The sequence below is a fragment of the Brassica napus genome, chromosome C4 (assembly GCF_020379485.1).
Source record: "Brassica napus cultivar Da-Ae chromosome C4, Da-Ae, whole genome shotgun sequence".
NCBI classification, from domain to species: Eukaryota; Viridiplantae; Streptophyta; class Magnoliopsida; order Brassicales; family Brassicaceae; genus Brassica; species Brassica napus.
This window is the reverse complement of record NC_063447.1, coordinates 24,628,491-24,700,579: the sequence shown is the minus strand read 5'-3', so window position 1 is coordinate 24,700,579 and position 72,089 is coordinate 24,628,491. Positions and strand designations below refer to the sequence as shown.

The window sequence follows — 72,089 nt, the reverse complement described above, 5'->3', positions numbered from 1 at the left end:
CCATGAATGATTTCATTTTTACCTCTATACAATTGTGTTTTCGTTCTCGTTTCTGTTTCATTTATATGAGTTTTTAACTTATTATATGAATTCAGTGAATTACATAAATATCAATTTAAAAAGATGATCATCTGTAAAAATTAGTTCCACTCTAGATAGTTATCTAAGAATAAAAAATTTGAAGAAAATCACCAAACTCTATTCATAGATTAGTGTTCAAATCTAATATATCAAGATGTTATAGAATATAACTATATAATTGCATACTCGAAATATAAATGTCTATCTAGTATATATTCACCATATCGATTGTAAAATGACGAAAGGGGATACTCGATTTGTTTACTATTGACTCTCCATAAGTGATTCATTTTCAACATCTATAAAATTGTGTTTTCGTTCTCGTTTCTGTTTCATTTATATGAGTTTTATACTTATTCTATGAATTTGATGAATTAGAGAAGTGTCAATTTAAAAAGATTGTCATCTGTAAAAATTAGTTTCACTCTAGATACATATCTAAGAATCAAAATTTTGAAAAAAATCACCGGCAAACTCTATTCACAGATTAATGTTCAAATCTAATATATCAAGTTGTTATAAAATATAACTATATAAGTGCAGACTCAAAATATAAATGTCTATCTAGTATATATTCACCATTTCGGTCTAAAAATCATTTATTTCTAGAGAAACAAAATAAATTACTTATTTTATTAACCTACGCTTTTGAGTTTTAGTTACTTAACAGTATACCGATAAAAATATATATAATACTTTACCAGATAACGTACTGTTTGATTTATTAAATGATAAACCAAGAAAACTTATGATAAATAGCTCAAAATTCTCATTCTTATAATTATAATAGGTAGATAGGGTATTAGGGAGACACAAATATTAGACGAATGATCAAATCTCTCATTCTTCGAACAAACTCAAAAAGAGGTGATTGGAATCTTGTCATGATATTTCATAAAGCTTTTTAAGAATAAAAATCAAGACCAAATTATTTAATCTTAGTGTGAGATTTTTCAATTCAAAATTAAAATATTAACACTCAATAATTTTTCATTGCAAATTTTGAAATTTTATATTTTAATATAGTATAAAATTTAATTTAAATGATATTAATATAAATATATATAATATGAATATCTATTTATTAATGGGACTTCATATTCATACGATTTCTGATCATTTGTATCTTGCTTAAACAAAAAATAGTTAAACCATAGATCACAAAATTTTCAATATAAATACCATTTGCATTGAATTTTTTTTAAACGATTATAAATTACTAAAACAATAAAAAAATCTCACACTAAAAACTTTGTGATTAATGGTTTAATTTTTTGGTATAGAAAATATAAAAATGTTAAAAAAATCATATGAGTAGGAACTACGAAGCCTCAATTAAATATTCATATTGAAATATAATATATGTCTATGTCAATATCATTTAAATTTAATTATATACCGTATAAAATAAATAAAATAATTGTTTTGATTTATTGAATTTAATTTATATATATAATTTTTACTCGCTTCTCAATTATTCATTATATTTATTTTTTGATAATACGATAAAAGAACACAAAATATATAATAATATGTAAAAATAATTTTTATACATAATGTTCATTTTACGAAATGCTCAGATCTCTGTTGATGTATTACACTTAAAATAATTTCTCAATCGATCGAAGCTCATGTTTTCCAAGAAAGCTTGCGTGAAATTAAAACATAGACAAAACATATGTGAGTTAACAGAAACACTATCGTAAGCACAAATATTGTAGATTTAAACAAGAAATCACCTGTGGAGACCGGAGAGTCAAAGAAGTTTGAGATCAACCAAAACCTCAATTCCTTTTTCAATTGCAAATAAGCACTTTCAATGTTTTTCCTTTCTACATCTGGTAAAAGAGTAGACCATAGATGAATGTTTCTTATGTATTGTTTCTTCCCCAATGTTTAAATTAATTGGGCTTTTATGAAACCAGTTTATCAACACCTTGACTCGACACACATCATCATTATAGTATATGTCCACAACGGTAACATTTTTTGGACTTATGACATAATGTAATTGTTTTAAAAAGAACAAAATTAACATGCAACAATCATTAGTAACTAAAATTCACCACGCGGATGCTCACTGATTATCAACTAGTCTATATTATTAAAAAAAAGTACAAAATAAATATGCCCCTTAATTTACATTAGAATATTGCCACTGAATAATTATTGAACCTATATTTAAATATGCTTTGTATTTTCCTAATTTAATAAATCATTTATTAGATTGATCCTAAACTAAAACAACTAATTAATTACATTTTAATGCCACTAAGAAACTACCTAATTTTAAAATTTAGCATTTATTATCTTTTTATAAATTAAACAACCATTAAAATACCTATATTTTTAAAAATCATTTATATAATATATAAATAAAATATAAATTAATATAATAACATATTATTTTATGTATATTTTCTTATAAATAATAGCTGAATATAAATTGATAAATGTTGAAAAGTATAAAATATATAGGACAAGATTTTAAATAGTATGAAAATCAACTTCATTATACATTATCATAAAAAATTTGATCCATAAAAAAAACATTTGTGTGAATGTACTTGTCATATTCTAAAAATATGGATGGTACAATTGACGGTTTACAAGACAAAATAAAATTATTCAATATAAACGGTAAGCTATTGTGTTTAAAAATGTCATATTAAAATTATTTAATACGGATAAATTATAAAAATATATATTATTACTTATACAAACAAATATTTATTTATAAAAAAAAAAACAAACATATGCGTAAGTGCACGAATCAAAATCTAGTATAAGCTTGACTCTAAAGTTTATTCGATATGTAATTTACCCAAATTCAGACAAGTGCAGAACATTTAAGCATGTTTCTTTCCTCGTTAATAATCTTTCCATTCTAAATATCGTTTGGTTGAAGCCTTGTTTGATAAATGAGGAGAGCGTAAGTCAAGTCATAATAAACCAGGTTTTATTAGGTTGCATTTGAAATTACAGTAATTAGTTCCAAATGAAGCACAAGATAAAGTTTATGGATTTAAAAAGCACACAATTAGTTCCAAATTGATGTCGAGACGCTCCTAAAATATTCCAAAGAGTGCAACCAACTTGGCGTTTGTTTTTCAGTGTTCCCATGGATCATGTGGTATCAATGGAAGGCACGAAATAACAAATGCTTCAGCAACCAAGACACGACACCTTTGAAAACCCTACAAAGAGGCGGAAGCTTGGAGGATGGCACAGATGGTGGAGACAACCTTTACGGCTGAAGAAAACAACCACGCAACAGCTCCTCACGTTTCAGTCGAGTTGCCCTGCCTTTGGAGGTGTCAAGTCGACGCGTCATGGCTGGAGACTAGTGATGGAGTTGGAATGGGTTTTATTCTCTATGAGCAGGAAACACAAGTACTAAGAGTTCAAGGCAAAAGATCACAGACAGATTCTCCACTTCACGCAGAGGCAGAATGCTTATGTTGGGTAATGAAAGAGATAAGAAACCGGGGCCTGGCTCGAGTTTACTTTGAATCCGACTGCCAACAGCTTGTACACATTATCCAACAGAAGAAAAAATGGCCTGCACTAGAACCAGTATTGGAAGACATTCAAGCTATTAAATCTTCGGTTGATGTTTTTTCTCTTAAGTATATCCCTCGTTCTGCAAATGTCCGTTCGGATGGTCTTTCCAAAGACGCCCGATCACGAGTGCAGAGCTTTAGCTCCTTTGAGATCATGGATACACTAAGGTTAGCCGTTGAGGCTAGCTTGTACGAACACTTTTAAGTTTGAAATGAATCTTTTGATGACAAAAAAAAAAAAATTAGTTCCAAATGAAAGACCAAGATCAAGTTTATAGATTCCATTTATTAGTTTATCTGATAAACTAATAAAAGACGGTCACTTTTAAAGAGCACAGTATTTCATCTCTTATCCAAATATACTATATTTACCTTACATTACATAACAAAAAAGCTTAAAACCTCCAAAGAAAAACATTTCAGACCTTCTAAACAAGCTAGCTTTTCCAAAACCCTATCTTTCTTTTTATCTAACAGAAATTTACAGAGACCTATCCAAACTAAAACCTAAGAACATAACTTATAACTTTGTTTCTTCAATCAAGAATCTTGAAGAAACCAAGTGGATTGGTATTAGCCTCAAACCAAAGCTGTTTGATTCACTTGAATAGAGCCACTGACACTCCAGAATCGTCCTCGTTACGGTAACGGTACCTTTTCTGCAGTGGGGCTCCTGGGGCTTCAATCTCATAATCGTCGCCATCACCTAAACCAAACGGTTTATCTAAACTGAATCTTCTATGTTGGAAAACAGAGGTTTTCCGAGGTGTACTATATGCGAAATGTGACTGCTTTGCGATTAGTGTCTGCAAATAAAAACACGGACCAATTAGATTAACATCAAGTAAATGTGGTATCATGAAATATACTAATGATCTCAACTTTACTTACAGCTTCTCTTACTGTCTTTGAAACATGAAACAGTTGTTTCAAGTCTTCATGCTCGACCCTACAGATAATTCTCACCTGTAATAAAAATCACAAAATACCTTAGTAACCTTATATGAAATGGTCAATGTTTTGACGTCAAACCTCATAAAGAAATAGAAGTTCTCCAGATATAGAAATTGTGATTTTGACCCTATATGACCCTCAAACGATGTGATTAGGTTCAACTTTCAGCTCAATTTATAAACTAATATACTACTATCAAATCACAACTAACTTAACAGAATCCAGAGATCATAAAAGGATAAATCCAGAGATTTAAAATTTAAAATTTCATCTCGGTAAAAATTAACACAAATCTGAACTGGTTAACAGATATCATAAAATAATAATAAAGAAAAGAGAATTTGTGATCGTTTACAAAAGAAAAGAAGAGAATTTGTGATGAAATCAACCATAAATTTTGAAAATTTTCCTGTTGCGCCAATACGATTTTGAATCTTAAAAAACAAAATTCTCAGCTCATGACTAAAACCCATGAATCAAAATGTGATGAAATTAACAAACACTCTCTCAAAAAGGTTGAATCTTTCAGCTCAGACTAAAGTAATTAACAGATCAGAAGAAGATTAAGAGAAAGAGTTAGAAATGAAACTAACCAGAATATCCAGATGAAGATCTTCAAGCTCTGGACTTTGACAACTTGCAGACGGAGCTTTATCGCAGAGCTTCTTCGATGAGATTTTCCTGACAGGTGAAGTGAAAATCGAATCACCAGTGTCTGAAACCAGAATCCTCTTCCTCCCAAAAACCTTCTTGTACTGAACCAACTCTAACTCTAACCCCAATCCTCCTTCTTCCACACCACGACGATGCTTCAAGTTCGATCTCTGGGCAACGATTCTCTTCTTCCCCAATGCCATTTTCGGCTTAACTTATAAAAACCAAAGATTCTTACTTCACGGTATCTGCACCAGAAAGCAAATATGAAAATCAGATCTTCTTCGAATTTCAGAGACTCCAGAAACAGGGGAACTGAAAACAAAGCAAGAAACGAACCTATACACACTGATATTTCTTGATATATGCTCAAAATGTCTCCAAGTATGTTTAATTGAACGAAGAAGCTGAGAAAAATGAGTGATTTTTCTTTTTTTGAATTGTGTCAAGGAGATCAGGTCACTTGTATGTACTTTATATAGTAAAGATAGTATTATTTATCTACTTTTTAGTCAAAATTAAAGATTATTCAAATAACACTAATTCATGTTTTTATTACTAGATTAGCTTTTTTTTTTTTAATTACTAGAATATTTTTCATACTATAATACCCTTCATTCATTTGTTAACAGAAAACATAATTACAAAAATGTCATTATTATTTTTTTACCACATCATCAAAAAATAAAATTATTTACGAAATTGTCATAATAGATAAATAAGTGTGCCGTTAAAAATCTGCGACACGAAATGACAGTTTTTCTAGTTTTTGGCAGATTTATTTTCTACCGCAGACTTATCACAATAGACTTAATATTATAAAAGATTTTCAAAAATAAGTCTATCATTGTGACGGTAGATTTATTTACGTTAGCGGGTTTGTTTTCACTGGCAGATTTTATATGACAGATTTTTTGTCATATGATAGCAGGTTTTTAATATTTGGAAGACTTTTATTTACTCGTAGACTTTTTATAGTTTAGCAGATTATTCTTTTTTTGAGGTAGCAGACTTATAGTTTTATCGTTTATAACGGCAAACTTTTCGAATAAGTATGCTTAGCAGACTTACAAATTAATAACAAAACTAACTCTATATAATAGCATGCTTTTATGTACGGTATGGCAGACTTTTACGAGTTATATACTTGTATGTAGTGACAGTCTATGCGCAGAACCTCTGCTATCTGGCAAAGTTATTTCTTGACCACAAGACTCTTTACTACGACATTGATTTGTTCATGTTTTATATTGTGTGAATGTGATGATCGGGGATGCCACATGGTTGGGTACATCTCAAAGGTACGGTACATGTGGTACCATAGCCTAAAGTAATGGACCAGCATTTGAAAGCCGCAGGTTCAGGTGGTCTTGATGTAGACATTAGCAAAATGATATGGACTCCTAACAAAGAGCAGAGCTAAAATGATATGGTCCTTTCCCTGTGATCAACCAATAACATATTAGGCTAAGAGAAGACGTTTTCATGGTTGGTGTGTTAAGAAAAGATGCACAAGAGTGTAATCAGTTAAGGCATTGCTCTGAGTTCTTCGGATTCAGCATCAGTGGGACCACAGGTAGAACCAGGGAAAACCAAAATGATATTGACATATGTCCAAAACTGATTGAAGCGGAGATGAGGTTGTAAGAGTGACGAAATTAACGAGATTAAGTGATTAAAGCCTTCAAATTCAACGGAACTGAGAATTTCAGAAAGGGGATTTAAGTCTCGTCGGATTTTCTGGGTTTAAAATTCACTTCCCCCTATGTGAATCGAAGCTAGGTTTTAGTGATAGAGATGAGAATGCGAACAAGATCGAATCAAGGAGAAATCATGTCAAAACGAAGGAGAACAGAGTTGAGAATAGAGGATTTAGGGTTCATCTGTTACTGGAAAAAGGTTTTTGGTGGGGAGCGTCTTTTTTTGTCTTTGATCGGGAATGATATTTTTTAATTGTTATCTTTTCTAGTTTTTTTAATAAAGTTTATTTTTCAAAATAAGATATTATATTTTGAATTCATTTATCTATCGGGTATTTTAGACTTTTGATAGTAGTTTTCAATTTTTTTTCTTTTTACAAGTCATTCCAGTCATTACCCAAAAATGTGAGTTATTCTAGGTAATTTCCCTTTATTTTATAGAAATGTAAAACACCTGGAACTTCCTTGGGCAAAAATATCTTCAATTTTTATTTGTTTAATTTTTAAATTTGTTTACCTTCCTTCTCCCTTCCTTTCTTGGGTGAGCAAAAGACGGCTAAGAAAAACTAGCCGTTTGGGAAGACACGTGGAGAATTCTGAGTCGGTGTAGGAATCAAAGTGCTGACATGGCGACAAGTGTTCCTTTATCGGTTTGATCTCACACGGCTTCTTAGGATTCCTACCACCACCACAGAGGAATAAAAGAGAAAGTAAAAACATACATCTTTTGAGTATCTGACACACTGTTCTCTTTCTTTAATGATCTAAACACTTATCAATTATCACCGACCAAAGGGACCTCGAGGATTAAATTTGTTTTTGGGCAACTTATATAACAATTGATTTTGTTATTTCATTTAATTGCATTATGCATACATATATCAATGGACAAAGATAAAAAGAAAAACAAGATATGCATACATTATTATATTCAACAATCTTTTCGAGAAAAACAAGATATGCATGGGCTTCAATAAATTATAAAGTTGACAAAGAAAAACAAAATATGCATACAACATATTATTTTTGGGAAATCGGCCAAAAAAACACTGAACTTTGCGGGAATTGCCAAAAGAAACCTGGACATATGGGCTAGCCAATAAAATCCTGAACTTTTATTAACTTTTCGGGTTTATTAAGAAACTTACGATTGACTGACCAGATAAACACACTGTTAACCGAGTTAACTGTTAATTAAGCGGACGTTAATTTTGGGTGTTAAAGTATACGACGTCGTTTCATCACTTTGTCTGATTAAAGACAAACGACGTCGTTTATATAGCTGTGTTATTAAAAATATGTGTTTCCTACGGCTCGAACTCGTGTACTCGGGTTTAATGGTAGGGGTTTTTGCCACTGAGCTAGTGGACTTTGCAATGGCTATACGAACACAATATCTTTTATTCTTCGAATCCGAGTTAAAGACAAATTAATGAAACGACGCGTTTTACATTAACTTTTTTATTAAAAAGATGGGGTTCCATCGACTCGAACTCGTGCACTCGGGTTTAATGGTAGGGGTTTTTGCCACTGAGCTAGTGGACTTTGCAATGGATATACGAACACAGTTTCTTTTATTCTCTTTGAATCCAAGTTAAATGAATCAAAAAGAAACGACGGTTTTCTCCTCCGATTGGTATAAACCCTAAATGGGCGAAATCATAAATCCAGTTCGCGATTCTCTTCGATCTCATCCTTAAGAATCTCGATTCTCATCTCTCCTTCTTCGAGTATCGCATGATGAGTTCGGGTTGTGAGGATTCGTCTGTGAATACGATGGGAATTCGTGGTATCCCGGAGCAATGCGGTTGTGGTCGAAGAACTGGGATATACACATCAAAAACGAAGGTCAATCCAGGAAGAACTTTCTTTAGATGCCCAACGCTTCAAAATGTAAGTGTTTAATTTGATTGTGTTTAATATAAGAACATAAGATTCAATGGCTAGGTAGTCAGTGAGAAATTGTTTGAATATAAAATTGTGTTCATGATTTGTGTCTAGGATCACTTGTATAAATGGGTAGATGAAGCTGTCTACGAAGAGGTTCAAGATGCATTGCCAAAAGTTGAATGCTTTGCATCAGATGTTATGAAAATTAAAATGGAGATCGAAAGCATGAAAACCGTGGAGGAAGACTTGAAAGAAGATGTCAGGAAGGCGAGCAATGAACTTAAGAAGCTGAATGTGATCATGAAAGTGGGTTTTTGGGTGGTTTGTTTAGGCGTTGTGATATGTCTTGTGTTGATCATGTTTGACAAAGCAGATGGGTTGTCTATGAATAGCTACTAGGAGACTGTTTATGTAAGGCTATGTTTATGTAAGAATCATGGTTCATGTAAGGCTATGTTTTAAGACAATGTTTCAGTAATGTTTATGTTTTACTTCTTGATTGTTTATAGAAGGACAAATGCACCATTGAACAGACCATCAAGATAAACAACATGATGAAAACACAAAGATAATAACCAAGACTATCTTCATTGAGAGTTTCAAATTAAAACAGCAGGAAGAGAAGAAAGAAAAAGGTAGTTCTTGTTACAAAAGCATTCAGACAGAGACACCATCATAAACAACAGACAACGAAAGCATTCAGACAGAGACCATCATAAACAACACACAAGCATCTAAAAAAACCATCTTCCCCACGATGCTGTCTGTGATGCTTCAGCTTGTGAGGATTGACCTTCTGAAGATTGAGGAACTTCCCATGGTGATGCTTGAGCTTGTGAGAATTGATTTTGTGAGGTTTGAGCTTCTGAGGATTGAGCTTGTGACTCGCCAAAGTGTAGTCTCTGCAACATATAAATGAATTGTTAGACACATTACCGAGAGCTAAAAAACAATGAGATAGAAACTAAGACCCTAACCTGATATTTCCTTGGTCTGCCTCTTGGTTTCTTAGGTGGGCTCTCAACAAAAGCCTTCCGACATGTATTCTTGTAGTGCCCTTCTTCTTTGCAATTAGAGCATGTCATTACCCTGTTCGCACGACTCAGCTTGGTAGTAGACACTGTCTCATTGGTTCCCTTCTTTCGATCATGGTTTTTAGGCCTACCAGGCTTGCCATTTCGATTAGGTGGTGGAATCACACCTAATCTATTGGTCCGAGGCCACTCTATCATCCCATTTACAGGTCTGATCCCAAAACTGTAGGTTTCACGCCACTTAGAGGTTGTGTAGAAAGGAGCAACAAATTCAGAGAGTTTTCTTCCCACTCCAAGGATGACCTTAGCAGCATGGATGCATGGAATACCATTCATTTGCCAGCTTCGACATGCACAAGTCTCATTCTCCAAATTCACCACATATGTCTGGTCTCTATCTTCCACCTCAGTCTCTGGCCCAATTCCCCAACGCAGACTACATTCTTTTGACTTCTTCTCAACCCTGTCTAACTCTTTATGTGTCTTCGGGGTGAACCTAGTCTTCCTGTCCTTAGCCATCTTAGACCTATTGTAGTTCCTAGTCATACATTGACGCCTTATCTCCTCTAACATGTCTAGCAGAGGTTTCTTCCTAGGCTCCCTGATGGTCTTGTTGAAGGACTCACACAAGTTGTTCAGATTATCATTGCAGTAGGAGCCTATCTTGAAGAAAGCTCTAGACCAAGTCTCTGGCTTTATCTTTATCAGAGATGCATGTGCGCCAGGATCATAGTTCTTAAGCTCGTCCATGTTGTAGTTGAACATACCAGGAGTGTAGCTCCTTGCAATGAACCAGAAGAACCTCTGTAACCTTAGATCTTTTCCACCTTTCCTCCAGTTCTCGTAGATATGGCGACAACACTGTCTATGCTCAGTTTCTGGAAGGAGGGTATGAACTGCTTTCACTAATCCCTACAAGATCAGAAAAAAAAATCAGAAACAAGAATCAAACATTCATTGAGTATCATGAAAGCAAAGTGTTTACCTTTTGTTTGTCAGACATTATAACAAAGCCGTTCCCATTTTCCAATCCCAAATCCAAGGCCAAACGCTTCACAAACCAATCCCAGTTTGTATCATTCTCTATCTCCACTACAGCCCAAGCAATAGGGACAATCCTATTGTCTCCATCTCTTCCAACCGCAGCCAACAACTGTCCCTTGATGTCCCATTTCAAAAAGGCTCCATCTAAGCCAATAACAGGCCTACAAGTCTTCTTCCATGCTTCCTTTTGTGCTTGGAAACACATGTAGAGTCTGTAGAACCGCTGCTTGGTTCCAACCGTGGCTCCTGGTATGGTCTCAATTTCCATGGTTGATCCAGGATTGCTCCTCAATATCTCTGCTTGGTAATCCCAGATTTTATCAAAATGCTCCTCATGGGTCTTCCTCCTTTCTTTCATCACCTTCGTCTTGGCCTTAATGCATGAGTTTTCTAAAACTTCCATCTTATACTCCCTCAATATCTCAGCCTGTATCTCCTTTGCCGTGAGCTTAGGATTCAGCCTTAACCTCTCAGCAAATAGACTTGCAATTGCTGACCTCTTAAGTATCTTCGAATACCCTGTCCTCTCACACTTATGGTCATTGACGTATGTCTTTACCATCAACTTTTGTTTCCTCCTATCATACGAACAGTAGACCATCCAGGGACAAGGAGCCTCATCATCTCTCATCTCAGCGGCACATTTTGCACACATCTTCAAGCTACTGGATCTGTAGTACTTGATGTTGTATCTGGTTTTCAGGGTATACCTCAGACAAGTATGTTTGAAGTCCTCAGCATCTGAAAATGTCTTGCCTAGCTGAAGGAGCTCCTCTGGATCAGTGTCTTCTCTGTAAGCTTGCGCAGGTCTCATCTCCTCTTCATTCTCATCATCTGATGACAGAGGATCAGGGATTTTATCATCATCCCATGCATCATCATCGCCTTCGTCTTCATCAACCTCACAGTCATCATTTTTTGCTTTATCACCAAAATAAAGACTCAAATCTGTACAACCAACTTCCTCAATGCCAGCAATACCGTTCTCATCTTCCCTACCATCATCACCTATATCTCCAAATTCCTCAATCTGGAGAAATTCTTCTCTGTCATCACCATCATCACCTAGACTCCTCTTCGAGTTTACCTTCTGCTTCTTCGATTGTCTAGGAGACACAGGCGACCCGCCAGATGAAGTTCCCCGCCTTGTCTTCTTCGCAACAGTTGATGCCAACATCTCAGTCTCTGGCCATTCTTCTCTGTCATCACCAGAAGGAGCCACATTTACCTTCTGCTTCTTTGAAACTCTAGGAGACAGAGTTGAACCACGCCTCGTGGCCTTCACCGGAGATGACGCAGGCGACCCATATGAAGTTCCCCTCCTCGTGGTCTTCTCCGGAGATGACGCAGCCGACCCATATGAAGTTCCCCGCCTAGTCTTCGACGCCTTCGACACCTCTGTAGATGCCAACATCGATATCCCTTCAACGCTTTTACGAATCCTCGATCTCTCCAGCGATGGCAAACTCACAGAAGCATCGCGTTCTCCACCCTTCTTCGACTCTTGAACCACTTCGTCACTCCCGTAATCGAAATTCCTCATCGCTCCGAAAATCATTACCTCCTTTCCATTCCTTGTGAACTTCGTCTTTACCATCTCTACAAGAGAAATCCCCAAATCGATTTGAGAAATAAGGGTTACGTTCAAACACGGGTTTCATTTTGTTTGATTGCAATCAAACACATCTTTTGATCAATAAAAATAAACATGTGTGATAACCTTCCGAAAAGTCCACTAGCTCAGTGGCAATACCCCCTTACGACCACGAGTGCACGGGTTCGAGTCCAGGCAACAACAATTTTAATTAAGCAAAACGACGTCGTCTTGAGATTTTGTGTTTAACAAAACAACTGAATGAAACGACGTAGTTTCACTAAACGGCAGTAATTAACGGTGAGTTAACACTGTCTTAACTGTCGGTTAACGGTGTGTTAATTTGGTTTGTCAACCGTAAGTTTGTGAATTAACTAAAAAAGTCAACAAAAAATCGGGGTTTTATTGGTCAGGTTCGAGTACAGGTTTCTTTTGGCAATTCCCGCAAAGTTCAGTGTTTTTTTGGCCGATTTCTCTATTATTTTTTGTTGTTTGAAATTTTTAATTGACATAAACTAACGGAGAACAGTTTACGCATTTCATAAAGCATCAATCTTTTTTTTGTCAACTTGTATTTTATTAATGGGACAAAGCCCAGAAAAGACAAAGTCCGATACACATAAAAACAAAAATTCAAAAAAACAGACTGTGCCACTGTACAGTACAACCTTGGGCCGTAAGCCCTAAAGGGAAACCTGTTGAAGAAGAAACCCGACTCACCCCACCATGTATCCGGTTGCCCGGCGACCAATGAACACGCATCCTGACGAAAGCCTGCTATCTTTTCCCGGAGCCAACAAGGAGACACGACGGATCACCGGCGAAGACGAACCCGAGACGAACCATTCCCATAATGGTCTATGCTAAAGCTTGAGCCGCGAAGTCGAATGTGGCAGATCTACAAATCGACGAAAAGATTAACCGCCTACAATCGATCTTCAACCTCCGACTTACTTGCATGCGACTGCAGACACCTTTATAGATCTATCCAAGCTTGAAGGTGCAACAACCAAACGATTGGGGATGAAGAGACCATCGGAGTATCAAATCGAAAGGCAGGAAAAACAGTAAGGCCCGAAATCGTTGATCATGGTATCGGGAGAACCCCGTAAGAGAGCCGGCGAAAGCGATGTTGAAAACACCATTACCTCCCGGAGACAAAAGCCGGCGAAGACGCTGCTATGAAAGCCACAACTTCCCAGAGGCAAAGCCGGACGTTCATCACATCGGAAGAAATGATGCAACGCCGGAGTCCAAGACCGGTCGGGAACATCGTAACTGGTACACAAAAACGACGGACTCTCTATCCCACAAATCAACTTTAAACTTTCTGAAAGATGATTTTTTGATAAGAAGGTTAGAGCATTAGAGAGAAAATTCTCGCACTAAAAAAGGAGAGAGAACTATAAGCATCGATGTTTCTTTCTGAATAGATAGTAATTAGTAATGAAAAGATAAAATGTTACTATAAATAAAAGATAAATTAGTTTTGTGTCCTTTATTGACCAATCAAGATCCAAAGATATGTATCTATTAACCATGGTTAAGTTATCCAACACCCATTTTCTTAACACTCAATATCATATTTTCTTTCTTTCACCTAATTATTCAATATTTAATTTAATTTTAAATTTTATAATAGTTTTGTTTAATAAAATTTAACATTATATTCCACCACTTTATTTTATTTTTCATTTTCAGTTTTATACTACATATTAATAATAATTTCTAATTATATTAAATTAAATATTTAAAAAATCATGCTCAGATTCTGTTGCACAAAAGATATTTAAAAATATAAAAATAAATATTTATTGGAAAATAACTAAATAACTTATAGTAAAAATAATGTTTTGTGTTAAAATAAAATGAATCAAATTTCTATTGAAAAGCAAAAGTAAGAAATTTTTATATGATAACATAAAAGTTGAATTTGATTACCATCAAATAATTTAGTCACCAATAAAATAAACACTTGTCATGATCTAATCAATTTATAATATGATGAAAAAATGTATTTATGTTTTGATGTACTTTATCCACGCATGTAAAGCAAACATTTCCATGTTTGGCTCATAAGCCACCATGTGTGTTTAGTGGTTTCCATTTTGTATTTCAACAGGTAGAACAAACTTAACCAAGTATAATCTATTCTACTTTTAGTTTTTACTTTTACAACAAGTCCATTTACTCATTCAGTCAGTGACGGTCCTAAAAAAATTTGGGCTGGACGCAAATTATAATTGTGTGCCTATAAATTTATAATAAAACAAAAATATGCTAATTATATCCCACAAAAGGTTCGAACCTCTCCATACTTTTTTAAAAAATATCACGATTAACCAACAACGCTACTAAAGGTTTGGTGCAAAACACGGCCAAAATATTACATACTGTAAACCGGGCTGGAAGCACATGGTTCTGCCGCTTTTGCCCATGGCCGATATTGCATTCAGTAGTTGAATAATAAATTTAAAATCCAAGTGTATTCTTAACGTTGGTAGTATAATGCTTTATCTTTTCTCTCTTTAAATGTTATTGAAAATGAGTTATTTTAAAAGTACTTCTAAGTGTCTTACAAAATTGTTTAGGTTTTTCTGGAGCAAGGTGACGAGTATGGTGGCTTCCATATGTGAACACAATATTCTTTTGGATTTTGTTCTCTTTTTGATGTTATCACTTCTTGGTAATAGATTAACCGGCTTCATCTCTTTTCTGTTTTGCTATGCCATCATTTCTTTTCTGGACTGTTTGTATATAGTCCCAACCGATCCCTGCACAACGAATATCATGAATTTTCTTTTTCTGAAAATCAACTTGTTGGATCTGTAAAATGATGATAAGAATAGACAAAGGAAAATTGATGTTGAGCCAGAAGAAAGATGCCATTTGAGGATATTGTGGATTATTCACTACATGCCGGATAGGAAGTGGATATTTACGAGTCATCCACTTGCAAATAAATTGTTTCCATTTATGTGTTTGAATGGTTTAATTCAATGGGAGATGAGATGAGATGGAGTGTCATGAGAAGAATCATACATGCAGCATAGTCACACTACTATCAGGGAGAAATGTTGTTACTTACAGTTGGGTTTTCAAAATGAAGAATGAACATTCACAGCTGGGGGAGTTAAGTATAAAGCTCGGATTGTTTCTCGAGGTTTCAGTCAAATAGAAAGGGTGGATTACATTTAGATCTTCTCACATGTTATCAAACACATCACTCAACCTAATGGTTTACAAGTTCCTTGTAAGGAATACCATGTGTGCAAGTTGAATAAGTCATTATATGGACATAAGCTGTCTCATAGACAGTGGCACAAGATGTTTGACAGCTATATGGTCAAGTTTGGTTACAAAAAGAGTTCATATGACTGTTGTGTTTATGTGAGCAAGGTGGAGGATTATTCGTATATTTACTTAGTGCTTTATGCGGATGATATAAAAAATAATACAATATTGTGGAGTTGAAGGGGGAACTGGATTTGAACGTCTTTGGATGTTTATGACTACAAAGAAAATGTGTGATGTTCAGAAGCTGAAAGAATTAATGAGTTGAATTTGAGAAGAATGATTTGGGTATAGCAAGAAAAATTTAGGAATGAAGATCTTTAAGGGATATGAAGAAGAAAAAGTGTTCTTGTCACAAAAGCCTCTATTGAAAAGGTTTTGACAATATTTGGAATTATTTTTGCTAATCATATTGATACTCCATGTCCTACAAATATTCATCCCACCATGTATGTTTATATGTCTGAATAGGAAAAAGAGTATATGTCTCAGTTACTTATATTAGCGTTGTAAGAAGTTTACTGTATGTTATGCTTTTAAGACCAAATATGGCAGATGTTGTTAGTATTGTTAGCATGTTTATGGCTTAGCTAGGGAAGGAACAATGTATAGTTGTGAAGAAGATTTTCCTTTATTTTCATTGTACATCTGATATTGGCCTTGTTTATGGAGGGGGAAATCTGAGCTTGGTGACATCTCATTCTGATTATACATGAGATATAGTCATCGTGAGATCTATCATTAGTTATATTTACTTTGAGTAATTTTGTTGTTAGCTGGAAAACAATTTTGCAGTCGATAATGACTTTTTCCACTATTGAAGAAGAGTATATGGCATTCACAGAAGCTGCTAAGAAATTAATATGACCGAGAGGGTTGATGAATAATTGTGGTCCTCATATGATCAAACTATTGTGTGATGTGATAGTTTGGTGCTATTTGTTTAGCCAAGAATCAGTTTCATCATGATAGGATCGAGTTTATTGATGTGAGATACTATTTTCTGAGAGATGAGACAAGGATTCAAGTGAAGAAGATAGGAAAAACTGATAATCATGCGTATATGTTCACTCATTCGTTACCTCACAACAAGTTCAAGCACTATGTGGACTAGCTGTATATCTCAAGTTGTTAATCTGGCTCTCAAGGGGCATATGGCTCCAAAGAGAATCTTTCCCTATGAGAGCATCTTGATATTTTTTTCATCAACGGCCATTTTATTACTTAAACTTGAGGTGGCATAGAGAACCAAACCAAAATAGAACAACCAATGTAGTACAACTCCCTATAAAAAATTTGAGAGCATCTTGCTATGTAGAGCATCTGGTCCGATGGGATATATGACATATGGTTCGACAGAAAATTAATGGCAAAAGGAAAGTCTGGTACATCTGTTTATGGACACAAGAAATGTGTTATGGTACATTAGTTTCTAAAGGATTCAAATTAGGGTGGAAATTTGTCGTCATTATGCCTTGAATTTGTATGGCAAGATCGGCCGATTTTGATGTCAAAGATTGGTCGATCCCAAATGATTCTTTTAGGAAAATGAAGAAGAATACACCTATCGATACGAAAGCCAATGGTGAGTCTCGTAGGTGGACGTATCGAACCGAAATAAGATCTCATATTGACATCTTGATACACAACTTTACGATAATAATAAATGGAGTCAATAGTGACCCCACCGTAGAAAGATCCGTTTCTTTTTTTGCTTGATAGGGGGCTTCCATTCACCAACAAAGACTAAAAGTGCTCTCCAAACCGTGCTGGATAGTCACCAATCCCACGGCTCTCAAACCCAACATGTGGTGTATCCCTGGAGACAAAGTCAAAGCGCTTGATCCTTTGCCCCATACTTTGAGATTCTCCTCCCCGCGCAGTGACGCTGCTCGTGAAAGGCTTAGCTTTAAGCTGCTATTGTTCGGTTCGGATAAGTTGATCGGTTCGCTCAGGTGGTCTTATCTTCCCTAATGTTCAGAGTCGTTTTGGTTTGAGAAAGGAGCACTGGCCGAGCGCCCTGAATGAATAAGCTGCTAGCATGGACTGGTCGATCCTTGCCAAAATCTAAAAAATAGATATTAAATTTCCATTCATATAATAAAGTATTTTTACTCTTACATGTAGCCCTAAATATAAAGCACATTAAGTAAGTTATTATAGTATGTTCCACATCTCTTACAACATAATCGATATAGAGTCTTTGTATGCTCGTTTAATGCATAAACAAGTAATCTTTTAAAAGAAGTAATTGCCGTTTTCTAACCAGGTAAAGTTTTTCAGAGTGGTTTATTTAACTAACGAATCAACAACTCTCTTTAAATAATTAACCAAAATGGAAAACTTCATCCTAAGGCCATAAAAAAAGATAATGAAATACAAAGTTGGCCTAACTCCTGGAGAAAGAAGAGTCTAAATTAGAGAATCAGTTAACCTTTGTATTAGAGAAGTTCATCAGAGGATGCCGAGTCATGCACTTCTTCATCGTATCTTGCTTCTCTATCTCATCACTCATTGGCAGTCCAATATGCTTTTGACTTTGATCAAACATCATCTTCTATTTCCGGGTCGGGATTGCCCAGTTTGATGTTCTGTAGTTCAACTTTCCGTATGTCTATTTCAGGTTCTCCATTCACACAAAACTTCCCCTCACTTCGTCTTGTATTTTTTTGTCAAGAGCACCGGTATGATACTTTTCTCCCACTCAGCATATGATGCGATTATTTGGAAAAAAAATTACGTTATACTGTATGTGAATTAAAATTTTCCTAAATTTATGAAGTTATCAATGTTAAATAGCCATCATCCATTAAATATTAAAAAATAAGCATTACAACTTTTTACCTATAACATGTGTCATTGCTAGAATGATTGGTAGAATCACTAGAAAATTAAATTGGTCCTAAACATATTCAATACTTTTTATTAAAATAATCATAAAATAATTATTAATGTACACAAGGATATTTTTTTTATTTCTTTAAATAAAACCTACAGAATTAACTAATATTATTAAAAGGGTAATTCTCTCAAGTAGTCATTTTAAGTTTTTGTCACAAAAATAGCACTCAAGAAAGAAAATGACCAAAATAGCCTCTTTTATTTTGAAAATTTTAATATTTATTTTTTATTTTTTTAAATTTGAAACCATATCCCCAAAACCCCACCCCTTAACTCTAAACTTTAAATCTAGATTAGTTAACCCAAGGGTAAAAATACATTTTTACTCTTTAATAAAACTTATTTTGGTCATTTTCTTCATTGAGAGCTATTTTTGTGACAAAAACTTAAAAAGAGATATCCTAGAGAATTTCTCTTATTAAAATATATATTGCAAATTATTTTGAATAATAAAGATTTGGTTAAAAAAATTATATTCTTCATCATTTTTTTTAATTTTATATTATTAAAATAAATAGAAAATTATATTCACCATATAATAAAAATTTAGATTTTTTTGTATATGTTATATTTTGAATGTTTTTAAAAATGACTTTGCATTATTAAAATTGTTAAAAGTCTCACATTCAAAAATTTGTGATTAATGGTTTAATTTTTGTTATAACAAGATACAAATTATCATAAAACTATATGAATAGAAATTCTATTTACTATAGATTCATATTAAAGCATATATGTTTTAATACTGTTTAAATTAAATTATATACCATATAAAAATAAATATTTTAGTTCTTAATTTGCATTGAACAAGTATTAAATAACTTAATATTTAATTTTTGTAATTTTCATTGAACTTTTAAGTATGGTTATAAATTACTTAAATTATTAAAAATCCACTGTGCAATTTTTGTTTTCGGCAGTTTAAATTTTTTGTTATAAAAAATATAAATGATCATAAAATCATATGTGTACAAAGTCTTATTTAATAGATAATTATATTAGATAGTATACTAAATATGTATATATATATATATATATATATATATAAATTTTAACTATATAGCATAGAAAATAAGTAAATATGATTGTTTCGATTTATTTATCATAAAAACATTATTAATAAAAGAGTTATTGTTTTGATTTATGTGTTCATGCCAAATTAATTATATATGTAACAGCTACTTGTTTTTAAATTCAATATAATTTATTATTTATTATTTTATAATATGTAAAAATGCAAAATAAATAATAGTATACGTAGAAAAATTTGTATACCGAATGTTCGTCTTGCACATGATGCATATCTTAACCGAGTTTATATATATAGTAGCAGTACACTTAGTATTTATAATTAACAAATATAATTGTCAACTTAAATTCATTCCGTACGGAGTGCGGATTATCACACGTCATAATATAGAAACACAAAAAATAATTATAATGTGAATCTGAATTCTTGACTTTTTGAACAAGCACAAATTTACATGATATAAAAGGCATAAATGAATCTTTTTTGCTTACAAAACAGAGAGACGTGACGAGTCTGTGACAGAAACTGAAAAAGGAAACAGTGAAATTTACGTACAAACCAAAATGTTACACAGAGCACTCATACGGCAGCTCTCAAGGCTCCTCTCGCTGCTTCTCGTCTCAGCTCATCTTGTTTCCCGCTACCTCGGAAGTACATATAGACTTGCTGCTCAAACAACAAGACAAAACCATCGCAAAAAATCAAATGTTAGAAAACAGATTTGGGGTTATAAACACTGTTAAAAAGCTGATAGATAATACAGTGATGGGAGTTGAAGAAAGAGACCTGAATAACCCAGATGCTGACGACTGATTCCATGCAGAAAAACCCAAACCCAATGAAGTAGAATATCTGTAAACAAGAGAAAAATAAGGCCAATGAATCAAGCTTCAGGGTTTTAAGATCATGGAAGATTATCAAAGGGTGAGAGAGCTTACCCCAACCAATGTATTACCGCTTAAGACATCTACTGCAGGTAAAATCCCACTGTTACATGAAGACAAATCAAATCAACTGAAAGAATAACCTTTTAAGAACAAAAGCTACCTTATGCAACTACCATTTAGTGGAATATGACTCATTATCAAGCAATGGTACCTACATGCGAGTGTATTTTGGAGTTTGCAATAAAGAATAGAAACAAAAAAAAAAACTTGTTTTTGCGTTGAAGGCAGCTATATTCAAATGGTTTCTCCACACTCAAATTACCAAAAAGAAATAACAAGACAAACTTCAAAGGTTAAGAAGAAAACAAAAACTTACGCAAGAGATTTTCCTTTAAAGACAACAGGTGGAGCAACCGCAGCAAATACACAGAAAACAATGTGGAGCTGCATCAAAGACACATGGCTTCAGATTTGATTTTACCCAGAAACTAATGTAAATATCATTATATAAGCTAATCGTCGCTCACCATATAGAACATGAAAAACCATCCAAAGCTCAATGCACTATCAGTTCTGCAAACATTTAACAAAGAATGTGTATAATGCAGTAACATCATAATATTTAAAAGTAAGAAGAGCTTTGAAAATAGAAAACTCCAAACCTGAAGGCACGGTATAGAGGGCGATACCATAACACATAGCCTCCTGGGACACCCGCTATGAAGTAAATGAGGGCAAGAAGCCATATCGTCACTCCTGAACAAAAACAAACCAAGTAAGTATAGAATGAAGTAATGAGAAAACTTGAGATAAGACTTAAGAAACAAACCTTCTCCTTTGATCCAAGCTGTAGTAATGGCAATAATGTTCCAGAATAGACAAAGGACCAACCCTGCCGAACAATAACCACATCATAAATGTGGTCAATAGAAAGAATGAAATTGTCATGCTTAGGCAAAACGTAGGACAACAAGACACGTACCCAAATAGGTTGCGAAGGTAACATACTGTAGCCTTTGGAGATGAACCGGGATTTCATTGGCAATGTCATGGTGGATAAGTGGGAAGAATGGCGGCCAGTTTTTCACTTCAGTAGTGATTCCAGCTGCATAGAGATTAGAGAGAGAGAGAGAGAGCCACACACAACTGAGACACATCTAAGAGAAAACACAGTTAAAGTGTAACTTGTTCAAGCAAACGTTTACAAGCAAAGTACCTCGTGCAGCAGCATCTTCTCTCCGTTTCACCTCCTACATAGAACCAAAAGAAAAATAAAAGAACATTCACAAGAACAACAATGCTACGGTTAGGTAACGCAAAAGCAAAGAGATATGATCAGGCCACCAAGAATATGTAATGCATACTGAACCATTGCAAAAGAGCCATTAAAAAAAAAAACTGTAACTTTTCAAGAAAGACTCCAGTTCTTTAACTTGTAAAGCTTAAAAATAATCAAAAACTGAGGAAAAGAAATAACAACAACACAGTTCAGCTCAGCAACATTTATGACATAACCAGATAAAGTTCAGCTTTTATTAACTAATTTTTGTAGCAGTCAGTAGTACCTGCTCCCGTCGTCTTAGGTCAGCTTCTTTGGCTTGAAGTTCCTTTTCTTTCTTCTTCAAATTCTAAAACAAGCCAACAAGTTTTATTATAACTAACTAATCCCCAAAAAAAAAAAAAAAACAAAACCAGCTCCACTATCTCTAGCCAAACTAACCTGTGTACCGGATCTGTCATTGCCAAGAGGAATGTCAACGGTTCGACCATAGTCGAAACCAACAGGGTCTGGAGGCAAAGGCGAGAGTCTTGAGTTCGATGCAGCTGGAACACTCCCATCATTCTAATTTCGATTACCAATCAGTTGACAACAAAGCTTAAAGAAAAGAATCACAAAAACCCTTTGATTAAATCAATGGAAAGCTACAAACTTGAACAACAATTTGAGTTACAATCTCTCACAGATTTTCAATTCCATTATAACCAATTTTAAAGGTTCACAGAAATCAATTAATCCACCAAAGATTTGAAAAACCCAAGCAAGATTGGAGAGCAATTAGTCCCTACAAAAAAAAAACAAAGTTAATCGAAAGCTTACAGCGAAAGGATTGACTTCTTCTTCCTCAGCGAATGGGTTCGGATCATAGCGATTAGCCATGGGCTTAAAGAAGATTACTATCAGAAGAAGAGGACCTCTGTAATCGATTTAAGATCTTAGCACGTACGGACCGAGAGAGAGAATTAGCCAAACGTTCAAGCCTAACTTTATATTACACCCACAAAAGCGCGTCTTATTACTAATTTATGGACCCTTTTGTTTAGTGTTTCGTTTTCATCTAATACTGTATAGTTTTATTTTTTTGTTCAATACCTTTTGATCTTTTTAAATACTTTACACTTATTTGAAATTTCTAGAGAGATAGAGAAATGGAAAGGACGTGAAAAGAGAAAAAAAAAATAGAAATGGTCCTCCTAGAGTCAATGATCTCGTCTGCTTCTAGGAACCTTTGAAAATTGTCTTTAAAAAGTTCCAAAGAAATAAAAACACGAGAATCAACCAGTAAATCAAATTTGATTAGCTTTTCAAAACTATTATAAATGTTATAAATCAATTGGTAGATGTCCATAACCAGTCCATACACTTAGAGAGAGACGGTCTAACCCTAGAAAAAGAGGCGGCCGCGAGACTTGGAGAGGAGAGAGGCGGCTACAACTTGCATATTTCATAATTCGTTGATGTTTATGATTTGTAATTTTCCTATTATTGTATTTCCATTTATCTCTCTTGTAACCCCTATATAAAGGGAACACTTATTCATTAATAATATACAGATACTTACAGTTCTAAATCCTTAAGTTTACAACACGTTATCAGCACGATAGCCTCTAACACCCTGAGCCTAAAACCAAATCGCTAAAACCCTAAAACCCTAAATGAAAAGAAATCTGCCTCGGAACTTCGAAGAGGTCGTTCTCCCAAACCGTGAGGACCCAGAAAACGATCAAGATATCAAATCGAAGCCCTGGCCGAGACGAATCAGTCAGTGCAAACCGCTTGTCGATCTGACCACCGACGCGCCCTCACGTACAGATACAGTGCGCACCAATTTGCTTTGGAACCCTAATCCGAACCCGACGATACCGACAAACCCTAATCCGTTCGCGACTCCGTTTCAGCTCGTGCCCACCTGATCAGATCCAGCCCCAAGGCGTTCCTGATCCTAGAAGAACTCAGCTCCATCCTACATCAAGGACAGCTCGCGTCTCCAACCTCAATCCATTCGCGTTCCAGGCCAGCTCGCATCCCAGCCAGCTCGCGTCCCGATCGTGTCTAAGCTCGAGGTTCATTCTTGGTGGTCCGGTTTCTACAAACAACTAAACTAAAGGTATTTCGAATTCTAAGAACATAATGAATCGAATTTGGTTGATTGTAAAGAATGAAACCCTAAAATATAATCTCTAAGATGAAAGCCATAGGATAATAGATCAATCCCTAAGTGAGTAAATCGAAGCTCTATAAGTTCGATCCCCAAACCCTAAAAATCGAGATTGATCCATTGATCAATTAAAATTAGAACCTTAAAGGTTTTGAATCTCAAATCAAATCCTTTGATCTAAGATCAAATTTTCGAAATCCCTAAACCATAATTCGGAAACTATTGATTAATTAAAACTGATTGATTGATTGAGATTGAATTTGATCATCCTGAAATTGAAATTGCTTGTTAATAAAATCGAAACCCTAAAATCCTAATTCTGAAAATCGATTTTGATTGTTTGAAATTGAATATTGATTGGTTGATTTGATCACCTAGAACTATTGTTACGATTGTTCAAACTCGAATCTGATTGTTTGGCTTGTTTAAACTAAAACCCTAATGACCTAGTTTAGATTATTTTAAAATCAAAATCTGAAACTACATATTAGGTTAAACTGTTCTAGACTTGATCATACTCGTGGCCGTATGGCCTTGTTGCATTCATACCATAACTTAATCACATTGATTGATTGCAATTACACTTAGAACTTATTCTAGGAATGGTGTTGAATTGAATCAAATAGCCGTGTGGTTTGATCTTTGCTTGGCCGATAGGTTTGCTTGTTTTGATTGCATCATGAACTGATAGAAACAAACCATGTTAGGATTGCAATTACACGACAAACTAAATGCATAAAAACGAACTAGTTTGCATCCATGGCCGTGCGGCTTGCTCATTGGCCGTGAGGCATAGATCTTGGCTGTGAAGGCTTGTTTGATTGTTTGAACATAAAACCCTAATCGTTTAAACATTAAAAACTATTCCTAAAAGATCTAAAAATATTAATCTATAACTTCAGATGTCAAAAATAAACAACCTTGATTTCGCTGCCCTAAATCTATCTGGAGACAATTACCTTCAGTGGGCGCTCGATGCTAAGATCATCCTGAAATCCAAGGTACTCGGTGAGTGTATCACCGAGAACAATAATGCCAATGAAAATGATCGTTACAGAGCCATCTTGATCATTCGTCATCATCTAGCTGAGAGTCTCGAGGATCAATACCTAACCATTGAGAATCCACTAGATCTTTGGAATGAATTGAAATCGAGATATGATCGCCAGAGAACGGTGATCTTACCAAAAGCTCGGTTTGATTGGACGAATCTGAGGATCCAAGACTATAAGTCTGTGGACGAGTATAACTCTGCACTGTTTAAGATTGTTTCTAAAATGAAACTGTCTGGTGAAAGTATTACGGAACATGATATGCTTGAGAAAACCTTTTCCACTTTCCATGCAAGCAATGTGCTGTTACAACAACAGTACCGTGAGAAAGGTTTTAAGACCTATGCTAATCTTATTTCTTGCCTCTTGCTCGCTGAGCAGAACAATGAATTATTGATGAGAAACAGTCAGATGAGACCTTTTGGATCAGCTCCACTACCTGAAGCACACACGACAGAGGATAATAAAGAGTCCAACCACGTCCAAGGAAACGGCCAGTATGGCCGTAGTCGAGACAAGTCAAACGGACGTGGACGCGGTCGAAGATCTTTTGGCCGCGGGCGAGGAAATGGTCGAGACCATGGCTCATTTGGACGAGGTCATGGTCGCAGCCATGGATCTTCATTTAAACCCCAACACTACCAAACCAGATGAATCCGTGTGCCATAGGTGTGGTATGAGTAATCATTGGGCTAAGACTTGTAGGACTCCCAAGCATCTTGTTGACCTCTATCAAGAGAGTCTGAAAGGGAAGAATCCTGAATCCCATATGACTTACCAAGATGATAAAAATGACTTCAATCATGAGAATGACGATCTTATGGATTATGAAACTTCAGATTGTCTAAAAGACTGAAGATTGATTTCGACATTTGTAATCTAAATTCTATGTTCTTTGTTTTGATGTTTTTCATTTCTATGAACTTGTTTTATTAAAACTTAATAAAAGGAACGAATGATTTTTCTGAAAACGCCAATATGATTTGCGGGTATGGTACACATTAAGGGCTATGGCCAAATATGTATAAGGGCAAGTATTTAGATGCTTTATATTCACCCAGAAAAACCCATTGAGATTATATAGAGATATAAGAATGAATGGTTTCCATATTGAAACAATGGACGAAGGAAACAAAGAGTTCCTTCAGATATATGTATAAAATCGCCCAATGCCATAATGAGTCCTAAAAAACTATATATGCCTTATCTGTTGACCTAGACTATGCCAAGATCAGTATGATAGAGACAATAGTCATGGTAACCAGAATGGTTTACCCACAAAATTATACACTTTATGGTATGACCGGATTGGCCATCCTGGTCCAAAACATGATGTGAAATTGATATTGGAAAGGGCACAAAGAGTTATCCCATAGAATCTCACGTGTGTAGCATGAACACAAGGGAAACTCATTAGGCCATGATGTCCCAAAGCACTTAAAGATTATAGTATGTCCATGAGGGGGCAGTGAGGACAAATCCGCACATGTCCATACTATATATAGCTTGGCTGAATCCTTTTATAAATCTGTATTGGCCATTACCCATAGGTCCAAACTCTCAGTCCAAGGCTTGGGGACACACGAATTTACATGCATCTTAACTAATAAGCATCAGACCATTAAGTGAGCATAGATATTCCCATCTCAAATTTATTACGGGTCATGAGCCAGACATATAACATCTTGAAATATTTGGATAAGCCACCACAAATATATGTGCCGTCTAAGATGGATCCTTAGAAGAGGATGAGGATGGGGATATATGTTGGATATGAATCTCCCACAAATGATGAAGTACCTTGAGCCAAATATGGGTGATCTATTTAGTGGCCAAGAACACGGATTGCAAAGTTTAATGGATCCGACTATCCAACATTAGGGAGAAAAAATAATAAGCTGGTAAGAGAAACAGAATGGCATCAACCATCATTGTCTTGGCAAGATCCTCGGACTAAATAATGTGAAATAAACGTCCAAAAATTATACATTTACAAAGCTAGCTAATCAAATGTTAGACACATTTGCTGACCCGAAAAAGAATGACCAAGTCATATATAAACCAGCTTGTAAAGCACCAACTAAATTGATGTCCAAGAGAGACACAATCAAGTTGCTACAGAGTCTATACAAGATAGACCAATAAGTTCCAAAAGATAAGAATCCTCAGAAACAAAAGAGAAAGGTGCATAGAATGATAAAAAAAATCCGAGGTCAAGGAAACCATCCCAGACATAGAGATAAGGCCGGCCGGCTCTAAGGTACAAGTACCAAACAATGTAGCTTGGGACGCCAAGCTGCAAAGTATTAAAGGTCCTGATAATAATGAATCTCAATCGATTATACCATGTCTGGAACATAATGGAACACAATAAAGAATGTCGACATAAGATGATACAAGGTAGCACTTGAATTTATGAATATAAGCGAGGATCATGAACCCATGTCAATATAAGAGTGCGCACTCGTAGAACAGATTGAATGGAAATGTGGGGTTAAATAGTTTAAAAAAGAAATGTGTATTTGACCATATGATTAAGACGCCATATGATGTAAAAACCAGTGGATATAAATGGGTCTTGTGAGGAATAGAAATCGTGAGATATAAAGCTAATGTTGCACAAGGATTCTCACAAAGACCAGTAATAGATTATGTAGAGATATACTCTCATGTGGTGGATGCAACTACTTTTAAGATTTCTTATAAGTCTGGCTATATAAGAGAGAAAATTAGACTTACATCAAACTGATGTAGTGAGTGCATATTTATATGGTCCACTGGATAATGAAAGTACTAGAGGGTATTGAGCTGAATGTACAGCAAATTCTCGAGAACAATATTGATAATCATCGAAATATATGATCTGAATATCCTAGGAACCTCTGGATACAATTTCCCAAACGGTTGAATACCTTAAGAAAGAATTCGAGATGAAAGATCTCGGGAAACCAAAATTTTGTTTGGGATTACAACTTGAGTACATAAATGATGGGATCCTTGTGCATCAGATGACATACACTGAAAAGGTACTCATAAATGATGGGATCCTTGTGCATCAGATGACATACACTGAAAAGGTACTCAAGAGATTCAATATGGCCGATTGCCATTCTCTGACCAGTCCCATGGTCGTGAGGTCTCTCGGCCTGGACACTGACCCATTTCGTCCCAAGATGGACGATGAAGATGACCTAGGTCCCGAAATGCCATATCTCAGTGCCATAGGAGCTTTAATGTACTTGGCAACTCACACACGGTCTGATATAAGCTTTGTCGTGAACCAACTATCTAGGTTTAGCTCCTGTCCGACCCAGAGGAATTAGAATGGGATCAAACATGTTCTTCGTTACCTGCAAGGAACGAAAGACTTGGGTCTATATTATACTAACCATAACAAAGATGGTTTAGTTGGCTTGTTGATGCTGGTTATTTATCAGATCCACATCAAGCTCGATCACAGACAGGATATGTCTTTACACATGGAGGTACGGCCATATCATGGTGTTCCATGAAACAAACCATCGCGGCCACTTCATTTAATCACTTAGAAATCTTGGCCATACATGAGGCCAGCCGCGAGTGTGTTTGGTTGAGGTCGATGACCCAACACGTCCGAGCTGATTGCCGGATGGCCGAGTGCAAAAATCCAACCGTGATGTATGAGGACAATGTTGCGTGCATTGCTCAGCTCAAGGACGGTTACATAAAAGGTGATAGGACGAAGCACATATTGCCTAAGTTCTTCTTTACTCACGAGCTTCAGAAAGCCGGTGAGGTCCAGGTCGTCCAAGGAAGATCCAGTGACAATTCAGCTGACCTATTCACCAACGCACTTTCTACCTGCACGTTCAGGAAGCTCACGCATCAGATTGGGATGCGTAGGCTGAAGGACCTCCACTGAGGTTCACATCAGGGGGGAGTAGTACGTGTTGTACTCTTTTTCCTTCATCATGGTTTTGTCCCACTAGGTTTTCCTGATAAGGTTTTAATGAGGCAACATTAAGCGTATTACAATCCCTGTATGGTTATGACATCCAAGGGGGAGTGTTATAAATCAATTGGTGGATGTCCATAACCGGCCCATACACTGAGAGAGAGAGACGGCCCAACCCTAGAGAAAGAGAGGCGGATGCGAGACTTGGAGAGGAGAGAGAGGCGGCTACAACTTGCCTATTTTATAATTCGTTGATGATTATGATTTGTAATCTTTCTTTTTAATTGTATTTCCATTTATCTCTCTTGTAACCCATATATAAATGAAACACTTATTCATTAATAATATACAGATACTTACAGTTTTAAATCTTTAAGTTTACAACAATAAATTAGTTTTTGGTTTCTATGTCTTTCATCAGATTTTCTTTGGTAACTTTAAAAACTATTATAAATTTGTTTTCGTTACGAACTATTACGTCTATTATAGGCCCATAAGCCCATATTCTATAGGTTATAAACTCTAGCATTGTATTCTTATATATATGTATTGTTGCCTTGCGCGGGATATGATTATTAGTTTCGTTATTTTTAATAAAAAGACATTAAATCTGTTTAATCTTGATAGTGGTTCAGTTTTAAGTTTTGTTTTTGGTTTTCAACCAGTAAATCAAATTTGATTAACATTTCAAAACTATTATAAATTAGTTTTTGGTTTCCATGTCTTCCATCAGATTTTCTTTGGCAACTTTCAAAACTATTATAAATTTTTTTCCGTTATGAACTATTACGTGGATGTCTATTATAGGCCCATAAGCCCATACTCTAGAGGTTCTAAAATTTAGCATTGTATTTCTATATACATGTATTATTGTCTATGGAATAATAATAAGACTAGTTAATAATCTGCGCCTTGCGCGGGATGTGATTATTAGTTTCGTTATTTTTAATAAAAAGACATTAAATCTGTTTAATCTGGATAGTGGTTCGGTTTTAAGTTTTGTTTTTGGTTTTTAATCTTCTAAAATATAACTATTATTTTAAATTAATATTCATTTTAGTTTATTTGGTTAAAATGTTTGATTTTTTTGATTTTTTCCGGTAAAAACCAAAAATTAATATTATTTATTTATTTTCATGTTATGAATTTTAGATAGTCGTCATGTCGAACCAATAGTTTCGTACTATAGTTTCTAAACAGATAATAGTTTAAGAAAAAGAAAATAAAATTATTAAGACAAATCATTTCACTACAATTTGGTCTGTAGTGAAAGAAGCATTAAGAAAAAATATTTCAACTTTCAAAAAAATTAGATACTTCAGTTATGGTGAATACTTAGTTACAAGGTATGTAAAAAGTATATAAAAAAGGCCTTGACATTAGTCATTTTATTCATATAAAGAAAATAAAATTGTATCCGTAAATAGGGGTAGGCACAGATCGAATATCTGGGTATTTGGAAGTATTCGTGTCGATTCGATCTTTAGCCACCTAGATATTCGGTGACTCAGATATCCGAAATATTTTAGAATTTTAAAGAATATCCGATTTGATTCATAATAAAATAAAATTTTAAAAATAATTGAAAATTTTAATAATAACATTTTATTACAAAAATAAAACATTATTTAACTTTTAAAATTTTAGTACCTAATATAATAAATTTATTTCATAAAAAATATTGTAAAACTGATATAAAGTATAATATATATAACTTATATATATAATTCTTTACATATATGTATGTATATCCATATAATATATCGAATTAGATATCTATTCCTAAAAATATTGGTATTTGTGATTTGCTTCTTTTTTGGATATTGTATTTTAGTATTTGATTTGTTTCGTAGAATTTCAGATATCCAGATTTTTTGGTTTAAATCAAAACGGATAACAAATCGAATCAAAATTTATGAATATTTTGCTCAACTTTATCTGTAAACAATAAAATAATATATATATAATTTGGCTTTTGATTTGTTATCTATTTTTATTCGAACCGAAAAATATATTGTTTTATTGGAACCATGTACGTGAGTTTTATATTTAAAAAAACGCAAAGTACATAGTGTGAACACATTTATGAATATAGTGTGAACGCATTAGTATAATTGTTATCAAATTTTTGTGAGGCTGCCACGTGTCTATTATAAGGAATTAATTGATTTATTTTTTCTTTTGATTCACAACAAGTTATCAGCACGAAGCACTAATCAGCGAGCGAAACAAAACTTTAGCCGATGAGTGCAATTTAAAAAAAAAAAAAGAGTCAGAGTCGTACGAAGATCTGTAACCCTAGTAATAAAAGATAAGTTTATTGACTCATCTTTATCAATCAAGATAAGTTTATTTTCATCATGGAACCCTAGATCTACACCAACACATCTCAGTTCATTTATTGACTCCCTTTAAACCTTAACTTCTATCTGATAAATTGTTATGGTTAGTAATAAAAGAATCATGTAAATTGTTTCATCGTTTGCTGTCTATCGTCTCACGGACGATAAAGTATTCCAGTGATCTGTATTGATGAATTCTATTATTTATAGTCTATTATTTTCTAATTAATTCTCTTGCAGAGATTGGCACGAATTTGTTATTGAAATTGGATTTCTTTGATAAGAAGTTGATTTTCTGTACCGATGAATCAATTGTAAAGTGAAATTCGATGCATAACAAACTGAGATCTACGTTTAGATTCTGAGTTATAGTTTATTGATTAATATTTTATTGAGTTACAATATCAAGCATGTTACACTTATAAACCGATCTTTATTTTGTTTAATCAAGGTATATTATTTTCAAAGTAAAACTTATGTACGTATCATATAACTAGGTGCTTTGAAATTCTTATATTAACAAGATAAATAAAGCAAGCTCTCGAATATTATTGTTCTGTATACGAGTTAAATTTGATTGATTTATAGTTTTATTATATGGCATATTCAAAATTTCTTAGTTTATATTTGTACGTATATGCAAATCTGTTTAAGGGTTAGATTGCTATACAAATCTATTTGAAAATATATCAATATTTTGCTGATCTGTTTTAATAATATAAATCGATACATCAGCTTAATATACTTTATTATTCGATTACTTTCAGATCGATAATATTATATTTATGTACACTCGTTAACTTTATACATATTGCCTCATGCTCTTTCATAACGAGAGATAAATGAATCATGTTTATGAATTTGAGAATATCTACTTGAAAGTGATAAGAGAATCGTGCGTTGGTTTGGCTTATTTTTGTTCTTACAGCTTTTATTGATGCAATTGTTATGAGCCTTGCTTTGACTCATGCTTAGATATGTTTTAGTTAAGACCTTTATATATACTTTATATACGACTTATAAAATCTGCTGTTATAATATGTCACTTTATAAACATGTGCTTTTGATTTAACTCGTTAGGTTTATACTAAATTGTTTACCTATATGTACATGTGTATGGTGCGACTAAAGATTGATGAATTTGATGTCTAATGTTCATGCCATATTTTATGAGCAAAAATTTCCAATATCTCAGGTTTATTCGTATTGTTTATAGAAAAAAATATTTTGCATGATATATTTATGGGCCGAGAGAGAAAATGTCCCATCTCCCTGTCAGATCTACAATCTCCGCTTCAGATCATCCTTATTAAGATAAGTACTATTTATTTATCATGTTTAACATCTAATCATGATTAATTGAATGTGAGATATAGAAATTAATAAATTATTAGTGGAATAATAGTAAAGGTAGTGAATGAAATGATTACTATTGGAATATTATTTATTTCCTAATATAATAAAAATGTTTATAATGATACATATCTCTATAATCTGAAATAGTTTAATTATTATTACCATTGTATATGTGAGGTTTTAAGTTTAAGGCTTGAATTTAAAAGATCCATAAGTTTTTGAAAACGATCCATAAGTTTTTGAAAACGATCCAAAAAAAGGTATTTATCACTTGAATGTGATTACCTAAAGCTCATTATATATTTTGCATCTAAAGATTACAAGACATGAAGTCTGTAAATAATACTCAACTATGTTAGATGTTAAGTTTAAAAAATAAGTTTCTCAAAATTTACTTTAATGATGAATATATATTTGAAAACTATATTTTCCACACAAGTAATGTTATCTAGTATACACACGATTGAGAAAAGAGATTAAAGAAGTTTTTAACTATATTTTGTCTCCTTAAGACCAAGAAAAAATAATGAGTTATCGATGTAAGATGATAAATCACGTATAGTTCATTATGATCATTCGCTTGAAGAGAATCTGACATTTTATATTGAGAAATAAAATCAACATTGGTCAAGAAAGTGGACATAAAAGCGGTTGTAGATGTGAATGTGGATATAAATAAGGTCAAAATCCAAATATTTCTTTTTAGAAGTCATACTCTCACTTGAAGTTGAGAAAATAAAGATTGTAACAAAGAAAAGATATGATTCATTCATCTAAAGATGAAATAAAATTATTGTGAGTACAATGTTTTGTAGTATCAAGATTATTGGAAGCTCTAGAGGAGCAGATAATCTAGAGGAGCAGATACATGCTTGTCTATGGGAATACAACTTTAAATCATTAATGTGTATACTATCCCAAGTCTCAAAGATCTAAGATATAACACATGAAATTAAGTTTGATATGTCGTTGATTCCAAAGTGAGATTCAGTTCAAGATATATGAACTTGGAGTATCATTATCTCGAGGGGGAGAATTAAAGAATCCCACATCCCTAGTAAGTGGAACATCCAGAAGTATGTTCACACTGAAAATAGACTTAAGGAGTCATTTATAAAATAAAACCACAGGATTTATAATCTAGTAATGTTGAGACAATAAGTAAAGGAAAATGTTGAATACCTTCAATCAGAAGTATTACGCAAGACACTATTGTATTGTACTACACAATGATTCGAAAATGGAGATAAACGTAGAAGTAAACCAGAAGTTTACTGAAAGTGTAATGTTTGGCAAATCGATTATGCCATTCCGGTTTAGTAATGATGTGAAAGATAATCATATGGACATTTGTTGAAAAACTATAAGATTCTTACGAATAATTTACTATATGATTCTTGCTTACAAGGCAATATAAGAATACAATTTTCACTAGTCAAATAGATTTGGAATTTATTTATACAAGGAGATGTTTGTGGGCTTGATCACCCACTGGTGGACTGATCATCCACCATATGTTTATAATTAATGCATCGACATGAAGTTCATATGTATCCTTGTCATAGATCTGCAACCTCATGTTTGCGAGACTAAGTAATAATACTGGTGAATTCACAAACCTTTGATGATTATTTTATGCATGTGGAGATACATGATGAACATCTTATAGCTAATGTTCATACGTACGATGCAGCAACATTAATTCGCACAATGCCAAAGAGTAATTAAAAACTCTCCCCATCAAATTGGTTTTGGGTCAGGAACCAAAGATCCCCATCTAGAAAATTAGCACAAGTTGTAGTTGCTCCACCAAACCGCTAAAGGATGGGACCTCGAAAGAGGTTATGAACATGTTAGATATGATCTCCATTGATGATAAAATCTAGAAGATTTTATAAAATTTATTTAAAGACTCGAAAGTTAGCCTATCCAACATTAGGGGGAGAAAATAAACAGCTGGAGAATGAATTATTTGAATGAATTATATCATTGATCGTCGGACTAAAGAACGTAAATAGAAGTCCAATATGAATGTATGGAGATAATTCTATTACAAAGATTAGCATATGAGTTGCAAGACTCATTTACTGACCATAAGAAAGTGATTAAGTCACAAGTACCAGCTGACAAGTACCAGCTGTAAATGCTCCAGTTAAAATGGATGTCCCAAAAAGACAGTATCAAACTGCTAATGAGTCTAAAGAGCGCTTGAAGCGTGATAGACCTATCGGTTCCAAATATAATAATCCTCGAAAAGGAAAAGGAGCATGAATGAGAATGGCGGAATCCAAGAATGAAATATTAAGGATCTGGAGAAGAGATAGAAAATATGACATGAAAGAAATTCAGGTACCTGAGAATAAAGAAATCTCAAATAGCTATGTCATGTTTAGAACAATATGAACCGATATCAAATCGACGTCGTAAATACTTATGCATGCAATGTAGCAGTTGATGAGAATGAGGAACATGAACCATCTATTGAAAAGTGTACACAATATGATAAATGGCCGAAAGGGAAAATAAACAATAGATGCAATCTCTTTGAAAGATAAGAGTATTCGGATCGGTAGTCCGTACACCTAATGGTGTAAAACCAGTGGCACATAAATGGGTCTTTATGTGAAAGAATAAATGCGATAATGAAATCATGAGATTTGATGTTGTAGTTGCAGAAGGATTGTAACGAAGACCTATAATTGATTATAATGAAACACATCATCATGTGGTGGAAGCATCAACTTTCAAGTTTCTTTAGTCTGGCTACAAAGAAAAAGAATTGAGAGCCACTGGAACAATGAAATTTATGTGAAAGATCCAAAAGAATATAAACTGCAAGAAGCAGTAAACCCCATAAGGATTTGGACTGCTAGAAGCAGTAAGTGTTAGTTCTCGAGAACATTATCGTGCGAGTATATTGAGCATATAAAAAAAATAATTCTTGGTCATGAAGTTATACCATTATTGGAAATTTAATAATTTCTAACATGATTGAAAGATGTGATTTCGTATGACAATAAGAGTGGTCATACTAGTAAATTTTATAAGAAGAAAGAGAATAACTCGTATGTACAAGTACTTACAATATCAAAGTTTAAAAGATTGTCTATAAAACGAAATTTGGACATGGAATCCAAATAGACCAAAATATGACATTTTGAGTGAAAGTATGTTATGGACAAAAAGTCTTATGGTCTAAGAGATTATCTGACAATGAAACGAGTTTATCACTAAAGATATGCCTATATCAATTCTTAAAAGAAAGATATATATGATGAGAATACATCTCCCTAAGATGATGCTTCCAGGGGGAGAAATATGATGATTTTCGTAGTTGTACTCTTTTTTCTTATCATGGGTTTTGTCTCATTGGGTTTTTCTATGTCAAGGTTTTAATGAGGCAACAAAGAAAACGCAAATGAAGGATATCTAAAAAGAAATGTTATCCCTTAAGTGATGAAGATCTATCAATCTTCCAAAGTATTTTTCAGGATTTAGAGAAGCAAGAGACAATGAGATAGATCAATCATATTTGAAGGAGAATCAAAGCATGGCACATTCCATTTGCGAGACAGAATCGAAGGTCGAAAGTTTTCCTATAAAATAAGACCTTATAGATAGAATTAAAATATGAATTTGATGTCCAGAGAAAGATCTTTGAGTCTATTTTCATCTCCAACTCGAATCAAGTCATTCTAGATGATAGAACTCGAGATATGGCTGTTTTCGTGGGACATGTACAAGCTGTCTCAGAACACCTAATTTCGATTGATATCCCAAATACCACTCGATATTCCAATCTTACCAGAGCTAGACCGGCGCCTAAAGTTAGACATGGATGTTAGCTTCTATTTCCAAGTGGTTTAAAGTCATTTTGTCCTACAATCATCAAGATACTCAAGTTTCAATGAGGAGTGTCAAATCTGCCAAGAGGAGTGAACTGGTCCAAGCCCAAGACTAAGGAGTTAATTCATCACATTGGATTATGTACTATCAAATATCTCAAGTTATGTTCTCATCAAGGGGAGTAGATACGCGATGCACTTTTTTTCCCTTAACCATGGTTTTTTCCACTGGGTTTTCCTGGTAAAGTTTTTAACGAGGCTCTTATGCGCTTGAGGAAATATTTTTATAATGTACATTCAATAGAGAGTGTTATGAACTATTATGTGGATGTCCATTATAGACTCATAAACCCATATTCTAGAGGTTCTAAACCCTAGCATTATATTTCTATATATATGTATTGTTGTCTACGGAATAATAATAAAATTAATCGATTTCCTCTTTCTCTTTACTCACAACAGTTTTTGATTTCTAAGTTCCGTTGTAGCACACTCAGACGAGGTGATTATTCCGGATTCTAAGCCCTGCTGTGGAAAACTTTTTTTTTGTGATAATTTTTATTTATTTTTAAGTCAACATCCCAGCTATATACATGAGACGCCACCGTTTTTAAACAACACTTTTAGAAAATTGGAGTTTGGTGTTGGAAATAAGTCAATAACCAAAGATGGAGAGAGACTGACTGAGCCACGGCCAAAACATATAATCGTTGTTTTAAAAACGGCAGCGTCTCGTGTATATATATATCTATATATATATATTTAAACAGAACAATAAGATCCGCTGTAGCACAATGGCTAAAATGCTTCCAACTAGGTTCAAAGTTGAACTTTCTTGACAAAAAAAAGGGGTTCAAAGTTGAACTGAAACGAAGTACATATTATGGGTTCGAAGCCAGGCAGCGGAAAATTCCTTTTGTAACTTTTATTTATTCTTAGTCAACTTCCCAGCTTTAGATATACTAGTCACGGCCATAGCGTTAAAATAAGATCCGCTGTAGTACAATGGCTAAAATTCTTCTAACTAGGTATATATTCGAACTGAAAGGAGGTACATATTCCGGGTTGGAAGCCCGGCAGCGGAAATTGTTTTTTGTAACTTTTATTTATTCTTAGTCAATGTCCCAGCAGCTATACATACAGAATCGCGGCCGTTTAAAAAGAACACTTTTAGAAAATTGGAGTTCGGTGTTGGAAATAACCAAAGATGGAGAGAGATTGAGCAACATCTAAAGAAAGATAATGGAAACTACACTAAATCAAAATAGAGTGATTATTAACTTTTTTGTTTTTTTGAACGACGAGTGATGATTAACTATTAACTTATAAACAATGAGATAAAAAAAAACTGTGTGTTGTTTTATTGTCTACTCTCTTCAGCTTTCCTCTGCAATAATCTTGAAATTAAACTACTCCGCTTAAATCTCCGGTTATTGCCGATTCAGTTATGAGAGCTTGGCCATTAATTAATTACTAGATCTTGATCCGCCCAATTTGTATTGAGTTATATATATGTTAAAATTTTGATTTTACATTATTAGTGGTACTAGAGATTTTCCCGGGCTACGCCCGGATTTTTTTTCATATATTTAAATTAAATTAAGATTATTTTAGAATTCATATTTGAATATAAATATTTTATACTTAGACGACTGATTATGCTATCTAAATTATTAGACAGTCTGAAAGACTTGAAATGTTGATTTTAGTTAAGTTTTCTTGAAGATCATCCTCTGAGTTTGGTGTTGTTTTGTTCAAACTCATGCATTAAACTTGACTCTTATCATGCTTCTGAAGTCTCTAATGATTTGTATTGTGTTGCCAAAGTAAAATTGTGTCACCAATGATGAAGCAAACATATTTGAATATAAATATTTTATACTTAGACGACTGATTATGCTATCTAAATTATTAGACAGTCTGAAAGACTTGAAATGTTGATTTTAGTTAAGTTTTCTTGAAGATCATCCTCTGAGTTTGGTGTTGTTTTGTTCAAACTCATGCATTAAACTTGACTCTTATCATGCTTCTGAAGTCTCTAATGATTTGTATTGTGTTGCCAAAGTAAAATTGTGTCACCGATGATGAAGCAAACATTAGCTTCCCTATAAATAAGATGTATTAATTTTAGACGCCTTAAACTTGTTTTGCAATGAGACGCCTGAGAAAGGTAGTAGTAAGTCATTGTACATTTGTACGTCTCTGTTTTTTACTCAATTTCTGGTACACTGCTTAGTTTTTAACAATCGCATCTTGTTATCCCTGTGTATATAAGGAAAATTACTATTCAAGCTTGTAAAAATAAATGGAAAAGGATTATATAAACATATATTATTATTTTACATTTATCTTCTGTAGTATCTGAGGGGGTAGCCCAAATAATGCGTGTGTCCAGAGGATTCATGACCCGTATTAAGATACATCAAAAAGGTATCGATAATTTCATGTACCTCTAGAGTCCTTCCGTTTTCGTCTTTATCATCATTAGATAATCCAGCATGTCCCTTCAATGGATTTCATAAAGTAGCCAATCGCAGATCTAAGACTTTGGGAGCATCTTCAAGAATCTGCTGAAAAAATTATGTTTTTTTGGAGTTTCAGAAAGAATCACCGATGTTTATTGCATTCTACTTGATGCTAGAAAGATTGAAATTTAATGGAACATGTAATGAAAGTAGAGAATATAAATGAACATTACTACATGAGGAAACAAATTTATGATTCTAAGCTAAATCAATATGACCAAAAAAATGCTAGTCTTCAAGAGAAGAATAGATGAAAGCAATCAGATGATGTCGCCATATGCAACAAAAATAGGACCTGACCACATCTTAAATCAAATCGAGCAAAGATTTACATTACCTCAACCGTAACCAGGAAGTTAGGCTGGAAGAAAAGTGTTCCCAAACTCAATCTGTTGTTGATCTCGTCATCAACTTTTCTTCTTATCTTTCTACCGACAGTATGATGAATTTCCTTCTCAAGTGAAGCTTTTTGCTTGCTCCTCTCTTGAAATTATTATCATACAACTGCGCATCCACGATCTGTCTGTTTTACTCTTTTATTTCTTAAACAACACACATCGTTAGACAAACTCTCCTACAAATACTAATAATAATAATAATGTCAAAGCTCTCGTCTTTAAACGTTCTATAGGCTAATAGGATTCAAAGGCAAGACCTTTTCTCAGTTCCATTAACTGTAAACACACTAACAGAAAAATCCCAGAAAAAATATATTGAATTCAGACAGTACCTGTTTTTAAGATGTAGGACCCTCGAGTGTAGTTGTCACGGTGTCGACAGAACTGGGAAAAATCCAATGCTAGAAAGATCAAGACACAAGGATAGATGAGAGAGAAGCAAATCGGAAAAGTCGAGTAAGAACGTACACGTTACTGTGTCTCCTTCTCCAAGCTTCTAAAACGACGACGGAGAAGACGATCAGCACCAGCGTGAGGCCGAGTTCTACGACTGTAAATCGGAAACAGAGAGACTGAGTGGTGAGAGATTGAGTGGTGAAGTATAATAATAAACTAATACCTGACTTTCAAATGTAGAGAACAACAAATTGTCATTGTGTTATGAATCTGGAATCGAGGGTTCATATTTTAGATAACTCAGGCTGGAATGACAATAGTTAACGGACCTGTCTTATCATATCATCAAGGGGTTTATATAACAGGAAAAACAAAGGAAGGTGGAACGATAATCTCTAATGAAGATAGGAGAAAATATCAGAATTGAATGAGCAAGATTGGGGTGTAATAATTACAGAGAGATTGCAGAGATTAGAATAGTGAATTGGAAGAGTCGGAGTTGAAGGCGACGAACATTCTGCGTAGAATAAGATATGGGCTGTTCTATATAGGTCTATTTTTTTTTGTTCAGCCCAGATTTACTGGACCTTTTAAATTTTTTGTCGACAAAATAAAAGTGACGTGGCAAAACAGAGCTTCATGATTGGCCTGAATAAAAAATCCTACGTGGCACGCTCGTTGCTCTTCTTATTCGGCTTTTAGTAGTGGTATATGTGCTAAAAATTAAGCTTATTTCAACTGCAATATGTCTCTTCCATTTTAACAATGTTATAGTTTACATGTCTATCATCGTAAAACCAATTTCACGCTAATCACTTGTATTTGTAATTTCTTATTATATATTTATTTTTTGGTTTGCTTTGAATATAGGACAAATTAAAAATATATTATTTGTACAAATTAGGGGTAGGCGTCCGGGTACCCATTCGGATTTGGTTCGGGTGTATTCGAGTTTCAGGTTTTTGGGATTAGAGATTTCTGTCCCATTTGGGTATTTATAAATCTTGGTTTGGATTCGGTTGAGATTTTTGCGGGTTCAGTTTGGATTCGGATAATCCATTTAAAATTATTTAAATTTTTTTTAAATTCATATACTTTAAATTTCTAAAAATCTTAAAATAAAAATAGTATAACATATAAATTTGAGTAATGTAAGCCAAAATACCTATATTTAAAATAAAAATTTGTTTGGCTTGATTATTTGGATGGAGAATAAATATATATTTTAAGTATTTTTGGTATTTCGAGTATTGTTTAGCTACTTTAGATATTTACTTTTGACTATATTTTCAAATATTTTGGAAAATTTCAAAATAAATTATACACTTTGGATATTTTGGATATTAAATATAAAAATAGTTAATATATTCAAGTATATAAATTTGATTCAGAATATCCAAAATATCCAAAATATTTTGGTTCGTATCCGATTTGGTTCGGGTTCTCTAGACACCAAAATTTAGAATCCGTTCAGATATTCAACCAGTTTTGGCTTTGAAACTATTTTTATCGGATTTGGTTCGGTTTTTCGGGTTCAGATTTTTGTGCCCAGCCCTTGTTTGACATAAATATACATTTTTTGTCAAGAAATATACAAAAGTCTCTCTTCTTTTTAATCTTTACTTGTTTCTGATTGTGGTAAAGCACTAAAGCGAATGATACACGCTTGGTTATTTAATTATTTATAGATGAGATGGTTCCTAGATTTAGGGTATTGTTGCTTTGAATGTAAATAGAAAATATGGAAAAATATATATATCCAATTTTCGTTTATAATAATTTTAGGTTTTATCTTCTTAGGATATTCTTGGGCGAAATGGTAAACGATATTGACGTAGAGAAGAATGTATTGTTTAAAATTGGTAACGATATTTGGGTATATATGTTTTAGGATATTTGTGTTAGATTTGAACAGATTTTATTTACTTTGAAAATTTTAGTTTGTTTTTATTATGCACTATCTTCATCTTCTCCAAATGATTACTGTGTTTGGTTTAAGAAAGTAACTAGATTTTAGTGTTTTTAATTGTTAATAAATTCACTACAAGAAAACGTGCCATAACAACGAACATTTACGACGAAAATATTTCGTCGTAAATTTACATGGTCTTTACAACGAAATTACGAGGAATCTAACTTTCGTCGTAAACGCCATGTAAATTTACGACGAACTGATTTCGTCGTAAACTCCATGTAAGTTTACGACGAATGTACGTGGAATGAGAAATACGTCGTAATCATTACATCGACATTACAACGAAGCATGTTACCGTTATATTTAGGTGAAAACGTGTATTCAATGTGCTTTAACTTACCTAATTTCATCGTAAAGTCGTTGTAAATAATATGTTAAAACCATGTAAAATTCATGTAAAATATTCCTTGTAAAATCGTTGTTATATTTCAACTACCCAACTCGAAAATTTCTTTATATATATGTCATTTTTCCGCAACTCTCTTCCTCACAACACACAAACGGGAGAAAAAAAAATCCAAAAAAAAATCCCAAAAAAAAAAGATTTCAAAAAAAAATCTAAGAAAAAAATGGCCGGTGGCGGTAGTATTTACGAGTTACGGAGTTGGATGTATTTGCACAAAGATTCCGACGGGAGGGTGACGAACGCATTTCTGAGCGGGCTAGAGACATTCATGCACCAGGCGGGCTGTACACCGATCACACAGGAAAGCGGTAAGATGTTCTGCCCCTGTCGGAAATGCAAGAATTCAAAATTTGCACGTAGTGAAACTGTATGGAAGCATTTAGTAAACAGAGGATTTACACCACAGAATTACATTTGGTATCAACATGGAGAGGGTTATGGGGGAAATGAAGCTAGTAGTAGTAATAATAATTTTGAGGATGGTCATCATAGTGAAGAACCGAATCATTTGCATAATGAATATAATTATCATCAAGATCATGAGCAGATGGTAGATCATGATAGGGTTCAAGATATGATTAGTGATGCATTTTTAGAAACAACTACAACAATAGCTGATGGAACTGGAAATGTAGAAGAACCTAATTTGGATGCAAAAAGGTTTTATGAAATGCTAGATGCTGCAAATCAACCAATCTACACTGGTTGTAGAGAAGGTCTCTCTAAATTGTCTCTAGCAGCTAGGATGATGAATATTAAAACGGATCATAATTTACCTGAGAATTGCATGGATGCATGGGCGGAGTTGTTTAAAGAGTATTTGCCAGAAGACAACGTGTCTGCTGAATCTTATTATGAGATTCAGAAATTGGTTTATAGTCTTGGGTTGCCTTCGGAGATGATTGATGTTTGCATCGACAACTGCATGATCTACTGGAAAGAAGATGACAAGTTAGAAGAGTGTCGATTCTGCAAAAAACCACGATTCAAACCGCAAGGCCGTGGGAGGAATAGGGTACCGTACCAAAGGATGTGGTACCTACCAATTACAGACAGATTGAAAAGATTATATCAATCTGAGAGGACTGCTGCATCGATGAGGTGGCATGCGGAACATGTCCAGAGAGATGGTGAGGTTGCACATCCATCAGACGCAAGAGCGTGGAAACATTTCAACAAGGTACACGCAGATTTTGCTACAAATATTCGGAATGTCTATCTTGGGTTATGCACCGATGGATTTAGTCCATTTGGAATGTCTGGTAGACAATATTCTTTGTGGCCAGTCATTCTTACGCCGTACAATTTACCGCCGGATATGTGCATGGAACAAGAATTTCTATTTTTGACCATATTAATCCCTGGGCCGAAGCATCCAAAACGGTCTCTTGATGTTTTTCTTCAACCGTTGATAGAAGAGCTAAAGCAATTGTGGTCAGAAGGGGTGAGGACGTACGATTGTTCCTTGAAAAACAATTTTACGATGCGAGCAGTTCTGCTGTGGACGATAAGTGATTTCCCTGCTTATGGGATGTTGTCTGGCTGGACAACACATGGAAGATTATCTTGTCCATATTGTCTTGGATCGACGGATGCTTTTCAACTGAAGAATGGTAGGAAGAGTTGTTGGTTTGACTGTCATCGTCGCTTTCTTCCACTTGCCCATCCGTACAGAAGAAATAAGACATTGTTTCGGCACAAAAAAATTGTCAGAGACGGTCCTCCTCCATATCTCACCGGCCAGCAGATCGAAGCAGACATTGATTATTACGGAGCTCAGGAAACAGTTAAAGTTGGAGGAAATTGGCATGTTCCTGGAAATATGCCTGATGGATATGGTGTGTCTCACAATTGGCATAAGAAGAGTATATTTTGGGAGCTACCCTATTGGAAGGATCTTCTCTTACGCCACAATCTGGATGTCATGCATATTGAGAAGAACTTTTTTGAGAACATCATGAATACATTACTTAACGTCCCTGGGAAGACAAAAGATAACAAAAAGTCAAGGATGGACTTACCTGATATTTGCTCAAGAAGTGAGTTACATATCAAGAGCAATGGAAACGTTCCTGTTCCCATCTTCCGGTTGTCATCAGAAGCCAAAACAACCTTGTTTGACTGGGTTGCATCAGAAGTTAAGTTTCCTGATGGTTATGTTTCAAATCTGTCAAGATGTGTTGAACGAGGTCAAAAGTTCTCCGGAATGAAGAGTCATGATTGTCATGTGTTTATGCAACGACTACTTCCATTTGCTTTTGCCGAGCTCCTTCCAGCAAATGTCCATGAAGCACTTGCAGGTAATTATAAAACGTTAATATATATACATATGTTATGAAATGTTATTAATTTGATTACTTTTGCAATATACAGCCATCGGCGCTTTTTTCAGAGATCTCAGCACACGTACGTTCAAGGAAGAAGTCATCGAACAACTTCATCATAACATTCCGATCATATTGTGCAACCTGGAGAAGATATTTCCTCCTTCATTTTTTGACGTCATGGAGCATCTAGTTGTCCACCTACCGTATGAAGCATTGCTTCGTGGACCTGTTCACAACGGATGGATGTATCCGTATGAGCGACAGATGAAACATTTGAAGGGGAAAGCAAGAAATCTTGCAAAGGTGGAAGGTTCAATAGTTGCGGGAAGTTTGACAGCCGAAACATCTAACTTCACATCATACTACTTTGCTCCAACTGTTCGTACGAGGAAAAGAGTTCCTAGAAGATATGATGATGGTGGAGTACCGACATCATATCCAATTGATGGTGTTCCTGACATTTTCTGCGAAATTGCACGGTTTGGTGGTAAAACGAAAGAAGTATGGTGGTCATGTGAAGAGGATAAACATAGTGCCCACACTTATATTCTGCTCAACTGCGAGGATGCAGTGACCCGTTACTTTGAAAGGTAAATATTTTTGTGAATGTTAATTATATGAATTGCAGTTAATTATGTATGACTTGATTATTTGTTTAATTTGCAGCATGTTTGTATCTCAAGTTGAAGAAGCAATACCAGGAATATCTGCAACTGATGTGGACACACGTAAAGATAAGCACTTTGTCAAGTGGTTAAAATCACAGGTACGTAATATATCTCATACATTGATTAATTAAGTAAGTGTTTTGATACTTCAATATTAATTAAGAATAACTGCTTTTGGCAGGTTGATTATGACGATCCTTATTATCCCGTATGGTTTCACGAATTGGTTCAAGGTCCAGTTGCAAAGGTCACCACATCACCTATGTATTTCACACGAGGATTTACCTTTCACACATACGAGTATGGGAGACATCGGGCAACGAGTAACTACGGAATATGTGTGAAAGGTGAAACGGACTTTTACGGGATCTTGCAGGAGATTATTGAAGTGGAATTTCCGGGGTTATTGAAGCTAAAATGCGTCCTCTTCAAATGTGAATGGTTCGATCCTGTTGTGAACCGAGGGATTCGGTATAACAAATTTGGTGTTGTGGATGTCAATTTTGGGAGAAGATACAACAAATTTGAGCCTTTCATTTTAGCTTCACAAGCCGAGCAAGTAAGCTTCCTTCCTTATCCTCGGCTTCGAACTTCCGGGATAAACTGGTTAGCTGCTATCAAAATTACACCTCGTGGACGCATTGTCGCTGGAGAAGAACCGCCCTTGCAAGAAGAAGACGCTATCAATGAAGTTGAGGTACCAGAACAACCAACTGATGAAATCCTTTTGATCGACCCGCAAAACTTTCAATATGAAGATATTCCCGAAGATGCGACAGATGAAGCACGTGAAGACGAGTTCGAGAGAAGCGACGATGATGATTGTAATGATAGTGATGAGAACGAAAACGATTTAGAGTGATGTAATATTGATGAGAACGAAAACGATTTAGAGTGATGTAATATATGTCTCTGATGTTGTATTTCTCTATTGTAACGTATGTTTAAAGAAATATTGTTTTTTTACCATCCTAATGTTTGTGTAACAAATGTTGTTTTATATAATATGTATTTGTGTTAGTTTTAAAAAAATTATTTGGAGTTTTAGGGTTTTAGAGTTTAAGTTGGAGAAAGAGCACAAAGTAGTAGAGAAGAAGAGATATGATGTTAGATGATATGTGACTTTGGGGTTTAGGGATTTCATTCTCGGTGTTTAGGGTTAAGCGTTGTAAAATCGTCGTAAACCGATGTTTCCACGTAATTTCGTCGTAAATGGAAAAACGCGGGCCTGGTAACTTCGTCGTAAACGTGGGCCTTGTAAATTCGTCGTAAACCGATGTTTCGACGTAATTTCGTCGTAAATCGAAAAACGCGGGCCTGGTAACTTCGTCGTAAATGAAAAAACGCGGGCCTGGTAACTTCGTCGTAATGTTACGTCGCGTTTACGACGAAACATTTTTTATATATTGGGACGCCGAGACGAGGCTGCCTCGTCCATTCCTCCTAAACTCCTCTCCTCTCCCTAAGGTACATTCTCTCTCTTTTTTTTTTTTTTTTTTTTTTTTTTAAGTTAGTTTAGGTTATTAATTAGTTAGGTAATTAGTTTAGGTGATTATTTAGATAATTAGTTTAGGTGATTAGTTAGATGACGGAATCCTATAGTTTAGGTGATTAGTTAGGTAACGGAATAATTTTTTAATTATGTCGTCATAATTGATTAAATTTATTTAAATTTTTTTTAGATGGCTCCTAGAAGGAAACCAGCAGCACCTACTTATGCCCAGTTGTTTGGCGATGGTTCCGGTACATCTTCTTCCGGTCCATCGTCTTCCGATGCAGTTCCAGACTCTCAGACTTCTCAGAGAGTTTTTTCGAGTCCTCCTCTTCCACCGCAGATGCCTCCACCTCCTCCTCCAGCGGCTGCACCTGAGCCTGTCCCAGAAGGTGCAGTTCATCCGGATTTGCGTGTGCCTTCATATGCTCCCTTCGCGAGATATACGGTGGAGGATTTGCTTGCCCAGCCTGGACGGGAGGGTTTGGATGTTCTAGACCCCGATAGACCCCGAGGAACTTATTGGTAAGTTATTAATTTTTATTACTTTAAAATTTAATTAATTTTTATTTTGTAACGGTTAAATTGTTTTTTTTCAGGTTTGGGGCTAACAACCGTGTTAGCCGGAGCGTTTCGGCGACGATTAAGGGTTACTACGACGGGGCATACCCGAACTGGAGCAAGACACCAAATCACGTTAAGATCACGTGGTTTAAATGTTTTGCGGTAAGATTTTTAAATTTAATTAAATTTTCACTTTTAAATATATATATATATTTTTAATATTTATTATTAATTGTAATTTTTTCAAAATTTTTATGTTTCAGCAAAAGTGGCATTGGTCTTTGGGAATCACCGAGAGGGTGAAGGCGGAATTCGTTGCAAAGGCAAAGATACGCCTCTGCAACACAGTCTCTGATTGGAAGGACAAGTGGGAGATCTACGGGTATGAGGGAAAGCCCACTGAGCTCACGACGGATGTGTGGGATGGCCTCATCGCCTATTGGGAGCACCCCTCTTCGATCAGAAAGGCCAATTCGTGCTCGGCTTCTCGAAGGACGAAGGATAAAGATGGTCATTTGCCCATGCTTCACAGAACCGGACAAAAACCTCATGCAGGAGTCCGTCTAGAAGCTGTAAGTTTTGTTTTAAATATATATTTTAAAATATTCAATTAATATAATTTATAATATTTAATTTAATTTTTTTTGTAGTTCGAGAAGACGGGAGTCTTACCTTCTCTGTCTGACCTATTCAAGATGACTCACGCCACATCCGACGGAGTTTTTGTGGATCCTGCATCTGAGAAACTCTTCCGAACAGTGGCTGGTCGGATTGAAGAACGGGAGACGCAACTAACCCAGGAGTCTCCCGATGGATTACCAGTCACATTGTCCACCCAAGAGGTCGACAGAATCTTCGAAGAGGTAACTTAAAATTTTAGTTTACATTATTTTAAATATTTTAACATAATTAACTATATTAATATATGTTTTGATTTTATAGGTGGCTCCTAAAAAGAAGGGACGGATAGTCGGTATAGGCTCTGTTAACGAAGTTGCAAGGGCAACTTCGTCATACACTTCGAGACGGGATGAAGAGACTGCTCAGATGAAGGCTCAAATGGATAGCCAGAAGGCTCAAATGGATAGCCAGCAGGTTCGTTTAGACTCTCTTGAGGATTTGCTAGACGTGATGGCCGTGGGAAACCCGGTTATGCAGAGAATGTTGAGTGAGAGACGAGCCGCTCTTGGAATGCCACCACGAGATCCCCAAGAGTCCGATCCAACCCGTCAACAGCCGAGCAACCCCACCAACTACTTCGACAATATGTAGTTTTTTTTTTCTGTTTGTATTATGAATTTAAATATTATTGTATGACTTTTTAAAAATATGTTTTCCAATTTCATATTTTGTTTTAAAATTTAAATTATTTTAAATTCTGAATATTAAATATAAATTAAAATCTATTATATACTAATTAATAATAATATAATAAGAAACGATGTAAACTCCTCGTAAACATTACATGGAGTTTACATCGAATGTTTACGAGTGATTAACATCGAAATATTTACGAGGATTTTACATCGAAATGTTTACGAGTGATTTACAACGAAAGTATTTACGTGTGCTTTACATCGAAACAATTACGTGGGCTTTACGACGAAGTCTTACGTGGCGTTTACGACGAATCCTTTCCCTGCGCTTTACGAGGAATATATTTCGTCGTAAATGTAACGAGTCGTTTACGACGAAACCTCCGTTACGACGGACGTTTAACAACGAAACGTCTTTCGACGTTAATTCGTCGTAACACCCCGTTTACGACGAATTTACAACGAATACTGCCCTAGTAAAAAATATGTTTTCTTGTAGTGATTTTGATTCAGATTCAGACCTCCATCGGGTTTATTTCGGATTTGGACATAACCCGTTTAAATTATATTTAAAATTTAAAATTACTCAAAATCTCAAAACAATATATAACATATAAATTTGAATAATGTATGCCAAAATACATAAATTTAACATAAAAGTTTGTTTAGATTGAATATTTGGATAGAGAATCAATAGAGATTTCAAGTACTTTTGGTATTTTGAGTATTGTTTAGGTATTTCAGAAACTTAATTTGACTATTTGTATATATTTTCAAATATTTTGGACAACTTCAAAATATGTTATATATATTGGATATTTTGGATATTAAATTTAAAAATAATTAATATATTTAAGTATACATATCTGATTCAGATATATTTGGACTTTCAAAATATTCTGGTCTAGTTCTCTAGATAATAGATAACAAAAGGTTTGAACCCGTTCAAATATTTAGGGGGGGGGGGGTTATTGGGGAAAGAATTCTAAAGGAATTATTAAATTTTGAGATTCCGTTGTTATTGGTTTGTGAATTTTTAAAATCTAAATAGAATCCATTGTTATTGGGGTGATGATTTTTAAATTTCACTCAAAATCTTTTGTTATTGGAAAATTTTAGTTTTCATTGATTTTAAGATTCTATTAAAATCTATTGTTATTGGGATGTAAATTTTCTTTGTTTTTACTCATAGTACTCAATTTTGAGAATATCATCTATACCCATAAGATTTTTGAAATCAATGTAATAAAATACACTCACATACAAAAACTCAAATTAAAGAATGAAATAATATACAAATCACGACTTTAACATAATAAAATTCACAACTTAAAAAAATAGAAAAAAATATTAAAAATTTAAAATAAAAATTGTAAAAATAGTTTTAAAAAGAACTTTCAAATTTTTTTAAAAAACATTTCCAAAATAATAATTCAAACTTTTTTACAAAAATTCAAATTTAAAACATATATTTCGAAATTATATAAAAAAATATTTTTATTATTTATTATTTATATATCTATAAACTAAAAAGTAGAAATTAAATTTTTTGGTCATTTTATTTCTTGAGATCTTTTTTGTGAGAAAAACTTTTTTAAAAGTTGTTTAAGAATTACCTTAATTGAAATGATTTTCTTTCCATTTTTTTCTACCACCATTAATTTCTTACTTTAAAAGTTAATGACAATCAATAGAATTCTATACACAAGTAATGAAAATCTATGTAAAAGTATTTGATAAAATTTGTGAAATCTAGTTAACTTGTAAAATCCTCTCAACTATTAAAATCATCAAATTCCACAGAAATTCATGTTCCAATAACCCCCTTTAGTTATTTTTAGTTTGGGCTCAGTACTACTATTCCGAATCTGATTTGGTTTGGTTCTTCGGATTCGGGTTTTTTACAAAGCTCTATATATATCCTACTAAATTTGTTTGATGTATTCCCATGATACTATATATTGATTAGTTTAGTTATATAGAAACTACATTTAATTTTAGATTATTTGATTAGTAATTTTTGCATAACAACTTATTTGTTAAAGATTCAGTATGATCCGTTGTAAATATACTTTCCTTTATAATTTTCAAATGGTTTTCTATTTGATATTCCATGATCATAGGTGTAAATATATATGTTCCATTTTTACTAATCAACTAGGTGATGACCCGCGCCCTGCACGGGGTGAACTATACTTATAGTCATTTTTCTTTTCAAGTTATAAGCGATGACTTCTGTGTTTATTTTCAAGTTATAAACGATGACTTCTGTATGTTGAGTAGGGCTGGGGAAATTATCCGTAAATTTTAATTTGATTTGTTATCTGTTTGATTCGAACCGGAAAGTTCGGATATACGTAACTCTATAAAGCTAAACAAATACTAATATGTAATACCCGTAAGAAATGAAGAAAATCATAAATACTAATATTTTTAAGAACGAATACTCGATCTGATCTGTTACATGCATATATACATATATTTAATGAATTACATATATAAGTTATATAAATATTATATTTTACCTAAGTTTTACAATATTTTTATTTATTAAATTTATTAAATTAGTTATAATTTTTTTTTTAGAAAAGTAAGTAACTTTTTTATTTTTGTAGTAAAATATTATAATTTTATACTATTTTTTGATTTTTTTATTTGTTTTTTTATTTGTTTTTTTATTTATTTTTGCGGATTGAATCCGATATCCGGTTAAAAATTTAAAATTTTCTGGATATCCGGAGTAACGAATATTCGGGTGGCTAGGATCGAATCGATTCAGATAATTGATTATTAGGATGAAACAGATTGGATCACGAATAGCTCCAAAACGCCGGATATACGACATCGAAAGAAGAGCTGAGGTGGATTGATGCCTATTTTTGGCTAACTTGCTTCCCGGAGAATGACTTTTTTTTTGTCATCTCCGGAGAATGACAATTGCAGGTTAGTAAACAATCTTATACCCCTTTTATACGGTAGATCCTATGTACTATGGCTGAAAACTTTAGTGTGATATAAGTAAGTTATAATCTAGTTACTAATCTATATATGACATGGTTAGTATAGAGCAAGAAACGTTAAATTTTGAGGGGCTTATTTTGGGAATAACAAAAAGAAGAGAAATTAGATTTTTAGAGAGAGATATAGGAAGAGAAAAGAGGAGAGAGGATGGGATTTTAGTTAGATAGTGAATTTTATTTTTTTTTCTTAGCTATTGGGTGCAATTTCTCAATTTTGAATGAGATAACAATAAAAACTTTGAAGAAAAATGTGTGTTGGAAATAGTTCAGTAAAAACTAAAAATAAAATGTGGATGCCAAAGTCCTGTTTTCGTGAATCTTCAATTAAACTTTGGATGTCTTCAGAAAGACATTCAAGTGATGTATAAATATTAGCCAATGTAAAATACAATATTTGAGTACGAAATGACACAATGAATTTGCTCCCATCAGATGTTTATCTCAATTTAAAATCTTGTATTTCTTGTATATCAAGATCGAATAAAATTTGAGATTTTTTTTGTGTTTGTGATATATTTGAAGACACCTAATGAACTAAAACATATTTTAGTAGTAAAACAGAATAACACTTAAAAAGTTGAGTTTTATATATTTTGAAAAATACCTCACCCCACTCACTTCACCATAACCTTAATAGACAAAGAACAACATTAGAAGTTGTGAAAAAAAAACATTAGAAGTTGTGGACCACCAGAATTCATTTTCCAGAATATACGTTCTTATAGACATATGTGTCATATAATCTCACAATTAGTATAGATTCAGGAAATATATTATATAAGCCGATAAATATGAAAAAGTGAAGAACCTTGTCTACAAAAACCACTTGAAAAATATAAATATTAAAACTAACATCAGATGCCAAATTCTATTTTCGCTGAATCTTCAATATAACTATCAAGTCTTCAAAATGAGGTTTTTGGAATCATGTAATGATACAAGTATAAGGAAATGTGATTATACACAATATGAATACAAAATTAAAAAGAAGTTTGCTCCTATCTGATGCTTACATCGATTGAAAATCTTGTATGGCAGGATCAAATAATATATGTGAATCCTAGTGGTTGTGATGTATTTTGAATCACCCTAATTAAGAAACACACAAATATGTTTAACTACTAATAGGATTTAAGGAGTTTAAAATGAAGATAAACTAAAAATTATTAACAAACAAATAAATCAAACACCAAAACACGCTCCCCAACAATATCTATGAACAACACATTGTATATAAGTTAATCATATGATTCACTCACTTTTGTATCAAGTAGAACCATGTCAATAGAGAGACGAACCCGAATATTTTTTCTATAGGCGTATGATTGTAAACGTTATTTTCCACAGACTTATGGGGTTTCTAACCGTAACCAAAGTTAAAATTCGCCATTTGCTAAGCTATGCTAAGAGAGAAAAACAAATAAAGTAAGGCTGGTGTGATTGGATGTTGGAATAGAGTAGGTCTAGGTTTATTATATAGCAATCAGAAGGCTTTACAAAAGGAAATAACGTATATGGGTACATATAATTCTATATATTCTTACGCATGATAGAACACAAATTTGAAATTACTAACTATAGAAACTCGAGATGAAGTCAGTATAGACATATAGAAAGTCAGAGATATAACTTTACTCCCCTATATATTTGATTTGAAATTATTAACTGTATAATAAGTTCTTTCCAAAACAATTCGGTAAACTACTTAATTTAAGTTACTATACAATTGAAACTTTCCAAAAGCATTCTAACTACACCAAGTCACATTAAAAATCGTTCATTGCAGGTAAGTTATCTTGCTTCTCGAACCACGGTTGCTATATATGATATAAATTCATAATAATAAGCGTAGGGAATGATTATGGAAATAAAGAAAGAAAGGAATAAATAAGAAAATAACATTATTTTTATAGGGTAGTTATATTTAGTTAGATCAATCACAAACATAGTAAACCAAACCGAAGTTGATTTACGATTCATTTAATGTAATCTTCGTTGTCCTCTATTCAGTATATTAAACCATTGATATAAACTCCAAGCTTATGCAGAATTGACCATGTTTATATGTGCTTGTTGAGAATTATCTATTGTGAGTTGAAATTTGTAACAACAATCATTGCCATCTATATTGTATTTAAATAAATTCATGTTCGAGCTTATGTTTTGTGGCATGGATTAAAGAATGTAATCAAGCATAAGATATGGATGTGTGCTTGTTGAGTATTTACTTGTACGTTTGCTTGTTGAGTAACTCTATTGTGAGTTGAAATTTGTGACAACAACCATTGTTATATATATATTCTCATTTGAATAAATTCATGTTAAAGTCTTAAAGCTTATGTTTTGTGGCAGAGATTAAAGAATATTATCAATAATATGAAAAATGGACTCACGTGATGAAAAGAAGGACGGTTCTAATTATTTATGTGCAGTATAAACATTCACAAAACATTTAAGGAAAGATTTATATTGGCTAGTTAGTTACATATTATGTTCTATATATTATAGTTTTTATTCGTCTATTAAATGTTCCGTCTTTGCTATCCTAGTAAAGTCGGTCCATTAAAAAAAGGTGAGGAGCTCTCTCAGCTTGACACGTAAGCATGCTTCACAAGGTTGTCATTTAACCAATGCTCCAGGATTAATATATAGGGGATTGTGTGAAGAATTTTCTCATAATTCTTATATTAGTTTGTATTTATAGAATTTGTAATAATTATAGATATTTTGATGATCATATTTCCTCAAACATAAAAAGCTTTACATCATAAAGGAAACGTGTATGGTTAAAACATGTACAAAACATTACTTGATATAATGAAAGGGATGAGCCATAAGTTAAATTTGTCTACCAAAATTTGTATATTTATAAGTTGAATATGTATAAATAACTTCCTATGAAACTGCTTGAGGATTGCAGTTATGATGAAAGTGATACAAATGAAGAGGAAATCAATTTTACCAAAACAAAATTCAAGATTTATCGTCTTTCAAGCTCACTTCTGGATCATACTTCTTCTAAAGCTAACGGTAAAAACTCGTGTAGTCATGGAATAATATGTGATAGGTTAGACTTGGGGGAGAATCTTGCATATACGGTTGCTTTATAATAAATGTTGCAATTGGATTGGTTATTGAATCATGCGATTGGTTTATTTTTTGGTTGACTTTAATTAATTATGTTAAACTAAAATTAAAGAATGACATGACATTGTAATTTTTCTAAAAACTAAGAGCAAAATCCTAGTAAGGATTCTGTTTTAATAGTATAGATAAGATTTCTCATGTCAAAGATAACAGTGTTCATGGTCAATGCTAACGACATTTAAAACAATCTATATTAACGGGAATATATAAATCGAGCAGTATGTTAATCCATGGAAAAAATGATGCACATCAATGGTTGATGAATTGTGACACACCATGGTGGAAATATGAACCGAGCAATTCATGGTTGAATTATGTTAAAGATAAAAGACACAAGAAACATGTACATGTTGTAAATATTAATCGAGTTTGTTACTTCTTACATATACATAGTGTAAATTTTACTTGGATGTATAACACAGGTCAATGACAAAGACACATGAATTATGACTGATGATGTTATAAAATATACGAAGTGCGTTCATTTATAGTCAGTGTGATATTAGGACAGTGTTCTTATAGTTTTTGTATAGAGTAAATCATACACGATTTTGGTATATAATGAATATAAAAACACACGCATCTACTAATGGCTGTTTATAATGTGAGGTTCAAGGTAATATTAATAATAGCATTAATGATTGGACAAATAAATGTGATTAATTCCTAGTGATGGTCCAAAATAAAATATCACACATGAAATGAGTCATGACTTCTATTCTAATAGAATAGATAGATAAGATTTCTCATGTCAAAGATAACAGTGTTCATGGTCAATGCTAACGACATTTAAAACAATCTATATTAACGGGAATATATAAAATCGAGCAGTATGTGAATCCATGGAAAAAATGATGCACATCAATGGTTGATGAATTGTGACACACCATGGTGGAAATATGAACCGAGAAATTCATGGTTGAAATATGTTAAAGATAAACGACACAAGAAACATGTACATGTTGTAAATATTAAACGAGTTTGTTACTTCTTACATATACATGGTGTAAATTTTACTTGGATGTATAACACATGTAAATGACAAAGACACATGAATTATGACTGATGACGTTGTAAAATATATGAAGTACGTTCGTTTATAGTCAGTGGGATATTGGGACAATGTTCTTATAGTTTTTGTATTGAGTAAATCATACACGATTTTGGTATATAATGAATATAAAAAAACACACATCTACTAATGGCTGTTTATAATGTGAGGTTCAAGGTAATATTAATAACTAGGTTAAGACCCGCGCCTTGCGCGGGATCAACATTATATATATAAATTATTTTATGTATTAAATATTTTTACATATTATAAAATAATTAATATATATTAAATAATTAAAGTTCAATAACTATTAAATATATAATTAAATTGGTGCGAACATATAAATTAATTTTATTAATCCAAATTTTTTTTTTATATTTGATAGGATATGTAATTAAATTTAAATGATACTAACATAGATAATATGTTTTAGTATATTTTTAATATTAATATCTATTAAATGATGATTTCTACTCATATAGTTTTTTCGATCATTTATATCTTGTATAGAAAAAAAATTTAAATTGCTGATAACAAAATTTTCATTGTGGGATTAATAGTTTTAGTAATTTATAATTAAAAAAAAATAAGTTGTCAATGATCGTTCAAAACTTTTATCAAAAAAATTGTTCAAAGTAAATTTTGAAACTAAAATATTGTATTTTATATGGTTTATAGTTTAATTTAAAATGATATATATATATATATATATATATTAATCTTAATAATTAATTAAATTTGACTTTTTACTTATATAATTTTTGTAATCATTTGTATTTTGTCATAACAAAATTTTTAAACCATGGATCATAAAATTTGAATGTGAGACTCTTAACAGTTTTTGTAATTTATAGCCGTTTGAAAAAATTTAAAATATAGCATATACATAAAAATCTAAATTTTTATTATATGGTTATTGTGGTTGTTTAATTTATTTAATAGTTTAAAATTAAACAAATATGATAGAAGATACACTATTTTTTTTATCAAATCTTTATTATTCAAAATCATTAATTGCCATATATACTTTAGTCACATTAGGCAATTCCGTAAATTTTATTTAAGGAAATAATAAAGTACATTAATGATGAATTTATTGTTAGTTTAATAAAAATCTTATTATATAATTAGATGGACCAACATAATTCTCTAATGATTTTAAGAATCATTCTATTGATGACATGTGGCTACAAAAAGAAGTTGTAATGCTTCTCAAATAATATATAGGGGATATCATTAATGATAGGACAAATAAATGTGATTAATTCCTAGTGATGGTCCAAAATAAAATATCACACATCAGTCATGGCTTCTATTTTAATAAAATAGATATGGAATGGGACAACTAGACAAATCAAGGTTGTTTTTGAATGAATGAATCAAGGACCATTTCTTATGAAAATCATTAATGTATTCATCAAAGCACACGAATAGGATAATTAACAACATTCAGAATTAATACATTAATCATAAAAAAATGTTACGCAAATCATAAAATAATAAAATTAACCTTTAGTTTTTGTTATCATATTGTGTATGGTGTTACTAATTTTTTTTTTTACAAAACCCATTTTACAATACCATAAATTTCATGCTATAATAGAAACTTTTTTCTCATATATATAAATAAATTACACAAAATATTATAAATATGGAAGCTCTTCAAACAAAACATATTTTAAATATGATATTAAATACAATACAGTGTATAATGAAATATATATATATATATTTTTTACTAAATTAAATCACTTAAACTTAGCACAAACAAACTAAATACAACTTAGTTGCAAACCAACCCCTACCATTGGATTAGCAAATTAAAAATCATATATGATAATCTATATTTCTAATGTAAGACAAGATTGAAACACATTCCGTGTGTCTTCATCAATGGCGACCATCGACATCTAGGGTTCATCGCCTTATTCGAGCTCTGATCAGTTCAGCCGACAATGGATATCCAGGAGGTGTATGTGAGACGAATCTTCATGATATATAGAAAGAAAATAAGTTACATAGCTTAATATATGATTTAGTAAACATAAAATACAAATAAATAGGCAAAACATATTATAAACATTTTAAAGTATTGATCTAAATTATATAAATGATCGTGACATCATATGTTCATAAAAACAACTAAATTTATAAAGATTACTAAAAGTTTTAAAAATAAATAAAAGAAAGTATTAGAATATATAAAAAATCCATCAACCCAAATTAGAAATAAGCGGAGTTCAACGTCATGGAAAAACAAATTATATCTATCTTCATCATTTCTATTGTTAGTTGAATATTTTTTGGTTCCATAAAATATGATATTTTAAATATAAAATTATCTACATTTAACAAGAAAACATTAAAATAATATTATTCATTTGTGCTTGGCCTAGCAATGCAAAGCCGTGCTAGGACATGAACTAGAAAGACTCTTGCTTTTGGGATTCCCGTCATTAACATAATCAACAAATTCAACTCTAAACATGGGTTTGTTAATCCTATTATTGTACTTGTGTATTTGAGGACTCAAAGATTTACACTTTCTAGGGTTCTTATTTAGATTTGATGTGTGAAAGGTGGGGGAAGAACCCTGTTGTTTGGTTTTGGCTCCAACAGGAGAGCTTGCTGGTCAGGTTGAGAAGGAATTCAGAGAATCTCCATCTCTTCGTGAGGCATTAAACATCACATTGAGCAACCATCTGGTTACATCAATGGCAGGTGCACATACATGTCAGTGGAACGCCGCTTTGGAAATTTGTTCTTTTTCAAAGAGAAGCACAAACAATTGTATCCTGATTGCCGAAGCAGGAGCAATCCCTGTTTTGGTGAACCTCTGTATATATGAAAACAACAAAGAGCTTATAATGTTTGCTGGCGCAGTCACTTCAATAGTTCAATTCCTTAGAGCTGGAACCATGGAATCAAGAGAAAACTCAGCAGCGGCACTCTTACACTTTAGCCAATGAGAACAAGATCGTAATAGATGAATCAGCATCACTCGCTTGGAATCAGTAAGTTTAGGATTTTTTTTCTTGGAATGTTGTTTGAAGCTTACAAGCTAAAACCATTTTGCCTTTGTATGTGGTTCCAGTGAGATCTGGCTGCACTATTGAAACTACTTTGCTAATAATGAAAACCTTTCGCAGATTCAGCATAATAGCAAACGCCTAAGGCAAAACTGAAATCAACAGTAATATCCACAGAGAACAGAAGTTGCAGTATATATCCTTTACATAATAACAATCACTGGATGACCCCAATTTATTTTTTTGATTTTAAGCAAAATCGACATAAGGGACATGCTCGCAACAACAATGATATTACTGTTGATTTCAGTAACCCTTTACAAAGTTCGATGATTTTCTATACAGGATCAACCAACCATTGGTACACAAACAAAAAAAAAGGTTTTGTAGTTGAATTAAGTATGTGTTTCCGAGATAAAAATTATGAACACGAATTTGATGTGCCTCATGAAATGAAAAGTTTCTATCTTAATTAGCTGGCTATGAATAAAAAAAACATTGCCACTGATATTCCCCTTTGCGAGAAGAAACTGTTGAAGTAACATCTGAATAAGCTCCACGTCGACAAGGAAGTCAAATGGCTCAGGTTTGTCTGTTCATCCAGAGACATGTAGTGAATCTCGGTGATGAATTATATATAACTCAAGGTTATCACTTCTAAATGTTTTAGTATATTATCTAATTCATAAGTACAGTCAAATGCCTAAAACAGAACTACAACTCTTTCGCATGAGAAATTTCATAAACAGTTAGGATTTAAAAATATAAAAGATCATAAGACCAACAATCACAGGCAATCGACACTTGGTTCATATATCTTCATCAAAATATTCTTTCTAATGTGGCTGAATTGTCCGTGGCTGAATAAGTTTCAAAAAGTTCGGCTGAAAATCCTACTACAATGCTAAACATATTTTATTATTGTTCTTTTAAAGCCTTCATTGGTGAAGTTAACTAAATATATGGATTCCTAGATATGTTAAAAAGTGTAAAGCCAATTTCCTTTTCTTAAACAATTCCTATGTGTAGTTGGAAATAAAAAGTAATGACCAAGAGTCATAACTCAAGTCCTTAGAGCTGGAATATGTAATCAAGAGAAAACACAGCAGTGAGACTCTCTGTTAGCCAATGAGAACAAGATCATCATAGGTGGTGTGTTACTTGCCAAACTAGACCTTCTCGAGAATGGGTCCCCAAAAGGGAAGAAAGATGCAGTGACAGAATTGTTCGATCTATTGATCATGGAAACATAGGCAGAGCGATTACAGCTAATATAACTGCTGCATTGGTTAAGATGTTTTAGCGTTGATCAAGCTTTGACAATACTCTCAAACCGTACAAGTAACCTAGACACTAAAGCCAAGATAGGCAAAGCAAATATTTTACCGGCATTGATAGGTATTTTCGTGACGGATCAAGCTAGAAACTGAGAGAAGGTAGCATTTACAATATGTAAGAGAGACAGTGAGACACTTGTCTTAGTGGTACACACGGTGCAGTTGTGACATTGATGGATCCATCGAAGAATGTGACAGAGAGAGGAAAAAGGAAAGCTATGTCTACTTTAGAGCTTCTCCACAAAGCATCCCAGTTGTTCAATTATAACATTAATATTTTTTCAGTCAAGTACATCTTTGGATACTATTTCCATTTGTGGAATCTAATTTGGAGTTGATTAGCCAAGAGCGTTTTCCAGAATCGCACTCTTTGGCTTGCTGCGCATTTTGGGCTTGGTATACACTGGATCGGATTCCTATTTCAGGTCTGAAAAGTAAAAGTCTATGTGGTTTTAGTTTTATTATCACCATCTAAAAAAAGAAAGAAAAAGAAAACGAAAAGATTGAGATGATTTCCTGAGATGCAAAGGGGTAGGAAAATTTCCTATGACCCCACTATTCTAATTCAAAGGATTGATCACACAAAGCTGGAAGCGAGGGGTAAGAACATTTCCTATGACCCAATTATCCGCCTACACTTTGCAGAATTTAAAAGAAAAACAGTAATTCAGAGAAGGGAGAAATATGGAGAAAAGTAACCAGACTAAGACTGCATGTGTACTCAGAAACCTGTTGGGATAAGAGTCCATGTGTTCAATGATCGATACTCCCAAGATAAAACCTACACATATGTTGCAAAAATGAGGTCGGTATAGGGGTATGCCAGTCGGTATCTAGTAAGCTGTGGGATGGATGGTCAATTTTCTAAGCTAAGGCTAAATACATGGAAGTGCCTCTAAAGTTGGCACTGATATGGTGTGGTCTTGCAACATTTCAGAGGTCATGGTGGTGTTCTAAAGAGCTGGTGAGTCCCTTCGTTTTCACACGTCTTCAACATGTTAATTCTATGTTTTCCTTGAGGGCAAGGAAAGGATAAGTTTGGGGATTTTATATACCATAGTTTTTAACCACTTTTGACCATGGTGTAAGTTTTTTTTAGAGTTTATTATATGTGTTTTGAGTCTGTTTTAAAATATTTTCAGGTCTAGGTACGTTTTGGGATACTTTGGAGATTCTTGTGCAATTTAAGGTGCAGAACGCGTCAGAATTTTGGCTAAGGATAGAGGCTTTCCCACGGTGAGATTGATTTCATATTCTGAAAAAAGATAGAGCTTTGAGTTAGCTTTACAATGCCACCGGTTTGAGATCAATCGAGAGCAAATGTTATGATCGTTTTACTGAAGAATGATTTGTCTGGCTCGCGAGAGGAAGTTGTTGAGAAAATCAATTAGTGTCGACCGACACCACCTTGCTGGGGATCGACACTCCTCCAAATCAACAAACCGACGTATTTTAATGAAGTTTCAAGAATTGAAACTTTTTCCCAAGTTTTCCATATTTACAAAAGACCCTAGGACGTGTCTAAACCCTATATGTATATGTTTTCTAAGCCATTGTGGAAGCTATGCTTTTATTTTAGACTTTCTTTTAGGTTAGGAAAAAATAGAAGAACTCCTTCAGAGTTCTCTTGGAACTCCTTTGATTTTTCTATTGATTTATATGACATCTATTTGTCCTATGTTTTTTGTTTCATCTATCATGTCTGAGTAGATCCCCTGTTAGATTAGGGATTATCTAGGGTTTTGATGAACTTGTGATTGATAGAACTGCAAGGGTAAATATAATGTTTCCTTCACCAGGATTAAATGTATTGCTTGTTTCTATAATGATTGGAATACCGTGAGAGCCTGACTTATCATCTAGAAACCTACAGGATAATTGGAATAGCGCGAGCATGTGATCGATACCTGAAACGAATCATGTTAAGCTAAGTTGTTAGGCACATACGAGAGTTAGTTTAGATAACATAGTGAACAAATTGAATTGGATCTTAAAGCTTGTCAGAAAGATTTATTGATCGACACTCTTTAGTATCGATCGAGACTCTTTCTTAATTCGCATACGAGAGTTGGCAGAATTTAGACATCTTATTAGTAACTGCATGCGAGAGCTAGATTACTTGCTTGTTGAATTTGAGTTCTATGACTAAGCCTAAAACCCTTAGCTGCTATTTATCTGAGTTTTGATTACCTATTTGATACCCCTAGATCTAGCTCTTATCCCATCAATTTACAACTCTTTTATTCATTGCTTTGTTATTTATTGCTTTATATATTTTGACCTAGCTAAATCTGAAATAAAAGTCTATTGTGTGAAACACCGAGTCTCTGTGGATTCGATTGAAGTCGATTTCTTATTTGAGAGAGTTGCTCTAGGATAATTTGAGCATATCACCAAGCCTTCCCAAATTCGCTCTGAGAAACATGAGTCTGCCTTCTTCAACAGATGCATTATCTGCACGAAGGTAGAAAAAGTAACGGGACCATGATCCGGTCCCATAAACGGTCTCGGATTGACGTAGCACATTAAGGAGTTTGACCTGCTGTGCACATTCAAGAGATTCTTTAAATGATGCACGTCCAGATCGACGTTGTACTTATAACAATGAAGCATGATCCAAACCAAGTGTCACAATCCACGAGGATTTAATTGGCTGAATGCCAACCCATGTTCATGGAGGTAGCGGATAATTAATGACGGTATCAGGAACCACGCAAATCTAGACGAGAGGTAAGCCTCAAAAACGTAAAGTGACCGGGAGGAGGGTTAACGGCGCGATCATGGATCCACATAACCCCGGAAGAGACCTAGTCAGAAACATCAAAAGTATGAGTGCCAGCAACTTGTTCTCGGCAGTCCTAGACGGAACCCTCAGGAATTAAGGAACACATCCTTGGTGCTCGCAGATGAAAGAGAGCGTATAAATCAATTGAGAACGCCACAACAATTCTTTCAAAGTAGAGAGAGAGAAAACAATGGATTTTTTTATTTAAGAGAACTCTTGAGAAATGAGCAAGCAAATGAGAATAAAGGGAACATCTACTTCTTATAATGAGGTGAAAGGTATGTTCACTCGACATACGTTTCAGCCTCCAAAAAGCTCAGGATCGGAAAGGCGACAATTAGCCATTAATCCCACTTTAAACGCTCAGGACCGGAAAGGCTAAAATCACCCAAAAACGTATTGTGTACGAGAATAAGCAGAGAATGTTGAGATGACAATTTCACATACGCCGTGCCAACTTGAGAAAAGATACATAGAACAAACTCCCCATGTTTCTTTCCAGACAAGAAATAAAAAATTTATGTCCAAATAAGGACTATTCCAAAAATATTATATAACAATTATAGTAATTAATCTAATTAATTTTATATTTGTATTGACGGTATTTATGTCTTTTGGATTTTGAGATACAAATATTGCATCCTACATTTTTTACATCTCAAATATATAAATATTATATATATTATGCATCCAGATGCAACATCTAGATATTGATATCGGCACACAACATCTGAATATCTGCATCTAGATGTAGTGTGCCGATACAAAAACTAACATAACCTAAATTTTATAAAGATAAGTTAGAAAAATGTTCGTAAATCAAAGAAAAATTTGAGACTACTACAATAACAAGTTCATGTGTTTTTCTAACAATTTAACCATGAGATTATGGGATGTGCATTTTTTCTAAACAGTTATAAAACTGTTTCCCCACTGTTCCATACCTGCAGATAGAATAGACCCAAATATAAAACTAAATTGACCAAGTAAAAGGCTTTTTTCTGCCTAACTACCAACAACATATGAAGAAACAAAAACTTCAAAATGAGCAAAATCATCTCACCCTATTCTGCTTTCTTTGCCTTTCTTTTTTTGTCACAATGTATTTCAAATGGAAACCTAATTGAACTTGTATTTAACTATCTTTTCCAAGACCAGTTGGTAAAAAAAAAAAATCGGTAATTCAAAGAAAAATCTGAGATTACTAAAATAACAATGTTCATATACTTTTTTCTAAAAAGCTAACGAGAAGATTATTGGGATTTTATATAAACAGTTAGTTTCACCAGTGATCAGAGAGTATCTATGCCTGCAGATCAAATTGACCCACCACATATAAAACTACAAAGATAAAATAAAGGCTTTCTCTGCCTAACTATCAACAACACATGAAGAAACAAATACGCCACGATGAACAAACTCATCTCACCCTAGTCCGCTTTCTCCCCGTCAATGCAGGAGAATCGAGTCCACGATCCACTTGTTTATTACCATCTCTTCCTCTTCTTCTCTCTACCGCTGTAACTTTCTTACCAGCCACCGGTACAATCATTTTTTTACCACTGCTTGAAGCCGTCTTCACTATATCCTGCTCAGCCTTTTTAAGAGGGTGCGCCCCTGTTCTTGGTTTTTTAACTCCCACGCTCGTTCGGACAGCAGGAGATTTAGATGTCGAAGGGGGAACTGGAACCTTTGTGCTTGTAGTAATGCTGCTGCTGCGATGAGGAGGGGGAGGATGATGGTCTTCGGTCAAATAGTGTCTGAGAGACTTTGTGACAATGTCTCTAAGACATACTGCAGATTTGTGCTCACGAGTGTTCTTAGAGTAAAAAATGGCTGCATTGTTCGCCACCAAAAGAATGTCCATAAACAGCTCTTTAGCTGAAGATATCAAACGACCGTTGATTCTTGACTTTATAGTGTCTAAATCCATATGCCTCCGTACCAGTTTCTTATATCTTGCCCTTTTCTGTTTATTACAATCAAACACATGACGTCAAGCAGATACAATAAAATCAAACACAAGACTGTCATTATATGATTTTATCAACCTGACTATCAAGCCGTCTCCGGAAGACAAGAGCACATTCGTTATGTATGATAGTGTTGTATATCTTCATAAGCTCTTCAGGTAAAGCCAAACCATGGCCTCGGCTTTGAATGCTGGTGCTGCCAGTAGAAGCAGCTTCCTTAGCAATATCAACGGTAGAAGAATCCAACATATCGCTTTCTTCCGTAACATCTTTACCGGCGCTGCAATCTTTTCGTTTTCGCTTGCCTCGTTTCTTCCTCATACTCGGAAGCACTTGTCCTCTTACTCCTATACCATACATGGACTCAAAAATGTCTCGGTGTAACAGATTCATCTTCTTATCTTGCTCTTTTGCTGCTTCTGACTTGGCTTGTGGTGACCAGTTTGTTGTAGTGAGCTCTTGCTGTGTGAAACTACCAACTGATGACATGTCTTTGGATGTATCTTTGCTTGTGCATTCTCCTCCGCCTTCGGATTTTGGAGAGGGTGGTTCGAGTGATAACGTTCGGCTTGAATCATAATAATTGTTTTGATGACATTCTTCATTGCTTTCTGATTTCAGACTTTGAAGCTTTGATTCCAACGACCTGAAAGCAGAATATTATATCACAAAAGATTGAACATCAAGAAAACTTCCAAGACATTAGCAAGAACTTGGTGATATATTGGAAGCAAGTGCTAACCCAATGGAGTCTTCGGATCTAAGTAAAGCAGCCTTAAGCTCAGCTACTCGTTTCTTTTTAAGCTCTTCAAACCAAGCTCTACAAGAAACACAAACATATGATTTAAAAGAGAGTGTAGATTGCTTGGTATCAGAACAGGACAAGAAAGAGAAAAAAAACAAATACTTACTTGCATCCCAAATAACGTTCTCGCAAGTTCTTGTACTTGGCTTTACATATCTGCAACAAGATTAGGATTTAGCAAAGATAAGAAGAGTGACAACATGTGAAATGAGCCAACTCATTCTTCAATATCACAACCACCACAAGACATTTTCTAATATTTTGGTCTTACATAACTGAAAAAAAAAACACTATTAAGCAAACTTGGACATATCATTGTGGTTATGTTCCAATTTGAAAAATATAAAACTCATGTATCTGGAGTTTCATTGAGACATAAGCAATATATAAAGGATTATGGTTAATCTACTTATCACCATTTGGTTTTAAGTTCCAAGATAATCACAATTCGAGACTGAGAAGTAGAGGTGAGTATCTACACTTGTCTAACCAGATAAATAAATCTTTCTTTTTTAACTTAGACTTGACCTTTCTTGAGATACAAGTTATGAATCTATGCTTCTAAATCAACCGACAACAACACACGGTTTCTTCCCTTCAGTTAACAGTTTGCAGAGTTTTCATTATTATCTTATCCTGAAGGGAGCGAGGAGATTAAATAGAGAACAAACCTCAGGTGTAAAAATATCGGAGAGAGAATGAGAACGGAGTTCTTCGGAGACGACGGTCCAGTCGCCGGTTCCGTGACGTAGAACGGCACCGCCGAGTAGAAGCTCTTCCCATGTTCCCCAATCACTCGCCATCTTTGTCGTCATCATAACCATCAAGGTCAAAATCAAAAGCCGCGTGTGCGTTACACGCTCGTCCTCGATTTTGAAAAAACAAATCTAAAAACCAAATTAAACTACGCACCCACCGCGCACGTTAGCGCGTTTAACAACACCTAATCTTTCCTTTTTATCCTCCGACCACGTAATTTCTCAGAAAAATAAAAATGAGAACAGAGACGGAGACAGCGCAAGCAAAATAAACAAAAAAAAGGAAACGGTCTCGATTGGGTTTGTGCGGATTATATTACACGAAAACGATTTCCCGACAAGAAATTGGGAAAAACAGAAATTTAAATTAAAAAAGAAAAAAGAAAAAAAAACTCTGAGGCAGGACAGAAAGGTTTGACGAAGGGTATGTTTCTCTCTGCTCGACGCTTGTAAAAATGGAAATTGTTGGTTCTGTTTTCTTTTTTCTAAAGAGACAGGAAGGATGGTTTTGTTTTTGAACGTAGACGGACTAGATTTGTGTGCCTTGTTTTTATTGTTTTCTTTTTCTTTTTTTTTTGTCAACATTGTTTTTTGTTTTTCCTAAATAAAGTAATTTATTAAACAGAGTTTTCTATCATGTTGTTATGAACCATTCAAGTGAATGCCATAACCAAAAGTGGTTTAGACTTTTCATTTTCTCCTGGTTTTTCTTTTCTTTGTGTGATTAGGATTTCATTTTCCTTATTGGTTTACGATTTGTAATTTTTTCATTTATCTATGACGGTGTATAACTCTTGTAATTCCCTATATATAAATGGCACATTATGTTACGAATAAGAACAACTAATTCTCTCTTTCTCTCTTTATTTACAACACGTTATCAGCACGAAATTCTAATCATCCGAGCAAAAACTCTAGCCGTGTAAACAAACAGATTTTATAAGAAACCCTAATCAAGCCGTCTCGTACACCATCTATGTCTCGTACACCATTTCTGTTTTACGAGACCATCTCAAATTATATACCAAGATAAGTTCTATTTTCTATTTACTTAAGTCTATTAGTTTATACTATTTATTACGGTGCTCGTAAGTTGTATAATGAATCTAAAAGGATATATTATATTTATGGTGTCATGTTTTACATGTTTAATTATTCATCGTAATGTTGCTACTACGTCTAGTTTTATTTGTTTCACATCGTTCATGGCATGCTCGACTAATCTCCAAAAGTAACATGCAGTCCTACTTAGAGATTATTGACTTGGTTAAAATCTCATCACTTTTGCCGACCGTGGTCTCTGATGTGGCATCCGTTTTCAGTTTTGAAACTCTCCAACGTAATCTCCATTCCAATCGAGATAAGTAATTATTATGTGGTATTGGTATGAATGTGTAATAAATATTATAATATTTTATATATATGTATATTGCTAAATATAGAAAGTTCAATCGTTTGGACGTACCTTATACATATATATATATATATATTTTTAATGTACTAACAATTGTGCTATGCCCTATGGTCATAAGCAAAATTTCAAATGAATTAAGATTAACAGATGAGACATATTGAAGATAATACTTGAGGAGTGCGAACAATATCTCATCTCCCATATTCGCTGCAGTTCTCCAAGATAAGTGTTTTGTTTTTATGCTTTATAAACAAGGTTAACTAAAACTTGATTAGATAAAATAATTTGTATGAAAGGTGGTACACGTGATATGAAATTTAATCACTAAATTGATTGATTGGTTAAACCTTGTTAAATAGCATGAAAGTAATAATCTAGTCCATAGAGTATTATCTATTTTTTGGTATAATAAGATACTTGTGATTATACATATTTTTATATAAATTGAGATAATTTATTATTATTACTATTATATATGTGAGAGTTTTAAGTTTAAGACTTGACCTTAAGAGAATCATAAGTTTTGGAAAACAAATCCAAAGAGGTATAATCACCTGAATGTGATAACTTAAAGCTCATTATGTATTTTGCATCTAAAGATTACAAGACCTTGACTCTGTAAATATAATTCAACTACTTTGGATGTTCAGTTCAAAGTAAAAATTTTCGGAAAATATTTAATGATGCAAAGATGAGAATACATATTCAAACAAGTAAGGTTGTCCAACACACAAAAGACATTAAAGAAATTTATACTTGTATCTTGTCTCCTTGAAACTCAGAAAAACAATGAGCTATTAATGTAAGGTCAAGATCCAAAGAGTTTCTTTTTAAAACTCATACTCTCACTTGAAGTTGAGAAAATAAAGATGGTAATAAAAAGAAATGATATGATTTAACCATCTAAAGATAAAATAAATTATTGTGAGTACAATGTCTTGTAGTATCAAGATTATTGGAAGCTCTAGAAGAGCAGATACATGTATACCTATGGGAACGAAACTTATACTTTCCCAAGTCTCAAAGATCAAAAGGATCTAAGATATAACACATGACCGTAAGTTGGGTATGTTGTTGATTTTCAGTTGAGATTCTATTCGAGATTGACAAAAATGTAGTGTTATCATCTCGAGGGGGAGAATTAGAGAATCTCACATCCCTAGTAAGTGGAACATCCAGAAGTATGTTCATACTGAAAATAGACTTGAGGAGTCATTTATAAAATAAAACCAAGGGATTTTACATCTAACAATGTTGAGACAATAAGTAAAGGGAAATGTTGAATACTTTCAATCACAAGTATTACCCAAGGCACTATTGTATTGTACTACACAATGATTAGAAAATGGAGATAAATGTAATAGTAAACAAGAAGTTTACTGAACGTGTAATGTTTGGCAAGCCGGTTATGCCATCCCGGTTTATTAATAATGTGAAAGATAATCATATAGACATTCATTGAAGAACCAGAAGATTCTTACGAATGATCTTCTATATGATGCTTGCTTATAAGGCAATATAAGAATACGGTTTTCACCTATCAAAAGATTTGGAGTCTATTTATACAAGGAGATGTTGTGGGCTTGATCACCCACTGGTGGACTGATCATCCACCATATGTTTATATTTAATGCATTGACAAGAAGGTCGCATGTATCCTTGTCATAGATCCGCAGCCTAATGTTTGCAAGACTAATTGGTAATACTGGTGAATTCACAAGCCTTTTATGATTATTTTATGCATGTGAGGATACATGATGAACATATTGTATCTAATGTTTATACGTAAGATGCAGCAGCATTGATTTGCATAATGCCAAAGAGTAATTAAGAACTCTCCCCATCAAATTGGTTTTGGGTCAGAAACCAAAGATCCCCATCTAGAAAATTTGGATAAGTTGTAGTTGCTCCACCACATCAATAAAAGATGGGACCTCAAAGGAGGTTATGAATATGTTGGATATAATCTCCACTGATGATAAAATCTAGAAGATTTTACAAGATTTATTTAAAGACTCAAAGTTAGTCTATCCAACATTAGGGGAAGAAAAATAATCAGCTGGAGAATTAACGTGTTGAAATGAATTATCATTGATCCTCGGAATAAAGAGCGCGAATAGAAGTCCAAAATGAATGTATAGAGATAATTCTATTACAAAGATTAACATATGACTTGCCAGACTCGTTAACTGACCCTAAGAAAGTGATTAAGTCACAAGTACCAGCTGTAAATGTTCCAGTTAATATAGATGTCCTAGAAGGACAATTTCAAACTGCTAATGAGTCTAAAGATCACCTGAAGTGTGATAGACCTATCGGTTCCAAATATAATAATCCTCGAAAAAAGGAGCATGAATGAGAATGGCAGAATCGAGGAATGAAATATTAAGAATATCAAGAAGAGATAGAAAACATGACATGAAAGAAATTCAGGTACCTGAGAATAAAAAAATCTCAAATAGATATGTCATGTCTTGAACAATATGAAACCAATATCAAATCGACGTCATTAAATATTTATGCATGCAATGTAGCAGTTGATGAGAATGAGGATCATAAACCATCTTTGAAAAGTGTACACAATATGATAAATGGCCGAAAATGAAAAGAATCAATAGATTCAGATCTCTTGGAAAGAGAGAGTATTTGGACAAGTAGTCCATACACTTGAAGGTGTAAACCAGTGGCATATAAATAGATCTTATGTGAAAGAATCAATGAAATGATGAAAAAAAAATTGTGAGGTGCAAAAGAGTAGTTGCACAAAATTTCTCACAAAGACCTGAAACTGTTATAAGAAACACATCATCATGTGGTGGAAGCATCAACTTTCAAGTTTCTATAGTCTGGCAAGAATTGAAAGCCACTGGAAAATGACAATGATGTTAATGATTCAAAATAATATAAACTGCAAGAAGCAGTAAACTCCTAAGAATTTGGATTGCTAAAAGCAGTAAATACTAGTTCTCGAGAACATTACCGCGAGAGTATTTTGAGTATATAGAGGAAATAATTCTTACTCATGCAGTACCATGAAATTGGAAAATTTACAGATCTCTTTCATGATTGAAAGATGTGATTTTGTATGATAAGATGAATGGTCATACTATTAAATTTTATAAGAAGAGGGAGAATAACTCGTATGTACAATATACATGTTTAGAAGATTGTCTATAAAAAGGAAATTTGGACATGGATTCCAAATAGACCAATATATGATCTTGTGTGAAAGTAATGTTATGGGCAAGAGTCCAATGGTCTAAGAGATTATCTCACAATCAAACAAGTTTATTCTCTAAGAATATGCTTATAGCAATTCCTAAAAGGATTATATGTATAATGAGAATACATCTCCCTAAGATGATGCTTCCAGGGGGAGAAATATGATGATGTTTCGTAGTTGTACTCTTTTTCCTTATCATGGTTTTTGTTCCATTGGGTTTTCAATGTTAAGGTTTTAACGAGGCAACAAAGAACACTTAATGATAGATACCTAAAGAGTAACGTTATCACTTAAGTGATAAAGATATCAATCTTCTAATATATTTTTTAGACTGAGAAGAGAATGATCAAAGATCAGTCATACTTTAAAAGGAATCAAGGTATGAACACATTCCATTCGCTGGACAGAAACGAAGGTCAAATGTTTGCGAATAAAAAAAGACCTTCTAGATGGAATTAAAATATGGACTTAGCGTCCAGAGAAATATCTTTGAGTCTATATTCATCTCCAATTTGAATCAAGTCATTCCAGATGATATAACTTAAGATATGACTGTTTTTGTGAGACATGTACAAGCTGTCTTAGAATATCCAATTTCGACCGATATCCCAAATATTGCTAGATATTCCCATCTTCCAAGATCTAGACGTGTGCCTGAAGTTATACATGGATGTTAGCTTCAATTTCCAAGTGTTTCGAAGTCATTTGGTCATACTGTCATCAAGATATTCAAGTTTCAGCGAGGAGTGTCAAATCTGCCGGTGAGGTCCAAGTGCTACAAGTTCGTTCAAGTGACAATTCATCCGACCTATTCACTAAGTCACTTCCGACCTCTACATTCAAGAAGCTTACGCATCAGATTGGGATGCGTCGACTGAAAGACCT

The 72,089-nt window shown here is 33.7% G+C and overlaps 5 protein-coding genes and 1 long non-coding RNA gene across 7 annotated transcripts; 2 read left to right on the top strand and 4 right to left on the bottom strand.

Moving 5' to 3' along the window:
* Positions 1-3,312: 3,312 nt before the first annotated feature.
* LOC106393698 lies at positions 3,313-3,849 on the top strand. The gene has a single exon (XM_013834373.2). The coding sequence runs from the start codon at positions 3,313-3,315 to the stop codon at positions 3,847-3,849; it is 537 nt and encodes a 178-aa protein (XP_013689827.2).
* Positions 3,850-3,989: 140 nt separating this feature from the next.
* Positions 3,990-5,729, bottom strand: LOC106395342 (F-box protein At1g61340-like). Its single transcript, XM_048756127.1, has 4 exons — positions 5,592-5,729; positions 5,192-5,500; positions 4,536-4,610; positions 3,990-4,450 (listed from the first exon to the last, which is right to left on the bottom strand). Exons 2-4 carry the CDS (start codon positions 5,453-5,455, stop codon positions 4,244-4,246), a joined length of 546 nt encoding a protein of 181 aa, XP_048612084.1. The 5' UTR covers positions 5,456-5,500; positions 5,592-5,729; the 3' UTR covers positions 3,990-4,243.
* A 2,999-nt stretch (positions 5,730-8,728) lies between these two features.
* Positions 8,729-9,241, top strand: LOC125585919 (uncharacterized protein At1g43920, Chloroplastic-like). The gene is made up of 2 exons (XM_048755640.1): positions 8,729-8,845; positions 8,954-9,241. Exons 1-2 carry the CDS (start codon positions 8,729-8,731, stop codon positions 9,239-9,241), a joined length of 405 nt encoding a protein of 134 aa, XP_048611597.1.
* Positions 9,242-20,124: 10,883 nt separating this feature from the next.
* Positions 20,125-22,981, bottom strand: LOC106396705 (secretory carrier-associated membrane protein 3). Its single transcript, XM_013837175.3, has 12 exons — positions 22,725-22,981; positions 22,347-22,469; positions 22,192-22,254; positions 21,843-21,876; positions 21,609-21,731; positions 21,456-21,518; positions 21,289-21,382; positions 21,154-21,199; positions 21,003-21,070; positions 20,678-20,726; positions 20,526-20,591; positions 20,125-20,405 (listed from the first exon to the last, which is right to left on the bottom strand). The coding sequence occupies exons 1-12, from the start codon at positions 22,782-22,784 to the stop codon at positions 20,319-20,321; spliced, it is 876 nt and encodes a 291-aa protein (XP_013692629.1). The 5' UTR covers positions 22,785-22,981; the 3' UTR covers positions 20,125-20,318.
* A 15,484-nt stretch (positions 22,982-38,465) lies between these two features.
* On the bottom strand, positions 38,466-40,613 carry LOC125586247. 2 transcript variants are annotated; one of them, XR_007322771.1, is made up of 4 exons: positions 40,135-40,613; positions 39,984-40,065; positions 39,455-39,899; positions 38,466-39,162 (listed from the first exon to the last, which is right to left on the bottom strand). It is a non-coding gene; the product is annotated as an uncharacterized LOC125586247 (long non-coding RNA). The 2 variants fall into 2 exon arrangements; XR_007322772.1 differs by having other exon boundaries at positions 38,468-39,159.
* Positions 40,614-64,210: 23,597 nt separating this feature from the next.
* LOC106391937 lies at positions 64,211-67,416 on the bottom strand. The gene is made up of 5 exons (XM_013832683.3): positions 66,481-67,416; positions 65,916-65,965; positions 65,747-65,824; positions 65,083-65,650; positions 64,211-65,000 (listed from the first exon to the last, which is right to left on the bottom strand). Exons 1-5 carry the CDS (start codon positions 66,631-66,633, stop codon positions 64,452-64,454), a joined length of 1,398 nt encoding a protein of 465 aa, XP_013688137.2. The 5' UTR covers positions 66,634-67,416; the 3' UTR covers positions 64,211-64,451.
* Between the last annotated feature and the right edge of the window lie 4,673 nt (positions 67,417-72,089).

Excerpts from the sequence above, each read along its gene's own strand:
- LOC106396705 (XM_013837175.3), bottom strand. The coding sequence starts at position 22,784 with ATGGCTAATCGCTATGATCCGAACCCATTCGCTGAGGAAGAAGAAGTC. Across the intron at positions 22,470-22,724 it reads AAGAAGTCAATCCTTTCGCT|AATGATGGGAGTGTTCCAGC; the intron begins GTAAGCTTTCGA and ends AATCGAAATTAG. Across the intron at positions 21,071-21,153 it reads GGTTTTTCATGTTCTATATG|CTCCACATTGTTTTCTGTGT; the intron begins GTGAGCGACGAT and ends TCTTTGATGCAG.
- LOC125585919 (XM_048755640.1), top strand. The coding sequence starts at position 8,729 with ATGGGAATTCGTGGTATCCCGGAGCAATGCGGTTGTGGTCGAAGAACT. Across the intron at positions 8,846-8,953 it reads GATGCCCAACGCTTCAAAAT|GATCACTTGTATAAATGGGT; the intron begins GTAAGTGTTTAA and ends ATTTGTGTCTAG.
- LOC106395342 (XM_048756127.1), bottom strand. The coding sequence starts at position 5,455 with ATGGCATTGGGGAAGAAGAGAATCGTTGCCCAGAGATCGAACTTGAAG. Across the intron at positions 4,611-5,191 it reads ATCTTCATCTGGATATTCTG|GTGAGAATTATCTGTAGGGT; the intron begins GTTAGTTTCATT and ends TTTTTATTACAG. Across the intron at positions 4,451-4,535 it reads CAAAGACAGTAAGAGAAGCT|ACACTAATCGCAAAGCAGTC; the intron begins GTAAGTAAAGTT and ends TTTTATTTGCAG.
- LOC106391937 (XM_013832683.3), bottom strand. The coding sequence starts at position 66,633 with ATGGTTATGATGACGACAAAGATGGCGAGTGATTGGGGAACATGGGAA. Across the intron at positions 65,825-65,915 it reads GAACGTTATTTGGGATGCAA|AGCTTGGTTTGAAGAGCTTA; the intron begins GTAAGTATTTGT and ends TGTTTCTTGTAG. Across the intron at positions 65,001-65,082 it reads GGAGACGGCTTGATAGTCAG|AAAAGGGCAAGATATAAGAA; the intron begins GTTGATAAAATC and ends TGTAATAAACAG.
- LOC106393698 (XM_013834373.2), top strand. The coding sequence starts at position 3,313 with ATGGTGGAGACAACCTTTACGGCTGAAGAAAACAACCACGCAACAGCT.